Source organism: Haliotis cracherodii, unplaced genomic scaffold, assembly GCF_022045235.1.
Source record: "Haliotis cracherodii isolate W230 unplaced genomic scaffold, xgHalCrac1.p SCAF_4, whole genome shotgun sequence".
Classification (NCBI taxonomy): Eukaryota; Metazoa; Mollusca; class Gastropoda; order Lepetellida; family Haliotidae; genus Haliotis; species Haliotis cracherodii.
In genome coordinates, this window is record NW_027266297.1 from 58,441,020 (window position 1) to 58,513,108 (window position 72,089).

A 72,089-nucleotide genomic window follows, 5' to 3' on the forward strand; every position below is an offset into this window, starting at 1 on the left:
ACACTGAAGTCACAATACACTGAAGTCACAGTACACTGAAGTCACAATACACTGAAGTCACAATAGACTGAAGTCACAGTACACTGAAGTCACAATACACTGAAGTCACAATAGACTGAAGTCACAATACACTGAAGTCACAGTACACTGAAGTCACAGTACACTGAAGTCACAGTACACTGAAGTCACAGTACACTGAAGTCACAATATACTGAAGTCACAATACACTGAAGTCACAATACACTGAAGTCACAATAGACTGAAGTCACAATACACTGAAGTCACAATACACTGAAGTCACAATAGACTGAAGTTACAGTACACTGAAGTCACAGTACACTGAAGTCACAGTACACTGAAGTCACAATACACTGAAGTCACAATACACTGAAGTCACAGTACACTGAAGTCACAGTACACTGAAGTCACAATACACTGAAGTCACAATACACTGAAGTCACAATACACTGAAGTCACAGTACACTGAAGTCACAGTACACTGAAGTCACAGTACACTGAAGTCACAATACACTGAAGTCACAATACACTGAAGTCACAGTACACTGAAGTCACAGTACACTGAAGTCACAATAGACTGAAGTCACAATACACTGAAGTCACAGTACACTGAAGTCACAGTACACTGAAGTCACAGTACACTGAAGTCACAGTACACTGAAGTCACAATACACTGAAGTCACAATACACTGAAGTCACAATACACTGAAGTCACAGTACACTGAAGTCACAGTACACTGAAGTCACAGTACACTGAAGTCACAATACACTGAAGTCACAATACACTGAAGTCACAATACACTGAAGTCACAGTACACTGAAGTCACAATACACTGAAGTCACAGTACACTGAAGTCACAATACACTGAAGTCACAATAGACTGAAGTCACAGTACACTGAAGTCACAATACACTGAAGTCACAATAGACTGAAGTCACAATACACTGAAGTCACAGTACACTGAAGTCACAGTACACTGAAGTCACAGTACACTGAAGTCACAGTACACTGAAGTCACAATTCACTGAAGTCACAATACACTGAAGTCACAATAGACTGAAGTCACAATAGACTGAAGTCACAATACACTGAAGTCACAGTACACTGAAGTCACAGTACACTGAAGTCACAATACACTGAAGTCACAATACACTGAAGTCACAATACACTGAAGTCACAATAGACTGAAGTCACAATACACTGAAGTCACAATACACTGAAGTCACAATACACTGAAGTCACAATACACTGAAGTCACAATACACTGAAGTCACAATTCACTGAAGTCACAGTACACTGAAGTCACAATACACTGAAGTCACAATACACTGAAGTCACAGTACACTGAAGTCACAGTACACTGAAGTCACAGTACACTGAAGTCACAGTACACTGAAGTCACAATACACTGAAGTCACAGTACACTGAAGTCACAGTACACTGAAGTCTCAATACACTGAAGTCACAATACACTGAAGTCACAGTTCACTGAAGTCACAGTACACTGAAGTCACAGTACACTGAAGTCACAATACACTGAAGTCACAATACACTGAAGTCACAGTACACTGAAGTCACAGTACACTGAAGTCACAATACACTGAAGTCACAATTCACTGAAGTCACAATACACTGAAGTCACAATAGACTGAAGTCACAATAGACTGAAGTCACAATACACTGAAGTCACAGTACACTGAAGTCACAGTACACTGAAGTCACAATACACTGAAGTCACAATACACTGAAGTCACAATACACTGAAGTCACAATAGACTGAAGTCACAATACACTGAAGTCACAATACACTGAAGTCACAATACACTGAAGTCACAATAGACTGAAGTCACAATACACTGAAGTCACAATACACTGAAGTCACAGTACACTGAAGTCACAGTACACTGAAGTCACAATACACTGAAGTCACAATACACTGAAGTCACAATACACTGAAGTCACAGTACACTGAAGTCACAATACACTGAAGTCACAGTACACTGAAGTCACAATACACTGAAGTCACAATACACTGAAGTCACAATAGACTGAAGTCACAGTACACTGAAGTCACAATACACTGAAGTCACAATAGACTGAAGTCACAATACACTAAAGTCACAGTACACTGAAGTCACAGTACACTGAAGTCACAGTACACTGAAGTCACAGTACACTGAAGTCACAATATACTGAAGTCACAGTACACTGAAGTCACAATACACTGAAGTCACAATAGACTGAAGTCACAGTACACTGAAGTCACAGTACACTGAAGTCACAGTACACTGAAGTCACAGTACACTGAAGTCACAGTACACTGGAGTCACAGTACACTGAAGTCACAGTACACTGAAGTCACAGTACACTGAAGTCACAGTACACTGAAGTCACAGTACACTGAAGTCACAATAGACTGAAGTCACAGTACACTGAAGTCACAGTACACTGAAGTCACAGTACACTGAAGTCACAGTACACTGAAGTCACAATACACTGAAGTCACAGTACACTGAAGTCACAGTACACTGAAGTCACAGTACACTGAAGTCACAATACACTGAAGTCACAATACACTGAAGTCACAATACACTGAAGTCACAGTACACTGAAGTCACAGTACACTGAAGTCACAATACACTGAAGTCACAATACACTGAAGTCACAGTACACTGAAGTCACAGTACACTGAAGTCACAGTACACTGAAGTCACAATACACTCAAGTCACAATACACTGAAGTCACAATACACTGAAGTCACAATACACTGAAGTCACAGTACACTGAAGTCACAATACACTCAAGTCACAATACACTGAAGTCACAATACACTGAAGTCACAGTACACTGAAGTCACAATACACTGAAGTCACAGTACACTGAAGTCACAGTACACTGAAGTCACAGTACACTGAAGTCACAATACACTGAAGTCACAGTACACTGAAGTCACAGTACACTGAAGTCACAGTACACTGAAGTCACAGTACACTGAAGTCACAATACACTGAAGTCACAGTACACTGAAGTCACAATACACTGAAGTCAGTGTTTAGTGAAACATATCTTATTTGCATAAAACAGTTGAGAACATAAGGTAGTTTTTTTCAGAAGTTCTTTTTTTGTAGGACAACGCCAAAACAGGGTCAGATTGTATGAAACTTCACATGAAAATGCCCAAATATAGATCTTTACCAGATTGAAGATTATCTAACATAACTGAACAAAGTATATATTTCTAATGTTAGTTAATTATAACATTAAGCAGTATGATACCCAGTCTGTCAAAGTTTTGGGTCATAACGTGACTGGAAGATTATCCTGTGAGTCATGGGTGCTCCTTGACTGAACATAGAGATGTATACCTGGTCACTCAGCCTCGTCAGTGTAACGTCTCCACACACCATGTCACACTCTACTTGTGAAGGCAAGCTAAGGCGGTCTGTGTATCAGGACGAGGAGGGTGTTGAACTGACACTATGACTATCCTCTGAAAGTTGTGTCAAGAAGATATTGGTGACCTCAGATCAGCTTCAAAGAGATGTTGTCAGGGCTGACCATTTCATATTATAGGGATGGGGATTTGGTGATAGGGAAGGGTTCAGGCTTATATTTCTTTAAAAACAATAACTTCTTCCTGAAAATGCTGGATTTTTTTCCTCTAAGGGTCCCTCTCCCTTTATAAAATTAGTTTGGATTGATAATATATATATATGTTTGTTACTTTATAGCTATGTAACTATTATATATTTGTTGGTTTGTATGCTTGGTAGGCATCGTCCCTTTCTTCTCAAACCCAACTCACTCACTCACTCACTCACTCACTCACTCACTCACTCTTGGTAGGCATCGTCCCTTTCTTTTCCATCCCCACTCGCTCGCTCACTCACTCACTCACTCACTCACTCACTCACTCACTCCACTCCACTCACTCACTCACTCACTCACTCACTCACTCACTCACTCACTCACTCACTCACCTCTTACAAACTCAAATATTTTCTAATAATTATTACTCATACTGAGAATATGTAACAATTACCATAATAGATGATATGAAAAAAATGTGTCAAATTACCAGGACATACATTAGTCAGAAAACTGCATTTCCGATTTAAGTAATTCCAAAAACAACTCTATTGACAAACCTGTCCACGGGAAATGTTTCGTCACAACACTCTCCCCAAGCCAGGAGGCCTGCTCCCTGACAAATACTCACAGCCTACCTACCAGGGTGCAACTGTACTTGCCAAGCAGGTAGCAGGCAGCAAATACATATCGGGGAATCCCTTTCAACTAAAGAATGCATCTGTAGGAGTTGTGCTCTGTGTCATTTATCAGCTGCTTGAAAGCCATGCTTGAATCCACATTGCTCTATTGTAGCAATCTTTGTCGACCCAATGAAGCATTGCAGGTATGCAACAGACATGGTGACTAGCGGGAACTCCTTACAGTGGCGGAGTGTGTTAGCTGAGTGTGAAGTATACGTGTAAGTTGCCATGCATTAAGTAATGCAGCTTCTTTCCAGCAAGTTGATGATCACACAAAGAGACATGTTCATCATCACAGGAAGGGATAACTGCTTGCTGGACTAACTGACCATCTTATGTAAGGTGAGTTAAACTATCTTCAGCCTTTGGGATTCGTTTTAGAATATATTCAGTGTGAGCATGGACACTTAATACGATATTTAGGGTCCAGGGTGAGTATTTCATTGATACTGAGAACGGGGTGAGATCAATAACCTGAAGAGGCCGGGTATATAGTAAAACGTCTTGTGACAGATGTGTTGTGTGTGGGGAGTTCAGCTATCTACTGCCTTGGGATTCATCTTAGAATATATTCTGTGTGAGGAAGGGTTTCATTGATGCTGAGCACAGGGTGTATCAATATTCTGATGTGGCCAGGTATATACTAAAATGTCTTGTGACAATTGTGCGATGTATCGGGAGTTCAGCTATCTACTGCCTTTGGGATTCATCTTAGAATCGGTGGGAGGCAGCATTTTATTGATGCTGAGCACAGGGTGAGATCAATAATGAGGGGGGGGGGGGGGTTCGGGGGGGAGGTATATACCAAACATATTGTGACAATAGTGCGTGGAGTTCAGCTGTCCACTGCATTGTGATTCAAGATGTATATCAACTAATTGGCTCAGTCAGTAAGTGGATGACGGTATAAGTATATGGTTAATTTCTGTCAGTTCACTAGTATTGATTTGAAACATCGAACAGATAATATTATGTATGAACAAAAGTAAGATGTTTGTGTAAAATGAAAATATGAAGTTTATTGTAATTTCCAGCTATTAACAATATCATATAAATTCCTGAGACAGAGTCCAATACTTGGGATGGGACGGGTAACTCAGGTACCCGGGTCGGGTGGGTACTGAGTAGGACCCGGGAACCAACAGGACTACCTGGACCTGTGGTTAGTCACGTGGTATCTTGTTTAATGACTAAAATGATCAAGAATTCTAGGGTTACACTACAAGTCACTAATGTTAGCATTTCTTCCTGACTATGCACCCATTCCTTTATATATGTTTGAATAAAGATAAAACTTCAGTCAACTTCAGTGTATGCATGACCAGATTTTTATGTGTATCTAAACACATTTTGGCAGGGCTATGGTCAAACTATTCCCAATCAGACATTTTGTACCCAACTCATGAGACCTGCAGCTGGTACCCGGGTAGGGTTGGGTAATAGGGGGGTGGGTAACCGGGTAGTACATTCAGACTCATCCCAGCCAATACTTTGTTATGTACAGTGTTGGTTATGTCATGATTCCCAGGTACTTGCGGCACATCATGTTAACGAGCTGGATCTCAGTCATTCCTTTCTGCTACATGTTTTGTGACCTTCAATCACACTTTGTGACAGAGAAAAACTTGTTCTACTCACACAATTCTATACCCTCACTCACTGCCCCCGTGGTCTAGTGGTAGATCGTCCACCCAGAGAGGGGAAGGCTCTATCCCCGTCTGCGTTTATACCAAAAGACGTTCAAAAATGGTACTTGTTGTTACCCTGCCTGGTGCTCGGCATTATCAAAATCCCGGCTCTGCCTGGTATTCATTCCCCTTTATCAAAATCCCGGATCTGCCAGTTATGCATCCCCTTTTTATCAAAATCCTGGATCTGCCAAGTATTTTGTATCATATAAAGGTATCATGTACAGGTATTGTGTATCATATAAAGGTATGTATAGGTATTGTGTATCATATAAAGGTATGTATAGGTATTGTTTATCATATGTAGGTATCACATACAGGTATTGTGTATCATATATAGGTATCACATACAGGTATTGTGTATCATATATAGGTATCACATTCAGGAATTGTGTATCATATAAAGGTATGTATAGGTATTGTGTATCATATAAAGGTATGTATAGGTATTGTTTATCATATGTAGGTATCACATACAGGTATTGTGTATCATATATAGGTATCACATACAGGTATTGTGTATCATATATAGGTATCACATTCAGGTATTGTGTATCATATAAAGGTATCACATACAGGTATTGTGTATCATATATAGGTATCACGTACAGGTATTGTGTATCATATATTGGTATCACATACATGTATTGTGTATCATATATAGGTATCACATACAGGTATTGTGTATCATATATATGTATCATATACAGGTAGTGTGTATCATATATAGGTATCACATACAGGTATTGTGTATCATATATAGGTATCACATACAGGTATTATGTATCATATATATGTATCATATACAGGTATTGTGTATCATATATAGGTATCACATACAGGTATTGTGTATCATATATAGGTATCACATACAGGTATTATGTATCATATATGTATCACGTACAGGTATTGTGTATCACATACAGGTATTGTGTATCATATATAGGTATCACATACAGGTATAATGTATCATATATATGTATCACGTACAAGTATTGTGTATCACATACAGGTATTGTGTATCATATATAGGTATCACATACAGGTATTATTTTTCATATATATGTATCAAGTTGAGGTAGTGTGTATCAGGACTGTTTAATCAATATGTACCAAAGGCAATATTTAAACTGAAGCTTGAGAAAGCTGATGTCAATTAAAAGCCTTATCCCTGTTAGTGTTAATTATCCATGTTCAGGTTTTTTGTTTAAAGAGTATATGTCAGTAATTACATGTTCTCATTGTCAATGTGTTTGAGGTGACACGTTCAGGTTTTTTGTTTAAAGAGTATATGTCAGTAATTACATGTTCTCATTGTCAATGTGTTTGAGGTGACATGTTCAGGTTTTCTGTAGAAGTATGTCATCTTGGTACAGCAGTAGCCATGTCTTGTTCCTGAAAACATCCAAAAGGAAAAAGTTCTGTTTTTCTGAGTAACTATCCCTGAAATGGGATACTTGCCGCATGAATATTCTAGTAGATTGTGTTTACACCCCAACCGGAGCTAAACATTCACATGATCTACCATTCGTGACGAGGTGCAACTATTTGAGCAATCTGGTGTTATCCTGTGCTGGTATCCTCAAACCTTCCTAATGATCAACTTGGTATGTTAAAGAGAACATATTGATCGATTCCTTTATATCAATATTGATTGAGTCAGTGTTATTGATGGATTAATGTTTTATGAGCTCACATCATTGCCATCATATCGGTTTTTGCTAAAGGTGAGGCGAGGTGGGGTTTAGCGACACATTCAAGATTATTGCACTTATATAGAGACATGCATGCATGTGTGTGTGTGTAGGGCTGCTTGTACTAGTCAAGATTAATGCCGGTTTTATAGTGCTAGCCCACTTGGATACCATGCCGCAGGTTAACATGAATACCCCACTCAGACCAGTCCTTGTATTTAGCCATTTACTTGAGTGCCAGGCAGGATAACAAAAAGTACCATCTTTTAAAATCTTTTGGTATGACGCGGCTGGGCATCGAACCCAGGACTTTTCACTCTCCTCTACCTCTAGACCATGGAGGCAGTTTTTGCTAAAGCTGATGATACTGAGGATAGAAATAAAGTTGTAATAGAACCAATAAACAGACATACAAAGTGACTACAGCACGTTGACCATTGGTGCTGTTCTTAATAATGAATTTCATTCATGGGTGAGTGGTTTCAGTTTCAACCAAGTAATCGATTATATAAAATGCAATTGATTATTTTACAATCGCACCAGTTCTTTTAAATGAATTTGTAGGAATAATAAAATTGAGTGTAACATGATGAAAATCAAAAAAAAGTTTGTGTTTGTTCTGTGGAACAAAGCAGCATGTGCATGTATGTGTGTTTGTTGTTTAACGCTGCTCTCAGCAATATTCCAGCTTCTTTACTCCTTGTGATTTAAATGAAGTATACTGAAAATGAATGCACTGGACACATGATTATTTTAATTCATATTAAGGTTCACTTATCAATCAATCATTAAATGTTTATTAAACCAAGTAATAAGGTCTTGGAATTTTAACCATTTCATAACACGAATGAGGTCTATATTCAAACACAGAACATTTTAGCAAAAACAGGATATACTTTTAAAACAGAGTTCCTCCATACACGTAAAACAGTGTTCCTCCATACATGTAAAACAGTGTTCCTCAATACATGTAAAACAATGTTCCTCCATACATGTAAAACAATGTTCCTCCATACATGTAAAACAGTGTTCCTCCATACAAGTAAAACAGTGTTCCTCAATACATGTAAATCAATGTTCCTCCATACATGTAAAACAATGTACCTCCATACATGTAATACAGTGTTCCTCCATACAAGTTAAACAGATTTCCTCCATACATGTAAAACAGTGTAGAGTATGCAGGCTTGCTGCATGATGCTCTCACTGTCATTCGATATGAATGAACTTTGGTTTCAGTTTCCAGTTTGTACTGTTTCTATTTCCTTAACTCACTAAATGCAGTATCCTTTTGCAAAATAAAGATACTACCAACACAGTCAGGTCTCCCTCCAGCACAGGTCATTATTCCTATATGAAATAGTTGGGATTGCAGTTTGATAAGGGTCAGTTAGGGGAATCAGGAAGATGTTGCTATGAACATGGGGGGATCTGAGAGGGGGGGAATTGAGGGGGCTGGGGTTGAGAGGGGTGGGGTTGAGAGGGGTGGGGTTTAGAGGGTTGGGGTTGAGAGGGTGTGGTTGAAAGTGGTGGGGTTGAGAGGGTCTGGTTGAGAGATGGTGTTTAGAAGGTTGGGGTTGAGAGGGCTGGGGTTGGAAGAGGTGGGGTAGAGATAGGTGTGGTTGAGAGAGGTGATGGGTTCTGAGAGGTGGGGTTGAGAGAGGTATGGTTGAGAGAGGTGGGGTTGAGAGGGCTGTGGTTGAGAGAGGTGGGGTTGAGAGAGGTGAATGGTTCTGAGAGGTTGGGTTGAGAGAGGTGGGGTTGTGATAGGTGTGGTTGAGAGAGGTGGGATTTGGAGAGGTGGGTTTGAGGGGGCTGGGGTTGAGAGAGGTGATGGGTTCTGAGTGGGGTTGAAAGAGGTGGGGTTGAGAGAAGTGATGGGTTCTGAGAGGGGTTGAGAGAGGAGGGGTTGAGAGAAGTGATGGGTTCTGAGAGGGGTTGAGAGAGGTGGGGTTGAGAGAGGTGATGGGTTCTGAGAGGGCTGGGGTTTAGAGAGGTGATTGGTTCTGAGAGGGCTGGGGTTGAGAGAGGTGATGGGTTCTGAGAGGGCTGGGGTTGAGAGAGGTGATGGGTTCTGAGAGGGCTGGGGTTGAGAGAGGTGATGGGTTCTGAGAGGGCTGGGGTTAAGAAAGGTGAGGTTGGCAGAGAAACGCAAATACCATACATATGAAGAATTACTCATATTCAAGAGACATTAGATTGGTTTGATGCACTGACGCTCATGAACGCATCACATGTGACGTCACAGATCTATGACTGGAGATGCACCATTTGCCTCCTACATGATTTGCATGTAAAATTTGGAAATCAGGTGCAGCATATCGGGATAACAATGAAGACATTGATTGTTAGTTTTGTCAGTAATTGGTACACACTGGAAACATCTCTTCTTAATGTATGTGGGGCGGTCGGGTAGCCTAGTGGTTAAAGCGTTAGCTTGTCATGCCAAAGAGCCGAGTTCGATTCCCAACATGGGTACAATGTGTGAAGCCCATCTCTGGTGTCCCCCGCCGTGATATTGCTGGAATATTGCTAAAGGCGGGGTAAAACCGAACTCACTCACTCACTCACTCTTAATGTATGTTCTCTATGTTTCTATGGTTCATGTTTCTTTTGGTGGTGAGTGTATATTGTGCACTTATGATGTTTCCACAATGTGAATCTTCAATTGTAAATTGTTCATTTCCATTACGTAATATTATGTTTAACTGTGTATAGGGAAAAGGTGGCAATAAGTGTAGCACTTGTGCCCCATCCCTTCGTCCTTTTTATAATCAGGTATGTTTAAAACAAACAAAGAGGTAGTTTTGAGAGAGGTGAGGTTGTGAGAGGTGAGGTTGAGAGTGGGTTATGAAGAGTGTAGAAAAAATACTTGGTCAGTACAGAAAATATACTGTAAAACGTGAAATTAATGTATCTCCAAAAGAATGCGACCGCTGGCCCCTAGCAAAAAATGCGACTCAATATGAAAGCGACACCCCCTCCTCTCAAGCATCAGTGGATTTATATCTAAACAAAATGTCCTCTGTCAGGTTTACAGGAGAATCCTCACCTTAATCCATCCTTACATTAATCCAATCACACACCAAATACCATCGCTTATTAGTGCTGAGTAGAGTACTTCAGCTAAAACAATACGTGAGCGCTGGCTCGTGTCGGCCTTTGATGCAGTCGCAAAGAGCAAAGACACCATGTTGGGTGGCATCTGTCTGGACTTGCAGGTGTGATCAGTGATGACGTGAGTAAGTAGAATGCTTGTCAGGACCCCAGCAGTGACAATTCACAGGATGTAATTAGTGTTTGAATGACATTGTTTATATACTTGTAACAAGTGCTGCTCAGTAAACAGTGATGTGGAATACATAGTTGTTTGTTTTCAGCGTATGTCTAAGTTGGTATTTCTGCTATCTAAAATGTCTTATTGTTGATATTACTACGATGTTTAATAATGCGAGCAAAGACCACTCGCATTTTTCGCATTTAATTCATGCTCGCCTTAATATCAAGATTTACAGTAGTTTCTTTTGGACTATTCACAGGTAACCCAGTGGAAAAAGACAATAATACTCTGACTGGGATGATATTGTTAATATTGTCATGACATCCTCTTACCAGTGAGTAGAGTGTATTGCATTGAATGTTGAGCAGTGATGTACAATAGTTTCCCTGAATAACGCTACAAAAACACACCTCAACACAAGCATTCATTGAAAAATGGTTTTGTCATCGTGAGTTTCTAGGAAATGGATTGAAAGAGTTTGGGCGTCTTCACATTCAAAGCTCCAGTCAGTTCGGATGTCACAGTGACCTCTCCATTGTATTGAATCTAACCCTTTTTGTCTATGAAAACTCATTACAAAGGTTAAAACCGTGGCTCTGTTTACATGTGATAAATTTACTGCTGTGTTTCATGGAGAAAAGCCCAACCACCCACCTTTGTTTCTGTCATCCCGATGTTTGACGGTACCCTTATTTAATTTTCGTGTGTTTGTTACGGAGATGACACGTTCTGTCTCCATCACTACACTTGGCTGCTGTTTCCAAGCCCAAATGGATTGCAAACAGTGTGACTTATATGTGAAGAACATGTGTTTAGTCACGGTCTGTAATACTTGAACTGTATGTAATTAAATGATTTAGTGAGTCGGGGATGGGCTTGACTGATGGTTGAAGGCATGAGCACAGATCCAAACTGTCAGTGTAGGAAGATACAGGTCACACATTGTATACATGACATCCTTATTTATTTAAGTCCTCTTTTATGAGGTGAGGAGAGGTGGTGAAGTGAGGTGGTGAAGTGAGGTGATGTGGTGTGATGTGGTGAAGTGATGTGAGGTGGTGAAGTGATGTGATGTGGTGAAGTGATGTGAGGTGGTGAAGTGATGTGAGGTGGTGAAGTGATGTGAGGTGGTGAAGTGATGTGAGGTGGTGAAGTGATGTGAGGTGGTGAAGTGAGGTGGTGAAGTGAGGTGATGTGGTGTGATGTGGTGAAGTGATGTGATGTGGTGAAGTGATGTGGTGAAGTGATGTGAGGTGGTGAAGTGATGTGAGGTGGTGAAGTGATGTGAGGTGGTGAAGTGAGGTGGTGAAGTGATGTGATGTGGTGAAGTGATGTGAGGTGGTGAAGTGATGTGAGGTGGTGAAGTGATGTGATGTGGTGAAGTGATGTGAGGTGGTGAAGTGATGTGAGGTGGTGAAGTGATGTGAGGAAGTGATGTGGTGAAGTGATGTGAGGTGGTGAAGTGATGTGAGGAAGTGATGTGAGGTGGTGAAGTGATGTGAGGTGGTGAAGTGATGTGAGGAAGTGATGTGGTGAAGTGATGTGAGGTGGTGAAGTGATGTGAGGAAGTGATGTGGTGAAGTGATGTGAGGTGGTGAAGTGATGTGAGGAAGTGATGTGGTGAAGTGATGTGAGGTGGTGAAGTGATGTGAGGAAGTGATGTGGGGAAGTGATGTGAGGTGGTGAAGTGATGTGAGGTGGTGAAGTGAGGTGGTGAAGTGATGTGAGGTGGTGAAGTGATGTGATGTGGTGAAGTGATGTGAGGTGGTGAAGTGATGTGAGGAAGTGATGTGGTGAAGTGATGTAAGGTGGTGAAGTGATGTGAGGAAGTGATGTGGTGAAGTGATGTGAGGTGGTGAAGTGATGTGAGGTGGTGAAGTGAGGTGGTGAAGTGATGTGAGGTGGTGAAGTGATGTGAGGTGGTGAAGTGATGTGATGTGGTGAAGTGATGTGGTGAAGTGATGTGGTGAAGTGATGTGAGGTGGTGAAGTGATGTGAAGTGGTGAAGTGAGGTGAGGTGATGTGTGTGAGATGAGGTGAGGTGATGTGTGTGAGGTGGTGTGAGGTGAGGTGTGTGAGTTGAGGTGGTGAGAGGTGAGGTGAGGTGAGGTGATGTGTGTGAGGTGAGGTGAGGTGACTTGTGTGAGGTGGTGTGAGGTGAGTTGTGTGAGGTGAAATGGGGTTTAATGTTAATTCATGATCACTGGGCAACTATGCATTTAGTACACAGTATTCTCACTCGAAAACAACCAGTCCTTGTTTTATCCCTTAAATGCCAAGTGCCAGGCAGGTAACAACAAGTACCATCTTTTAACGTCTTTTGGTATGACGTGGCCGGGGATCAAAACACTTTCCACTTTCCAAGCAGATGCTCTATCCACTAGACCACAGACCCTCTTCATGACAAGCTTGGACTGCTGGCAATATGTCCTTATCCTCAGTTTTCAAGGGTCTATATAATGTACATTGTATTTCACTACATCCTCACAATGGATTAACTCATTGTGAAAAAAAATAAAATGTTCTTTTTTCAAAAACTGAAATAGATTCATCACACAAAGGCTTTCAATTTTTCATAAAATGTCTCTCAATTTCCTTTCATGTAATTAAAAAGTGTGCATCCTGCAATTGTCAGAAGAAACCAATTACCCCAAAACATGAGTCACCATGATATCCGATGTATTTTGAGAGACAGATCGTGGTCGGTAACCCTCTGTGCAACTAGCAGTGAACAAAGCCCGCATGTCTCCAGACAGTGTAGATATGTCTTTGTTTGGACAACACCGGCCTACACTATCTAAAACTGATGGCTGGACGGCTTCTACCACGTACAGGTGCTATACAGGTAGATTCAATGGCCACTGAAACAAATCGTGTCCTGGCCCATGGGCCTGATTCAAAGTGATCTTAGCACTAAGATGAGGTAACTCCCATTCTTTCATACAGGATTACAATACCAGGTAGTTGTGCTTGGATTGCTTTGTGGAACCTGCCCTGTTGATATATTCTAACTCCATCTGAATGTCAAAATAAGGCTCACCTTTTGAATGATTTTTGACAGATTTTTACCTTCCAGGGGCGAAAAGAATCTATTTCTAAAATTTAAAATTGAACTTATTAGTGCATTGTTATTACTGTACTTTGGCTTATAAGTGACAGGTAAAAATGACAAATGGATCTGTAAAGTAATTTGATCTGGCCTGATTTTTTAAGTCTGCAGTATATTAAGCAGAAATCCTGCAACTTCTGTAGGCTCCCTGAAGACTCATCATTCACAATCGAGACTGCGTGATTTCATATTTAATGCAGTCTTGCAGTCACATGTTTGTTGTTTAAGGCCTGGTATGCTGAAATGTACAAATTTCACGAAGCGCGAGAGTTTCACGCCTCTATAAACTGTAACAAATGTTATATTTGGGATAACACTTTCTTAGTAAAATACAGATTCTCGTACTATTTTGGGTTGAGTACCGTCCGGGATTCATGAAGCACGAGTTTCAAGCCTCTATAAACTGTAACAAATGTTATATTTGGGATAACACTTTCTTAGTATAGTACACATTCTTGTATTTTTGGGGGTTGAATCCCGTCCTGGATTCGAACCCACACTGCCAGAGTGAGGCACCTAATCGCCAGCACACAAAGTCAGCGATCTAACCCATTCAGCCACCGAGGCTTCCACAGAATGAAAGTTCGACAACTGGTAGACCAGATTACGTACTTTGTAAAGTGTCAAAATGTATACTTTACAGTACTTTATCAGCATATAGATGTACTCCCCCTGACCAAATAGTGACTACCCATTGCTCGAAAGTATTTGCCTGTGCTCTGACATAGAGAGATTTAATTACTAAGCAGGTAAACATGTGATAGACTGACTGGCCGAAGTCGGTGACAGAAAGTTAAGCTATGTTATAAATGTTATATTTGGGATAACGCTTTCTTAGTAAGGTACAGATTCTCGTACTTTTTTGGGTTGAGTTCCGTCCGGGATTCACGAAGCAAGAGAGTTTCACACCTCTATAAACTGTAACAAATGTTATATTTGGGATAACACTTTCTTAGTAAAGTACAGATTCTCGTACTATTGGGGTTGAGTTCCGTCCTGTATTCGAACCCACACTGCCAGGATGAGGCATCTAATCGCCAGCACACAAGTCATCGATCTAACCCACTCAGCCACCGAGGCTTCCACAAAAATGAAAGTCTGACAACAGGGAGCCCTGCCAATTTACACTTGTCAGAGGGGTACTCAAAGTACAGGATCTAGACTACCAGTTGCCTGAATGCGGTTGTGTATTCATAGTTAAGCTATGGTTGACATGTGTGACCACCGAGCCGTGGCCAGCAAGTAGAGCAATCTGACTGACAATGGAGGGTGGAACCACACTCTGTTCAAGCAGCAGGAATAGGTCAAGGGTATAGTTTGTTTGCAAGACGACTTTAGGGTAAGTGAGTGCTGCAGGGAAAGTATGTAGGCCTTCAGTGATTGTGTGTTCATGGACTCATTCAGCTGACATGTTACTCTGTGACTCTTAAGTTTATATTATGAACTGGTTATGTACACTACCAGCTGAAGGCTAAATATCCCTATAGTTTGTATTTAGGACACTCTCCATATGATTGAACCGTGATGTCTGATGTTAAATACAGAAATTTCTATTTCGATTTGTTAACTGCTAAATCTTCCGACCCTAAAATGTAAGATGAAAAAATAAATCTGTAAGGCTAAAAACAATTAATAGTGTTGGTTCTCAGGCACTGCCACATCATCATAAAGTTCATTGCACGTTTCATTTTTTATTCCATTTTCAATGTTTTGGGTGCATTGTGTTTAAGTATTAGGATTTTTATATTTTTTTGAAAATGGAAATGAAAACGAAATGTGTGGCAGACTTTATGATGATGCAGGTCAGGTGCCTGACTATTACCCTGGTATTAATTTTAGCCTAAAATTCTGTCTGTCACTTTCAGCAAATGCATACTTGACCCAACTAAATTTGAGGAATATGCAGGTAACATATGAACATTTCATAAAAAAATAAAAAATAAAAAATGAAATGTATTTTTTATATTTTGCTGATGAGGAATTTTCACCAAAAATCTTTAAAACAATAAATATAAAAATATCTTACCCAAACTTGATGTAATATTTCCAGTTTTTGGACATGTGATAATGAGAGTATGTAGACTAGGTGACTGACATAGAGTGATGTTTGCTTGTGGCCCTTGTGACCAGGAAGTGGGAACCATAGGATAGAGTGCATGGATGGTCCTACTGGTACAAGTACTGTCCAAGTGTTGGTGGAGATGGGTGATGGCGGTGGATGTGCACAGGACGCAGCTGTTGGGTGAGGATAGTTGATAGGGGTGGTGGTTTGTACAGCTGTAGGGTGGGGGTGGTTGATGTGGGTTGTGGATTTATACAGCTGTAGGGTGGGGATAGTTGATAGGGGTGGTGGATTTATACAGCTGTAGGGTGGGGGTAGTTGATAGGGGTTGTGGATTTATACAGCTGTGGAGTGGGGATGGTTAGTGGGGGTTGTGGATTTATACAGCTGTAGGGTGGGGATGGTTAATAGGGGTTGTGGATTTATACAGCTGTAGGGTGGGGATGGTTGATGTGGGTTGTGGATTTATACAGCTGTAGGGTGGGGATGGTTGATAGGGGTTGTGGATTTATACAGCTGTAGGGTGGGGATGGTTGATGTGGGTTGTGGATTTATACAGCTGTAGGGTGGGGATGGTTGATGTGGGTTGTGGATTTATACAGCTGTAGGGTGGGGATGGTTGATAGGGGTTGTGGATTTATACAGCTGTAGGGTGGGGATGGTTGATAGGGGTTGTGGATTTATACAGCTGTAGGATGGGGATGGTTAGTGGGGGTTGTGGATTTATACAGCTGTAGGGTGGGGATGGTTGATAGGGGTTGTGGATTTATACAGCTGTAGGGTGGGGATGGTTGATAGGGGTTGTGGATTTATACAGCTGGAGGGTGTTGATGGTTGATAGGGGTTGTGGATTTATACAGCTGTAGGGTGGGGATGGTTGATAGGGGTTGTGGATTTATACAGTTGGAGGGTGGAGATGGTTAGTGGGGGGTTGTGGATCTCTACAGCTGTAGAGTGGAGATGGTTAGTGGGGGTTGTGGATCTCTACAGCTGTAGGGTGGGGTGGTTAGTGGGGGTTGTGGATCTCTACAGCTGTAGAGTGGGGGTTGTGGATTTCTACAGCTGTAGAGTGGGGTGGTTAGTGGGGGTTGTGGATTTCTACCGCTGTGGTGTGGAGATGGTTAGTGGGGGTTGTGGATTTCTACAGCTGTAGAGTGGAGATGGTTAGTGGGGGTTGTGGATTTCTACCGCTGTGGTGTGGAGATGGTTAGTGGGGGTTGTGGATCTCTACAGCTGTAGAGTGGGGGTGGTTAGTGGGGGTTGTGGATTTCTACAGCTGTAGGGTGGGGGTGGTTGAAGCGGAAACATAATTTGTGGCATATGTTTTTTATTTTCAAAATCTATTAAATTTGTATTCCTGTCTCATTTTTTTTTTTCGTGTGTAGTCCATTTTACAAATGGTGGATTATCTTTATTAAATTGTGAAATATGAAACATACAGCTTTAAGGAAATCAACTGTAATATATTGTTATTGGTTAATTATGCTAATTTGTTAACATTACGTCATTCACAAGTTTTCTGTTCGCTTATTAGTAAAAAATAAAACCCAAACATTGTCAGTTTTATTTTGGAAAAAAACAGGAATTGTGTAATGAACATGAGAGAAAGATGTTGTTCCACATCGCTATTAAAAGATTTTGCAAAACCAGAAATGTAAATAGAAGCAAAACATCCCACGATTGTTTCCCTGTGTTTGTGATGCCACAGGAAACTGGAACTTTATTATTTAAACACTTATTTTTTACATTACATGTCATTGGTTTAATATCAAAATCAGAAATGTTTCTTTTGATAGAATGTAAAAACTCCATAAATTTTATTATTTGAAGAAATATCCATACAGGTTTCAGTTCATGTTGTTCAAATCAGTGAGTGAAGTCATTATTGTTCCCGAGAAACAGAGCTAGTTCTGAGAAACTTGCAATATTGTATAAATAGCTCTGGTGGTTAATAGTTAAACTGGGATGGCTGGAAGTTGTCAATTATTTCCACAGAAAAAGTCAGGTGTCAACAAGTCTAACTGGTATTGTCATGATGGATCGGGTCACCTAGCAACAAGCTTTTTGTGATAACAGTACCAGTTATGGTATATATGTTTCGGGGGATTGTAAGAGTGTTAGCTGTTCTTTTGTTTAACAAATGAGATCAGGGTTCAATGTTCAGACTGCACTGAGTACATAGATGTACAAACGTGTTACAGTGTTTTATGTCGTATCACAAGGGGAGGTCATGTATCAATGTATCAATGTATAACATTGGGAGGTCATGTATCAATGTATCAATGTATTACATGGGGAGGTCATGTATCAATGTTTCAATGTATTACAGTGCTTTGTGCTTTAATTTAACAGGCCTCAAAGTTATAATTTTTACCAAGTAGCCATATGGCTACAAGTATTTTTTTCCACGTAGCCAGTGAAAAAATTAAAAGGTCAAGCCAATAGTGTAGGTAGCCAAAAGCATTTGAAATGATCTTTTATCAAATAACTATTATGTGTACATGTCATAGCACTAGTCTTGGAATTGTATATTAGTGGAAACTGTACTTGAGTTTTGTTATTTGTGACTCGACAATGATGCAGTTTATGTTACTAGATTATCTAGGTATATCCTTGCTTATCCAATAAACTATCAGCTAAAATAATATACTAATTACATTAATATTTATGTATTTCAGTTCATTGTTGACTATAGGATGAATTATTTGCGAGTACAATTAGTAGCAGACATGTATATTTTTGTGTCCACATATATGTAGCAATAGATTTTAGTAGCCACAAGATATTTTTCAAGGTAGTCATTTGGCTACCTCTGAATTTTAGACAGTAGACGAATTGAAATTTAGGTGGCAGTGGCAACTTTTAGGCCTGTATAGTATCATATCAGAAAGGCATGTATCAGTATTACAGTGCTTTACTTTTGGCATGTTTCAGATTGTGGGGACATAGAGTAATACTGCCACCATGGGCAACAAGTCTGGCAAGCGAGAGTATACTATAGATGATGACACTGCCAGCACGGTGTCATCGAGCTCACGAAAAGGTCACTTTATTAAACCTGTGGGGAAACGTGACCAAGAGGTTCTGAAGCAGTATGAAACCAGAGGAGAGGAACAGTTTCCTAGAGAACCAGAACAATTCGCTGGAAGGATGGAACAGTTTCCTAGAGCAGATCAGGCCCGGCGGCTATCAGAACAGTTTCCTAGAGGACCAGAACAGTTTCCTAGAGGACCAGAACAGTTTACTAGAGGACCAGAACAAATTCCTAGAGGACCAGAACACTTTTCCAGAGGACCAGAAGAGTTTCCCAGAGGACCAGAACAGTTTCCTAGAGGACAAGAACAGTTTCCAAGAGGACCAGAACAGCTTTCTAGAGGATCAGAACAGTTTCCTAGAGGACCAGAACAGTTTTCAAGAGGACCAGAACAGTTTTTAAGAGGACCAGAACAGTTTCCAAGAGGACCAGAACAGTTTCCTAGAAGACAAGAACAGTTTCCTGGAGTAACAGACCCAAGTTCTAAGACAACAGAGTATTTCCCTCGGACAGTAGAACAGTTGTCTGGTCGTAAGATGACAGACAGTGTGGAGGCCTCTTCCCAAATGAGTTCAGGATATGTGTCCCAGAGTAGCTCTGGTGCATCATCTCAAGGTGTTGTGGCAACATCATCGCCCTCAAAAGCTTCTCCGAAATTCCAAACTCCACTCACAGAACATGATAATCCGCTTGCAAATCATTTGATAGCAAGACGTTCCAGGTCTGTGGATCACACTTTGGATCCACCGCAGTTGTCTCCACAAGCTATCGATTCCTATAACAAGGGCATGAATGAGACTTCTCCTATAAGTATACCTGGTTTTGATAGGAGACTATCACAAGATGAGTTTGGGCATAATCCTCTGTTAAAATCATTAACACAGGTAAAAAACAGAGAATCGCCTAAACTACCTCCAAAGCTACATTCTCCAAAATCTTCACCCAAAATTACTCGGATCAATGTAAGTGGACATAGTGGTGCTAGTGGTATGCACAGAAATTTCTCATCTCCGAAACTTGCTCGGCGTGCTACTAAACGTCTTCCAGGACAGCAGCTGAAACTGACAAAGTCCTTTGAAGATATGCAGTTGATAATGCCTGAAATGGACAACCCAACTCTTCCAAATGAAACAAGTGAGTATACAGCTGATTAGAAGTAGATACGAACTAAATCTTAACCACGGGTCTTTTTCACCCATTGGGATTCCAGGTTAGAACAGGTCCATAGCAACCTATGCTGGTCGTACCGTGGGGATTCTGGGAAAGAATAGGTCCCCAGCAACCTATGTTGTTTGTACTGTGAGGAATCTGGGGGATTCTTGTAAGAATAGGTCCCCAGCAACCTATGCCGGTCGTAGCATAGGGGATTCTTGTTTAGAATAGTCCCCTAAGAACCTATGCTGGTTGTACTGTGGGGATTCTGGGAAAGAATAGGTCCCCAGCAACCTATGTTGGTCTAAGCATAGGGGATTCTAGTTTAGAATAGGTCCCCAGCAACCGATGTTGGTTGTACCGTGGTGATTCCATGTTAGAATAGGTCCCCAGCAACCTATGTTGGTTGTACCGTGGGAATTCAGTATTAGAATAGGTCCCCAGCAACCTATGTTGGTTGTACCGTGGGAATTCAGTATTAGAATAGGTCCCCAGCAACCTATGTTGGGCGTACCGTGGGGATTCTGGATAAGAATAGGTCCATCACCAAATCCCTCCTTAAGACACCTGACAGTTTCACAAGGTAGAACATATGTGTGTGAAAGTTCCTGTATGACCGGAACAATCAGTGTGATAGGAACCGAAGTTTGACCCAATATGCACCTCCAAAGGAGCAATTAAATCTTGGTAGTAAAAAATCCGCCAGAACTTATATACGCATGGAACCAAATCTTGTACCCTTGCAACAAGAAACATTGATCAATATTTTCTTTGAACTGTGTCATTACGGCAAGCCGAATTAGGCTTAGGTATAGGGCACACAACCCTTCAACTACACAGGTTTGGCAAGCTATACGTTTTTCATTGAGTAAAGTATAACCTCATTCTGAGTAAAATCACATGACAACTGCACAGATATTTTCTGTTACCCAAACTGAAATTAAAAGTGCACAACAAACTGTGATGAAAGCATGGGCGGTTCTCTACACGTAATTTGCTTAGATCAGTTACGTGTGATGATGATTTTTCCCCATTTGTGTTATGCCTAAAAGTCCGAAGAAATTCCGACGTACAGAGAAAATATCATTCACATAAGCTTAATAGAAGTATGTGCAAGTTCTAATTTTATTGTCTCGGCTGCATGACTTTAATGTCTGCCTCAGTGTGTCTTGTTTGGGTCCAACATCCTCGGGTAAAGTGTTAGAAAGTTGTTCCCAAGAAAATACATAAAATGAAAGCGAAAATGAAACCTGAACAACAGGCCATCCTGAGATTCCATAAACACAATTCAAATATTTGTTTTTGAATGTGTTGAGGAGCTACTTTCAAAATATAGTTTGTTTTGTTTGTTTGTTTCTTGTTTAATGCCGCACTCAGCAATATCCCAGCTATATGACGGCGGTCTTTAAATAATCAAGTCTGGACCAAACAATCCAGTGATTGACATCATGAGCATCGATCCACGGAATTGGGATACGATGACATGCATCAACCAAGTCAGCGAGCCTGACCACCCGATCCCGTTAGTCACCTTTTACGACAAGCAAAGTCGCTTTTTAAAGCAAGCATGGGTTGCTGGAGACAAACTATAGTAATATCAAGGTGACTTTTACAGCAAGCATGGGTTGCTGAAGACAAACTATAGTAATCTCACAGTGACTTTGACAGCAAGCATGGGTTGCTGAAGACAAACTATAGTAATCTCACAGTGACTTTTACAGCAAGCATGGGTTGCTGAAGACAAACTACAGTAATCTCACAGTGACTTTGACAGCAAGCATGGGTTGCTGAAGACAAACTATAGTAATCTCACAGTGACTTTTACAGCAAGCATGGGTTGCTGAAGACAAACTACAGTAATCTCACAGTGACTTTAAGCTGAATCAATGTAATCAACCTTATAAGACAACATACCATGGCCATGTGGTTTGTTAAGCCAATACCACTCACAATTTGGTACGAGGGGCGTTCAATAAGTTTTGCAACTTCAATATAAGACCAAGTCGCAGAATATTTTTTGCACTTTTATTTTTCAATATAATCTCGATTCACCTCAATACACTTATTCCATTTGTCCTTCAAGCTTTTAATACCACTTTTATAGAAATGCTGACTTTGTTGATGCATGTCATTGTATCCCAATTACGTTGATCAATGCTCATGATGTCAATCACTGGATTGTTTTGTTTTTTCCACCAAAATAATATTCCATTAAGAGCCCCGAATTAAGAGTCGAATACGGTAATACATGTTTTTGCATATTTTGAAGTTTGACCCTGCTATGATCTTTGAACTTCCGATACTGGGTTTAGCTGGATTTACTGAATTTTGATGTCTCCTTTGCAGCCTCCATGACAGTACCCCCTTCACACAGTGTACTCCTGTCAGTACACATTTTTAGAAGTGTTAGACGAATTGTTAAATATACCTTGTCAATGATTTAGAATTTGACAACCATGGTTAAACTGTCATACACATACATACGAGTCATGAAAATTCCACAATTTTGTGGGAATGCTAATAAATGACTTGCACTGCCCAGGTGACGGGCTGAGAACACTGGATGCTGGTTTAATGGTGTTCCTTACCAACTCTTGACCTGATTTTATTCACAAGCATGTTGAAGTATTTTTTATATATAAAATACCCCTTTGATACTGTGCCATTTAGTGCAAACGTTTGCTGTAATGTTATACTATGTTTTACCTTTTCTGCAGTAGCATTTGCATCACTGATAAATGTTTTTTTGTATTCCTTTATTATCCTCCTCCAACCAAGTTGGCGGGAGATATAGAAACGAGCTCCGTCCGTCTGTCCGTACGTCCGTCCATCACGTTTCGTTTCCGGAGCATAACTCAGAGACCGTTCAATATTTTTTCTTCAAACTGGTACATGTGAGGTACTTGCTGAACTGGTGCCTTTTGCTATTTAGAAATTCTAGAAATTTTAATTTTTCATGTTTCCATGACAACAAGATGGACTTAGGTTCCAAACTCTTCTTTTTTTTACAATTTCCATGACAAGTTCCACCTCGGTTAAAAAAGGTTGGGTTTGTTTAGATTTAATTATTTCATAAATTCTGCAACAGGGGCAGGGGATATAGCCAAGTTAGTGTCTATCTTTTGTTAGTATTAGTTTATTATTTTAAGGTGTTTGCTATTTGTTGGCACCTGACTGGATTATAAATTGCACACTTGTGTAGATTTGATTGATGAATCAGTTATCAGGTTATCTGTATTGATGAGGGGCGGTCGGGTAGCCTAGTGGTTAAAGCGTTTGCGCGTCATGCCGAAGACCCGTGTTCGACTCCCGACATGGGTACAATGTGTGAAGCCCATTTCTGGTGTCCCCCACCGTGCTATTGCTGGAATATTGCTAAAAGCGGCGTAAAACAATACTCACTATATTGATGACAAAGATTTCTGTTTTTCCTAGTAATAATAAAAATAATGATGTAAATAATTGATTTGCATTGAATGAAATTCCCCGGTGTCCCAGGCCTATTTATTAAATGTTATTTAATTAAGTCTAAGTTTGCACTGACTTGAAAAAAACTTGCATTTGGCAGTCTGACCTTGAAAAAGCCTTAAGTTTCAATAAGTTTGAAAGGCATTCAATTTTGCAGAAAGTTGCTGTTTAATATGTTACAAATATTTTGTCTTCTGATTTGTAGGAAATGATTAAGCTGGAATAAATAAATCTCTAAATAATTTTGAAACACTGGTTATGGAATATTTTAATAGCATATTTGGATGTTCAAATGGAGCCTGATTCTGACAATGAAATATAGAATATGATATCTTAAGTTTGTTTGAAGACGCACTTGGGTTTTATTACCGGTACGGCCTTGAAAAGTACCATAGTTCATTGCCTTACGAACATGTTACATTTGGTGTTTCTGAAGAGCAGACAGTTGAGGATGGGGAGGTGTACTGAGCGTCTACGGACCTGATTTTACGGTTTCAGTGTTTATGTTATGTTATCCAATGTCAATAAAATCAAATCTCTTACTCTAATACAACACCTCTCTGCAGAACGATTGAGGAGACCTCTATAGGTGAGGTGGTTGCATCAGGTGAACTGTCTTAACAGCCAAGCAGCTGGATATGAGTGAGCGAAGCATTCAGATCACCATATCTGATGTCTGTATCTTGAACATGAACTGAATTGTTCCAAATGAGGATAAAGAAGGCAGAATAATCATTTTGTTGTTTCTGAGCGATAGGGCTGGCTATCGATATAGGTCTGAGAGATTGATAATCATAACTAAATATCGATCAGGTATCAATAAATATCGGAGAAGTAACTTTGAGCAAATATGCTAAAAGCTAAGAGACAAAACAACATATTTCACGTCACTCGTGAGTGGTGACACATTTATACATGGATTACTTTGTGGGCATTTAAGATGTAACAAAATCAGTTGCTTTCCATCATTGACAATTAACAAAACAAGGCTGCTTTGGTAAATTAAAACTTTATTTCATCCCGATAGTTTATGTAAGATATTGATGACCCAATTTTCATATCGATAGCGTTAATATTTCTTCACATCAATGATAATTCCGATTATCAATCTTTTTAGCAAGCCCAACTGAGCGCCATGGTGTCTACACTCAAAGGACAGTACCATCGAAAGATTAATTGTATTCTATGTAGGTTTGCGTTTGTACAAATCACAATTTTCAAAAGGGGGTGATTAAAACATGAAGCCAAATCCTTTCAGAAAGCTGACATCGGAACCTCCAGACCCCATGCATCCTTCACATAAGATTGGGTGGGGAAAGTTAGCTCAGGTTTCTATGGAGGTGGCCTCTGATCTGATTTGAATGAGCCTGTGGTCACTATGAGCTGACATGTATGCCATATTTGTTCATTACAGAGCCTGTTATCTTCCTGGCAATGTACGACTTCGAGGCAATTAACGATGATGACTTGTCCTTTGTGAAAGGGGACCGACTCCGGAAGGTTAACGCCAGGTTGGTACAAACAAGCATTACATTCCTTTAACACAGTCAGTGTAGTTTGTATGAATACACAATGCCAGTGTAGTTTGTAGTCAAATAATGATAAATATTTGTGCAGAAACACTGTAGGCATTATATTCAAACAGCCCTCTTGTATACACGTTCTGATGTCGTAGCATATTATTAAGTTTGAACACTCTTGGAAACTATCACATTTGCCCACTGGAAATGCATACCAAGTGTGGGTGCAACTTGTTTTGAAAAATAGGGGTGAAAAATGTTCATTTGCAATTTGTGTCTGGTAATTAAGTAATTTTTTTTTGAAACCATTTCACCAAAATGATTTAGCCATAGTGTATTTTTATGTGTCCTTTTGTATACCTGATCAACAGTATTTTTTCTACAACAATAAGATATTGTAGTATGTTTCAAGAAGGTGGATGTGCAACAAATGGGGAAGGGAGTAGCAGGCATGCACACCCATCTATGTCCATATATTTGTACAGAAAACCCAGAACTCAGTTAACTATGGTTATAATGAACTCAAAGGGACCACTAATTGTAGTTTGTTATAACCATAGTTCATTATAAGCATTTATATACAGCATATATACAGCAAATGACCGGCACAGAAAAAACAGTTTGTTATATCCGTCAGTTTGACGTTATAAACATAGTTTACTGTATGTGATGACTGTCAACAAGCACCCTTTCATTTTGGACATTTTCTATAGGATGTGAAAAAATGTATGATTTAAGTTAGGACTTGTTTCTATAAATGTAAGGAATGGTGGTTTGCAGGTCAGTATATATATGATCCCTTGTAAGGACTACTGGCGGGACCCATGAAGATCCGGGGTAGTTTAGGTCTTCAGCAACCCATGCTTGCCGTAACAGGCGACTATGCTTGTCGTAAGAGGCGACTAACGGGATCGGGTGGTCAGGCTCGCTGACTTGGTTGATGGATGTCATAATATCCCAATTGTGTCGATCAATGCTCATGATTTTAATGACTGGATTGTCTGGCCCAGGCTTGATGATTTACAGACCACCGTCATATAGCTGGAATATTTGCGGAGTGCGGTGTTAAACTACAAATGAACAAACTACTGGCGGATCCAGAGAGGGGAGCACCTTACATGTTAGCTGCTCACTCTGCTAAGTTACGTCTTGTATTTGGTATTATGTGTGCACCCACCTTTTTTCCAAATTCTGGATCTGTCTCTTTGGACAGTTGTACAGTATGTATCTGTTGAAGTTTTATTTATTATTTCTCTGTTTTTGATAATCTGTTAACTTGTTTGTCTAATTATTTGTTTTAGTTGTCTACTGATCCAGACTTTCACAAATATGGAATAAAATCAAAATATAGGGAACAGTCTTTATTCTTGCAGAGTCTGTTAAATATTTCTGTTACGAAGCCTATTCAAAATTTATATTTTTAGTTGACCACTGTCGATGTGATTTGAAGTGTGTGGACATAGTATAAATGAAGGTCATATGTACTGACATTCCCTAAGAACTATAATAATTTTTAGCAAAATTTGAGAAATACATGTGCATAATTTCTGGTTACAGCGACACAGCTGATTGGGTGATATGCAGCAGCTTGACCAATGGGAAGAGAGGCTACATCCCTGTCAACTATGTGAAGGTGGATGATAACTCCCCACAGGCTCAGGAGTAAGTGCATCCACCACTGCAGTCAGCGAATTTTGCCAACAGTCCGATGCCCCAGTGTAGTAAAATTCTGTTTGGTCTATGGCCTTTGAGCAGACCCAAGCTGAAAATTTGCGCTATATAAATTGTTTTATTTTATTATTATTATTATTATTATTATTAGTAGTAGTAGTAGTAAGGTCAGCTGATAATAGTACATATAATAAGACTACATTCTCCTGAAAATGATGCTTCGAGCCAAGTCAGGCTAGTGGTCTCAAATGGCTATGGCACAGGCTCAGGTGTAAGGTGTGTTCATTTTGTTCTCCGTTGACGATGATAAACTGACACCCCGATGAATGCCACTGGGGTGTATCAGGATGGTCACAATGACTGAATCCCTCCTGACATCCATTAATTACTATTCCCGTCTCTTTCAATGAAATATGCAGGGGTAAAAATACGGGGTTTTAAAAGCAGGACACTGAGATTTAAAACTAGCCAATCAAGAACGCACCTGGGATTACACTCTGATTGACCTCTTAGAGTGAGTAAGTGAGTAGGGTTTTACGCCGCTTTTAGCAATATTCCAGCAATATCACGGCGGGGGACACAAGCAATTGGCTTCACACCTTGTACCCATGTCGGGAATCGAACCTGGGTCTTTGACATGATGAGCGAACGCTTTAACCAACAGGCTACCCGACCGCCCTTGACCTCTAAGAAGTTGTGTAGGGCTTTAAGGATGATACTTAACTTACAACTACTTCAATATCTTATGCAGCCTGAAATGAGAAATACAATAAATATTTTTTATTTACTGCAATATCTGAAATATACAATGTAACATTATTGACTACATACTAAAGTAAAACAGCTAATTAATAAAACACGATCAATATATACAGAAGTACTCTCTGCTACAATGTGATATACCATCCAGTATAACACATGATTTGTAACCCCAGTTGCGAGGTGTTCTTCCTGCTGCATGAAGGACGGCAGGATATTGTGAATCTAACAGTTAGACTGACAGTGACCTGCCTACAACATTAATGTATTCAGACCACACTGAATGTGATACCCTTTGAGGAAATGTTTCCTGTTTCAGACTGTTAGATCACGACTTCTGAATTGGTATTTTTTCACATCACATGCAGTTATTTAAAAGTGGTATATCAAATTTGAATTTGCACTCATAAATGACTAATGACACTATTCAATGTCATCACCCATTCCCCAAAGTGCTGTATCACCAATTAAGAAGTGTAAGCTGCTGCAATGAAGTTATTCAATCAGGGTTTTTGGTAGTCTTTGCAGTGCATCCTGTGTATTGTGTATAGATTCGCGCCCTCTTCAAGGTCGTTGTGAACTTCAGATGCTTGAGGCTCTGAGTTGTCCACGTGGACCCTGAACACGCTGCCCTTGCAGGATGATGCAAAACCGCGAGCTGAGGCTTGCTTCCCGTTCTTACGAATCAAATTGTCCGACCTTGATGTGTTGCATGGGCAGGTCGTTACGAAGAATAACAACCTGCCAAAGCAGTGGACATAACGTACCCTATAGTGATATAAGTGTAGATCTTTCCATATTGTGATCTATTCTGATGAACGGTTTTAGCCCTATATGCAGCCAGGTCCTTTGTGTGTATTCTCTGCAAACAAATACGTTTATTGATACGTTTATCCCCACCATTAATTGTCGGCTTAGATATATTTTTATTTTCCGTCCGACTGTTTGTCACCTGATTGCTTTTAACAAACTCCTTGCAAATGTATCAGGTGTGGAGTCATCACATAGATGACATCCGTAAATCTCTGATAGGGTTAACCACGGTCATCTTCCTGAGTCAAGGGAGTTAACTGACTGTAAAAGTCCAGTTTCCACACCTTGCCGAACTAGGCCTGAATTATGGAGTTATATTTTGGCTGGAGTAAGGATTCTATGCATAGTCCTATCAATATCGAGTAACAAAATTGACGTCCAGTTCGTAAACTGTCATGCAGATTTCGGTCAGTTGCAGGATTTGCAAAGCATGTGTACTGCCAACTGGGCGTCAACAGGTATTTTCCAAATCTTTTCATGTTTTTGATCAAGGTGCTCACATGATTTTATGCCGTTCATGATATAGATCTTGATTATCGATCAGATCGTCTTGACTGTGTGCCGCCATTTTGTTTGAAGCAAATGTAAGTGATATAAGAGGTAGAATCTGATTGGTCAATAGGAGGGACATAGAAGGGACATAACTGGAAATAGTTAATGTTAAGTTTTGATAGATGTATCCCCCGGTGTTTGTCATAGTTAACACATAAAGTAAGAAATCATTATGAATACATTTACAGGTCTTCTCTTTAATGATGGAATATGGCTCCCAATGTCAAGTGTCCTTGTTTTGTGTTGTGTATCCAGCACCCCTGTTATAAGGCTTACCCTGCCTAATCCAAATCTTAGTGGAGATGGACCTTGTTAATCTGGATGTTGTGTTCGCTGTGAAAAATGTCCAGATTCACAAATGTCTAGATTATCAAATCAAGGGGTGATGTTCCTTTGTGTAGGCTGTATATTTGTTTCCAGCAAGATAATTCTGAATGCAGGGAGTCCGTACTAATGAGGGTTCACTATACATGATAGTGTGACTGTACCTACCTAGATGCTATCTCATGTTTCCAGCAATATAATTCTGAATGCAGGGAGTCCGTACTAATGAGGGTTCACTATACATGATAGTGTGACTGTACCTACCTAGATGCTATCTCATGTTTCCAGCAAGATAATTCAGAATGCAGGGAGTCCGTACTAATGAGGGTTCACTGTACATGTTAGTGTGACTGTACCTACCTAGATGCTGTCTCATGTTTCCAGCAAGATAATTCAGAATGCAGGGAGTCCGTACTCATGAGGTTTCACTGTACATCATAGTGTGACTGCACCCACCTAGATGCTGTCCTGTCTATCGTGTTTCAAGTATTGATGATGGTTTTCAGCTGGTGGTTCGACTGTAGTCGGCATGACGGGGAGGCGTGGCTGAAGAGGGAGGGCGTGATGACTGGCAGCTTTCTTGTCAGGGCTTCCGCAGGTGAGAAAAATATACTACCTTCCCAACCCAAAGGGTAGTGGTTGAGTGGGTGACTGAGTGTGATTATACTGCTCTTAACGTTATTCCAGCAATATCACAGCAGGGGAAATCAGAAAATTGGCTTCACACATTGCACCCATGTTGGGAATCGAACTTGGTCTTCAGCGTGATGAGCTAACACTTTACCCACTAGGCTACCCAGCCACCCTGGAATTGGTCACACATTATAGGAATACTGCAGCCGTCATGGCCCAGTCTTCTGTGAAGCTGCAATTAGCTATGCAGAGCTGTGTTCCTTGATCGGTTGGCCTATGATCATATCATGGTGGGGGGGACATCAGAAATGGGCTTCATGCATCAGCCCATGTGGGGAATCGAACCTTTCTCAGCCTTTAGCGTGGTAGTGAAGGCTCAGTAACCAATTGGCTACCCCGTCGTTCATATGACTGAGTGAGTTAGTGAATTCATGCTTGACATCTCGTTCATGATATTTCTACCTTACAGCAAGGATGGATGCTGATGAAATCATAGTACCATGATGCCTAAACTGACTTTTAACAGCAACTTCATTTGAACATTATTGTCATTTATTTTCAGACAAAAATTCCTATGCATTGTCTGTGAGGTGTCTGGAACCAGATGGCAGAACACCATCCATCCGCCATTACAAGATACGCAAGTCCGCTGATGGACAAGTGTACATTGGAGTCAGGAAACTGTTCCCTGATGTCATCTCGCTTGTGGAACATTATCAGAGTGAGTGTCATCTGCTTCATCTTTGATCTTTGATGCTAAGAATGTTCAAGTTGAACAGAAGCTTTTTAGGAGTTGTAGCTGTGAGCTAAGTTACAATATAGAAAACATAAACATAATCTTGTGGCCATCTTGGCAGCCATCTTGGATTCCAAACTTACTCAATGGTCAATATGACAAAACATGCCAACATGATTGGGTTTTTTTCAGAAAGGGAATGAACATAGACTTCTATCACAAACACTGACTTGTTAAAAAATCCCTGATACCACAATTATGTTGTACATCAGACTTGAGAACTTGCCTGAGTCATTAAACTAACAAAATAACAGACTGTGAAGTCAAACCTTCTGAATACCGGTGTAAAGTCTAAAAGTATACCCCCATTTCAAAGTATACGTGGATAGTTTCTGGGGCCTTCCAGAATCTACCCCGGGGTAGAGTCTTGGAGCTCACAGAATCTATCCCCTTTCCCTGAATCAACCCCTGGGGGTATAATCTGGGAGCTCCCAGAATCTACCCGGGTATACTCTGAAGGGGGTAGATTTTGGCAGCTTACATCTGTACTTGTTGTTCCACATTACTTTATATCTAGGCCCCTACTGAAATTATCACATGGATTCTTTAGACAAGATCTACCCATGAGAACAATGAGAGACTTGAAGATGCAACTAGCAACTGTTTCTTTTTGTCCCATTATAGAAGTACCTGGTCTCTCTTACAGTTCAGCCAAATACATAAAATAAATCTGTGTATTAAAAGAACAGTTCATGCAAACGGAACCCTTCACTATCCAAAATTCTCTGGTGTCTGTGTAAGTATGTGCAACTTGATCGGCACTGTCGTATTATGTGTATTGGTTGGACAATATATCAATAGAATTGTACTAGAAAATGACAAACACTTATTGAACCAGAGCCTAAAGCTGGGCTGAATGAAATATGCAATGCATGTCTATTGGAGTGTGACATGGGCTTGTACCTCTGTGTTGGCAGAGAAGGAAGATGGCTTGGTGTGTCGACTCGGTGAGCCCTGTCCCCGCACGGCCCCCGTCACCCATCTCCGCAGTATGGAGGTGAGCCGGGAGAACATCCGCAAGACAGAGAAGCTGGGGGCAGGATACTTCGGGGAAGTGTGGAAAGGTATTACTGTCATGAGGCTCTTTACTGTCGTAAATGGAGTGAGTGAGTGAGTAGGCTTTAATGCTGGTTTGAACAGTATTCCAGCATGTCAGCTTAGGTGGGGAGACCATATTGATGCATGCCTCACTCAGAGATTTCCCAGTCATAAATGTAAAAATGTTAACCTGGGTGGTCTTAAGAGGCAGCATTATGGATCAGTTGGTTGTGCTCAGTGACTTGGTTGATTGTATTTTATTGATACTCTGCAATGTGCGATGCTCATAGTGGTTATGGTGACGGTCAGGATGATGATGGAGATGGAGATGATGAGGATGATGATGAAGATGGTGATTGATGGTGATCGATGATGATGATGATGATGATGATGATGATTGATGGTGATCGATGATGATGATGATGATGATTGATGGTGATCGATGATGATGATGATGATGATGATGATCGATTATGATGATGGTGATTGATGATGATGATTGTGATCGATGGTGATTGATGATGATGATGATCGATGATGATTGATGATGACGATGATGATTGATTATGATGATGGTGCTTGATGATTGACAATGGTGATTGATGATGATGATGATTGATTATGATGATGGTGCTTGATAATTGACAATTGTGATTGATGATGATGATGATGATGATGATGATGATGATGATGATTATAATTGATGGTGATCGATGATGATTGATGATGGTGATTGATGATGATGATGATTGTGATTGATGATGATCGATGATGATTGATGATGATGATGATGATTGATTATGATGAAGGTGCTTAATGTTGATGATGATGGTGATTAATGTTGATTGTTATTATTTCAGGAAAGCTCCGAGGGAAACTTGATATTGCCATTAAGATGCTGAAACCTGGGAGAATGACCGTGAAAGAATTCATCCGTGAGGCGAGGACAATGAACAAGTTACGTCACGTCCGCCTGGTGCAGCTTCTGGCTGTGTGTACGAACTGTGAACCTGTGTTGCTCATCACGGAGTACATGGCCAATGGATCCCTACTGGACTTCCTCCGGCGAGACAGGCGTACGAAGCTCGAACATACCATGATGCTTAATATGACTCGGCAGGTAGGTAACTGTTGTTGTCATGACAATTTCATTCACATTTAATATACAAATCTGAAAACTTATTATCTTGTTTATACAGATGAAATGACTGGAAAAAGTAAAAATAAAAATAACATTTTTTAATTGAAAATATTTTTATTTAAGATCCTGACAACGTTTCGATTTTTTAACGATATTACATCCTTTCTCTTGGTATGTCGACAAGAACATATGTCAGGGTCTTCTTCGTTTGCTATTTAACTATGTCGACTTCCCGCAAACAGATAGCTGAAGGAATGGCATATCTTGAATCTCGCAACTTCATCCATCGTGACCTCCGTGCTGGCAACATCCTGGTCGGGGAACATTACGATGTGAAGGTCGCTGACTTCGGACTGGCCAGGGTTGTTGATGATGGACAGTATGTAGCTGGAGGTAGGTGTTCAGTCCTTCCTTAATGTGTAACACATTTGTCTTCAACCATGATTAGTTGCAACTGACACGGTTGGAAGGTTGGCAATTAAGGTGCCCCTTCTTGCCATCCGCTATTTTTCAGTGGAACTTAGCTTCCACACAACCTCATTCATTTACAAGAATGGGTTGTTTATTCCCAGTGCCCCTGAGCCCCTGTGCCCTTGAGCCCCTGTGATCCTAAGGCCCTGAGCCTCTGTGCCTTTGTGCCCTTGTGCCCATGCCCCTGTGCTCCTGTGCCCATGCCCCTGAGCTCCTGTGCCTTAGTGCCCCTGTGCCCATGCCCCTGTGCCCATGCCCCTGAGCCCGTGCCCATGCCCCTGTGCTCCTGAGCCCCCGTGCTCCTGTGCCTTTGTGCCCCTGTGCCCATGCCCCTGAGGCCCTGTGCCTTAGTGCCCCTGTGCCCATGCCCCTGTGCTCCTGTGCCCATGCCCCTGAGCCTCTGAGCTCCTGTGCCTTAGTGCCCCTGTGCCCATGCCCCTGAGCCCCTGTGCCCATGCCCCTGTGCTTCTGAGCCCCTGTGCTCCTGTGCCTTTGTGCCCCTGTGCCCATGCCCCTGTGCTCCTGTGCCTTTGTGCCCCTGTGCCCATGCCCCTGTGCTCCTGTGCCTTTGTGCCCCTGTGCCAATGCCCCTGAGGCCCTAAGCCCCTGTGCCTTTGTGCCCCTGTGCCCATGCCCCTGAGGCCCTGAGCCCCTGTGCTACTGTGCCCCTGAGCCTTTGTGCCCCTGTGCCCATGCCCCTGAGGCCCTGAGCCCCTGTGCCTTTGTGCCCCTGTGCCCATGCCCCTGAGGCCCTGAGCCCCTGTGCTACTGTGCCCCTGAGCCTTTGTGCCCCTGTGCCCCTGAGGCTCTTAGCCCCTGAGCCCCTGTGCCTTTGTGCCCCTGTGCCCCTGTGCCCATACCCCTGAGCCCCTGTGCCTTTGTGCCCCTGTGCCCCTGTGCCCATGCCCCTGAGGCCCTGAGCCCCTGTGCTCCTGTGCAACTGAGCCCCTGTCCCCAACTTCTCTGATTTTACTGTCTTGATTTGCTGGCCAGGACATGACCTTTCCTAGATTTGTATGAGTCTGTATGTGCTATTTCTGCATGTAGGTACGCGGTTCCCAATCAAGTGGACTGCCCCCGAGGGAGTGTTGTTCAGCAAGTTCAGCATCAAGTCGGACGTGTGGTCCTTCGGTATCCTCATGTACGAGATTGCAACATCAGGAAAGGAACCGTATGCAGGTAGGGAATTCACTGTGTTGGGTCACTTACAAGGGAAGTCCTGAATATTTCATTTTTAGGATGAATTGAGTCAATGTAAAGTTCAACAGAAATATCTGCTTATATTATTGTGTGGTGTATAGATATAGTATAGCTAGTAAAGTGACAGAGGTTTCCATACTGGCTATAAAAGCAACTAATTAGGTAATATGTTTAGACCATATTTGTTTACAGAGCCACTGACCCTAAACTAAGAAAGGTGTAATAAAATAAATTCCGTATTAGACGTAATAAGCGCCCCGCTCTAATAAGCGGCTACGGCGATATTTGCTAATATATTGGCTAGTGAACAATTCCAATTAGCACCCCTTCCGATTGATCAATGTACAAAAGACTTATTTATCAGTGTATAATACCCACTCTTGTGTTATATGCACCCTTAATTATGGACAATTAAATTCTGGAAAATATATCTGTCGTACATAAACATTTCAGGCTGTCAGTATGAACCACGAAATTTACGATCTTTCAACTCTGGGTTTTTTTCTCACCAAAATTATATTCTAATAAGAGCCCCCTATTTCTAATTTTGAGAGCGCCCTGGGGGCTTATTACATTGAATACGGTATTTTCATTGGGTCCTCCAAATGCATGTGTTGCCCCCAATATGTGCATTAGGTACATTGGAATGTACAGTCAGTGAGACCGGCTTAATAAAGACATGGCAAGCTTAAAACACATTGAGACAGGCTTAACATGGACATGGCAAACTATTCAGATACCTATATGAAGAATAAAAAGATTTATTATTTTGTTCAATGATGGAGCTTTGGGGCAAATATAAATGAACTTAAACACTTTTTACTTTATTTCATGAATAAAGATATTGGCTTTGGACAGTAGAATCTTTAGAATAATTGAAAAAAAATGTTGCCCAAGAAGTAGTAACATTTTGATCTGTATGGAAGTTTCTAGTTCTTTGTAATTTTCTTCTTCCATGATGAATCGTGTATATCTCATGAAAAAGAAATATCCGTGTTTTTTTTATATTTGAGGAGGGCCAAAGGAAAATTAATTACTTAGTATGTTATCATAAGGGTTTGATTTCCATTTTTAAAAGCCACACAATTTTATCAAAATACTATCACAAAAATGTTGATTTTGAAGAAAAATGATTTTTTTTTAAATTGTAAATACAAACACCATAGAAACCATGCAAGTTCAAATCTACTTTTGCATCTTCAAAATCAATTAACTGACAATTTTAAGACTGATTCACTAACCCACCTGTAGAGATATGCAGTAACTGTATCTATACTCTATAGCTGTGACCTACACTCCAATAACTCTGTTGATCAGGTATGAGACCGTCAGAAGCTGTGGATGAGATTCAGAGAGGATACCGCCTTCCAAAGCCACAGGAGCACTGGCTTCCTGAGCAGATCGACCCGTACTATTTGATCATGCAACAGTGTTGGAAGTACGACCCAGTGACAAGACCCTCCTTCTTCCATATACACACATTGTTTGAAGACTTCAAGGTCCAGATGGAGAGAGACTATGGTGATGTGTGAGGATTCGGGTGGACACAGCTGCAGGGTTAGAAAAGATGCGGTGAGATAAATATGTGACAGGACTGATCAGGATCTTGAAGAGATCTAGCCCTCCTTACAATCTGAGGAATGCAAGATCAGAGTATAGTTTCAGTAAACTATGTGAGACACATGTTTGGAAGTATTGACTACATCCGGTAACGCAACAGGGTGCCGTTGTTGAAAACAACCTAAGAGCTGTGACTGTCGTAAGTCTGTGTTAAGGTATGGGAGTTACGATCACATTAGCGCTAAGATCGCTTTGTACAATGGCACTCAGGACCTGATATAAGATGTGACTGGTATTTTTGTTGGCCTTGGACCAAAGGACCAGCAATCAAACACCTGCTTGACTGAGTCACCATGATGCAGAATCTTGAATGGTGTGATGGAGACATTGATGGAGACGTTGATGGAAACGATGATGGAGATGGAGACAGTGATGGATACGGAGATGGAGGCTGTGATGGAGGAGGTGATGGAGACTGCGATGGAGGCTGTGATGGAGGAGGTGATGGAGACCGCGATGGAGGAGGTGATGGAGACGGTGATGGAGACTGCGATGGAGGCTGTGATGGAGGAGGTGATGGAGACCGCGATGGAGGAGGTGATGGAGGAGGTGATGGAGGAGGTGATGGAGACGGTGATGGAGACGGTGATGGAGACCGCGATGGAGGCTGTGATGGAGGAGGTGATGGAGACTGAGACGGAGATGGAGACGGAGATGGAGATGGCGATGGAAACGGCAATGGAGACAGAGATGGAGATGGTGATGGCGATGGTTCTTGGTTCTTCTTGGTACTACCTCCACAGTTTCTTGCCTCTATTGGGACTCTCCACAGTTGTATCTCATGATATCGTCAGTAATTAAACGTGTGTCGTAACTCGGACACTGACTGAGGTTGGTTGAGATTTCCATAATCAAATTGATTCCTAAACATTTGAGATTCACAGATCCCAATGTGGTGTGTTATGGCTGACGTCCACTCCAATAATATCCATGTGACCTTAGATATCTGTTTTGACTAATGATATCAACAGTGTGATACCCATGATAATGATACCCACAATGACCATGGTATCAAATTGTGATATCAATGTGTGAAGCTATCCCCATAATTATAAGGATATCAATAGTGACTTCGTGATATCACATAAGCTTGTGATATCCATAATGTAGGCCAACTGCATCAATCTCATTCAGTGTATAATCAGTCAATAGTCAGTGAGTCACTGGATATAATCATAATATTACACACTCATAATGTCCTTATCAACCACAACGACACATATTATGTATAAACTCTTACGTGTCACTTCTCAGAAGACATCTCGGTGACTGAAACATTCTTCATGTGGCTGCTGAATGGCAGTGTGGATGTGTTGTGTCATTGTGTACCGATTGACCTTGACGAGTCATACCCCTGACTCTTGTGGACTGCTCAATAAAGACAAGGAAGAAGGAAACTCACTCGTGAATATTGTAACGTGTGAGAACATTATTACACTGATTGTACATGTATATGTATTTACTCAGCAGTTGGACAACAATCAGAACAGCAAAAAAACCTCTTTGATTTGGCAGATAATGAAGAGACGATTGACAGATATATACATGTATTCTGTGATCTGTCAGACAATGTTGACCAGTAGAGATAATAATTATTTTATGATCCGATAGACAATGGAGAATAATAGCGATAATTATTTTATGATCCGATAGACAATGGAAAATAATAGGGATAATTAATATATGATCCGATAGACAACAGAGACCAATAGAAATGATTGTTCGATGATCCGATAGGCAACAGAGGCCAATATAAATAATTATTCTATGATCTGATAGACAACAGAGACCAATAGCTATATATACTGTATGATCTGATAGACAACAGCAACCAATGGAGATATATATTCTATGATCCGATAGACAACAGAGACCAATAGAGGTATACCGGGGTAGATCTTCATTGATCGGACAAAAAATGGTAGGGTTAGATTTTTGGGATAGACAATATGTTTTCAGGGAAAGCTCCAAAACATACGTTATATTCTGTTCACAGCACATTAATGACCCAGGCCCTGTTTCCTAACATGATCTTAGTGCTATCTTAGAGTTACGAGTAGTGTGGCTTCTCCGATACTTTAACATATGACAATCATATTACTGAGATTACTTTGTTCAATGACCATGGGGCAGTCTTTATCAGAATATACCATGAGTGCCAACAATTCCTACATGAGCTCAGTTCTAATGTCTCAGAGTATTTCTGTGTTGCTCAATAACCTCTGGTATCTTGTTGTGAGACTGGACCATTACCAGTCTCAGCATTGTTGAAGATGATAATGTATATGTGTGTGTATTACAGTGTTCTGTGGTGATGTTGTACATGTAGCACAATGTATATATAGTACATCGCATTATTGTTATGGTACACACACACAAGCTCATTTATAAATGACATTGTTTTATGATCTCTCTCTCTCTCTCTCTCTCTCTCTCTCTCTCTCTCTCTCTCTCTCTCTCACACACACACACTGCTATGTATGTTTGTATGTATAAGTGTATGATTAAAAGCAAACACACACATAGGTATGTGTGTGTGTGTGTGTGTGTGATATTAAATGCAGACAGGCACACACATATTGGTATGTCATGTTATTAATGGTTTCAATAAGAATGTATATATAGTACATCGCATTATTGTTATGGTACACACACACAAGCTCATTTATAAATGACATTGTTTTATGATCTCTCTCTCTCTCTCTCTCTCTCTCTCTCTCTCTCTCTCTCTCTCTCTCTCTCTCCCTCTCTCACACACACACACTGCTATGTATGTTTGTATGTATAAGTGTATGATTAAATGCAAACACACACATAGGTATGTGTGTGTGTGTGTGTGTGATATTAAATGCAGACAGGCACACGCATATTGGTATGTCATGTTATTAATGACATTGTTTTATGATTATAAACACACACACACATATATATATTGGTATGTGTTTTGTGGTTAAATGCACACACACACACACACACACACATATTCGTATGTATTTATAAGTGTTTTATGATCACACATTCACACACACGCATATTCGTATGTATGAGTGTTTTATGATTTCACACACACACACACACACACACACACACACACACACACACACACACACACACACACACGCACACACACACACATTCGTATGTATTTATGAGTGTTTTATGATCACACACATACACACACACACACGCATATTCGTATGTATGAGTGTTTTATGATCACACACACACGTACACACAAAAAAAACCCCACACATACAGGTATGCATGTGGTGTTTCATGATTACATGTATATATGTATATATGACAGTGTTTAATGGTTACAATATTTATACACCTAAGTTTGTTGTATATATTTGCAATGTACGGCTCACGAGTCCCTAGAGTCTTTCAGGAATGTGTGACTGCGTGATGGAACGTGGCACACACACCAGGCAACAATCACGGGGTGCTGCGACCATACACTGTGTTTCAATACACTCTGCATCTCAACAGTCATGTCGTGGTAGGATGCGCGATACTGCACATTATAAGTTGTAGCAGGATCACGAGGGGTACATGGGTTTTATGCATCCCACTTCAGGTTTTATACCCCGAGCTGGTGACAAGTGGTACAAGACCCAACCGGGGACACAAAAAACCATGTACCCCGAGAGATAATTCACCAACGAATTTACCTTACCGACATGTTTTAATGTGGCATTGAAAAAGAATTCAAACAAATTCAAAATTGACAGAAAAAACAGCTGTTCGATTGAGCTGAGGTAAGCTTGCGGTATGTCACGTCACTTGGAAAAAGCGTGTGGCTTTTCGCTTTGAAACGGTTTAAAAGGGATTTATTCTGCCTCTCAGAAATCCACGTGCAGCTTGATTTGCTCGTGGCGGGGTTTTAGGGATTTATTGCGCAGAGAAATTTATTTCCCTCCAAGGCGGGTTACATAGTATTTTATCAAGATCATGTGGACCAATCAGATCTCGTCATTCTGACATGGAGGTATGATAACAAAACCTTTCACTTTACAGACATATTTCATCATGAAGGGTCGTGACTAAAGACCAACTAATACATATCTGCTTAACTTGTATCAGGTGTAGACTAGTGAGTCACCAAAATAACATTGTTTTGAGACCTCTTGTACATAACAACAGAAAATAGTATCATTCCTGCTTATGAATACTTCTGTTGATTTGTACTGAGACATGATGTCATGTACTGCATGACATGACACAGGGGGACACAGGTGGCCCAGTTGTATAAGTCGTTACAAGTCGCTGTGCATATGATTGCGGGTTCGAATCCCGGTTTGACCCAGTTTCGTTTCTAGGGTTGGCAGCACCATACCATGCTCGTGGGTTTCAAAAAAGTGGTAAACGTCTAAGACATGCATCACTTTGGGCTTTCCTTCCACAGTCAGCTGACACGTTGTGATTCAACTGGAATACTGTTCAAAACGGTATTAAACCTCGCTCACTCACTCACTCTGTGAGTCTGTGGTCATATGAACATCAACCTTCTGTGTAACATTTTTGTAAGGTTCCCTCTGGCTGAAGACATTTGAATCCCCAAAATCCCAAACTATGTGTTACTAGACATAAAAACCAACAGCAATGTTATACAGTTTTTTTGCACTTCGGCTTAAGGGTTGCGTTTAGGAATATTAATCAAATTTAGTGAGTGGTCTAGGTATTGTTCTCCTACATTCCTTGACAGTTTGGACCCACCTCTGAAGTGTAGTGGACAGAGTGTTTCCCGGGATAGTTGAAGATATCCCTGGCTGTGTCATACCAAAAGACGTTTTAGGATGGTACTTGTTGTTACCCTGCCTGGCACTCGGCATTAAGCGGATGAAACAAGGACTGGTCGGCTCTGAGTCAGTATACTGTGTCTGGGTGGGGTATTCATGTTGAACTGGCATGGCATCTCATTGGGCTAGCACTATAACAAGGACTGGTCGGCTCTGAGTCAGTATACTGTGTCTGGGTGGGGTATTCATGTTGAACTGGCATGGCATCTCATTGGGCTAGCACTATAACAAGGACTGGTCGGCTCTGAGTCAGTATACTGTGTCTGGGTGGGGTATTTATGTTGAACTGGCATGGCATCTCATTGGGCTAGCACTATAACAAGGGCTGGACAAGCGCAAGAAGCCAGACCCAGATACATTCACTTAGCATTATTCCCATCTCCCCGAGGCAAGTGAGTTAACTGACTATAAAAGTCCAGTTTCCACCCTTGCCGAACTAGGCTGGTATTATGGAGTTACATTTTGGCTGTACTAACGAGTCTGTGCATAGTCCAATCAAAATCGCGCACCGAAATCGAAATCCGGTTCGTAAAGTGTCATGCAGATTTCGGTCGATTGCAGGATTTGCAAAGCATGTGCACCGCCAACTCGTTGTCAACAGTTTTTTTCCAAATCTTTTCATGTTTTTAATCAAGGTGCTCATGTGATTTGATGCATTTCGCGATGTAAGACCCGTTTTATCACAATATAGATTTTGATTAACTATCAGATCGTCCTAACTGGGCGCCACCATTTTGGGTGAAACAAACGAAAGTGATCTGAGAGGTGGAATCTCATTGGTCCATAGGAGAGGCTTAGAGGGGACATAAATGGTAATAGCCACTGGTGGCGCTACGATCGAGCCCAGTAATTCCAGCTTAGTTCGGCAAGGGTGGAAACTTGACTTTTAAAGTCAGTTAACTCTCTTGCTTCGGGAAGATGCATTATTCCTGAATGCGACGTTAAAACCCCATTTCACCTCACCATACCATTTTCAGGTCAGTCATCAGTCCACATTCCGAGTTATTAGCAAGGGTGACCCTCACCGAGGCCTGCTCTTTGCGGAGTGTCTTTGACATGTCTGTTTTTTATATTCACTCTTCAGGCAATATTGAAAAATGTTCTGTCATATATATTGCATGATTAACTTAAATCTTTTCGGAGTAATTTCATGGTTTTTTTGTAAACTGTATTGACCAACCTTGCTTCTGAACACTAGAATTTTAAGCCATTTGACAGAAAATGTAATTTTATGTACTGGACAGTATGATCATTGTCTTTTAAGTTAAACTGAGGGGGAAAAAACTATATAGAGATGTTTTTTTGTGTTATTGAAAATTGAAAGAACTGTTGTTAAACTTGATTTTGTCTATTTAACCATCACTTGATCTAAAAAGTAATATGTGGTGGGATAACTTTGTGTTAAAATAAATTGGCTCAATGAAGACTAGGGGTTGAAATAAATATTTTGCAACCAAGTGACCCCTACCATTTCTGAAATTTGTAAATTTGTGCTGGAAAAAAAAAATGATTTTCAAAGATAAGATGTCTTTGATAGCCATCGGCAGTTGCATGTTATGTGATTATTTTTTAATTTTTAAAAGTTTTAAATCAAATTATATTTAAAAAATAAAATCATGTAGAGATATTTTTAGGGTGCTGACTAAAGGCCAGTACTTTTCCTTTTTTGGATATAATACTGCTAACTTAAGATATTTTCAATTGAAAATCAACCATGACAAAATCAACTGAGAAATATAGTTTATTTTCCTTCCAAGTTTATATCCAAAAAATACAAAATAACATAACATTGAACATTTTGTTTCTATTGTAAAATATGTATATATGTGCTATAATTTAAACATTTGCATGTTTATTTATGAAATATTTTATGAAGTAAATATATATCTTTGTTGAAGCAGTCTGTTATTTCAGACATGACAAATGTTGGTTAATGTAGGTTATATGATGTTTGAGAAGTGTGGATATCATCTTCATATTGGAGTAGATACCATGGATACTATAACATTGATAATACTACTCAAAAGAAGTTAAGGACAATCTGATCATTTCGTATCACTATAGCATGGCATGACAGATTAGATATAGTAATAGGAAAGAAATGGGTGTCCTTAACTTCTTTTGAGTAGTATACAATCTCATTAAAATCAGATCTCGGATCTCGCTGCCGCTAAACACAGATCTGAGGACATCCCATTACGGGTCACGTCAGAACGACCTTTCGCGAACTTTGACCGACCACTGAAACTACTAACAAGAAGTCGACATCAGCCAATTAGAAAGCAGCTTTCTCGAGCTTTACGGCACAGGTTTCAACCTGGCGACTTCCATTTCAGACAACGCTTGAAAAATAAGTTGACACAGTTCTCGATTACAATTTTGAAAACTGAACAAACGAACATTCCGGAATGACTACTATATGACTAATATATGATTGTATAGCAGTGCTTCCCACGTATTGTGCAACGCCTCCTCCGTTCAAATGTTTATCCTACGGAAGCGAGGGATAGACCATAATTTTGACGGAATCAGTCGTACTGTCGTTCGGAATACCCCGTGTTGAAATTTTCGAGGTTGTATGATTAGAAAACACATTCCGACAGTCACTTTCATGATCTGGTAAGCGACGCTTTGATTGGTCTGATGAAAGGTCGTTCTGACGTGACCCGTAATGGTATGTCCACAGATCTTTGTTTAGCGATAGCGCGAACTAAGATCTGATTTTAATGAGATTGAGTAGTATAGATTTTACATCTGTAAACATTGCCATATGTACCAGAATCTTCATTTTATGTTTCTTTTGAGTAGACTCCCTATGGATGTGTACTGACTTAAGACTAACCCGTTCTTGTCATGTGTGTGTTTATTTGGTATCAGTGTATATACCCATTGTCTAATGCCTGAAGATTTTGAGCATTTTTTGCCTGAACATTTGGATCATTTTAGATTTTTACAATGTGCTTTTGTGCAATTTGGTACAAAGGCCCCTTGGTGCCATACCCATGTTTATGCCATTTGAAATAAAAGCAATGTTTTGTATGTGATAGTGAAATGTTATGCTTCTATCTACTTTCTACTTTACTCTCTGAGCTATTATTTCTCATTAAGTACTAGGTTAATGGAAACCTTTGCTGGAAGAAGTGATGCAGCTTTCTTACACTAAGCTGGCTATGGAACTAGCTTGCATACACTTTGACCACGAGCTACTGGCCTGCCGCCCTATATGCTGGTCGGTGTTTGGTTGCTGTTTTGATTACATTCAAAATTTCAACTGTATGAGGCGGCCTGTTGATCAAGTCTGATGTTTGGAGCATCAATCCATAATCAAGGGCGGATCCAGCAGTTTTAAAAGGAAGGGGTCCCAAGTATAAAAATTCTCGAGGGGGATGGGGGCATTGTCTACAACATACTACATTTGGTTTTCAGAAGGAGGGTTCCGGAACCCCCGGACCCTGACTCTAGATCTGCCTGTGATATTGGTTATTGGTTAGGATGATGCCCTATCCACTAAATCACAGAGACGCATCCATTAAGTTGCTTCTTCAGACACACTTAATGTTTTTTGTAAATCGATTAACGCGGTCTGTAAATAATCGAGTCTGGACCAGACAATCCAGTGATTAACATCATGAGCATGCATCCACGCAATTGGGATACGATGACATGCTTCAACCAAGTCAGCGAGCCTGACCATCCGATCCCATACGTTGCCTCTTAGGACAAGCATAGTAGTATTTTACGGCAAGCATGGGTTGCTGAAGATCTATTCTACCCCGGATCTTCACGGGTCACACACTTAATTAAGTTGCTGGTCCCCATGAGAGCTGGTATACGTTTAGAAGTGTGATAAGTAATACACAAAGTTTATGAAATTCAACCCTGAGGCAGATTACAGATAAAAATTAAAAATACTTGGAGTAAGCTAATCCTTTTATAGGCCAGTAATTTTGGTTCCAACTTTTATGTGTTTGTGTGTGCGTATGTAATATGTGCGTGCGTGCGTGCGTTCGTGCGTGCGTGCGTGCGTGCGTGCGTGCGTGCGTGTTGGTGTATGTGTGCGTCGTGTAAACTATAACTGAAGTCTGAGTGTTATTTCGATATCAGTGGAGTCTCTTATGACCCCACACACAGTGGCCTCTATGTCAACGTTTCACTAAGGGCAGGTTGTAAGGGGAACAACTCTACACGGTTGGAAACCCGCCAAACACTACAAGTATATGCGTAGTTCGATTGCTATTTATAACTCGCAAATGTTTTAGAAATTCCCCTACAACATCCCACTGTGTAATCCAGAATAAGTTCATATTGTTTCCATGGGTATTGTGTACAAGGGACTGGATGAAAGCAAAAACGATAACATCATACTTAAAACAAACATATTTGTCTTCATATAGTCGTGTATTATAAAAAAAAGCCTTGGTTGAAGATATGTTTTCCGGAGACATCTTCTTTGTTTGTTGTTTAGCGCCGCACTCAACAATATTCCAGCTATATGACGGCGGTCTGTAAGTAATCGAGTCTGGACCAGACAATCCAGTGATTGATGTCATGACCATCGATCCACGTAATTTGGATACGATGACATGCATCAAACAAGCCAGCGAGTTTGACCTGCCGATCCCGTTAGTCGCATCTTGCGACAAGCATAATCGCTTCTTTCAGCAAGCATGGGTTGCTGAAGATCTATTTCTAACCGGGATGTTATATATCGAATATCTTGTATCACAAACAGTTGATAGTGATTCATAAACACAAGCTTATGCCGGAATCGCACAACGGGTTTTTGTTATGATTATGAAAATAACTTTGTCGCTTTTTTAAGGACATTAAATATCATTCCGTTAGAGTCGGGCAAAGCATGGGTGTGTCTGTTAAACGTGTTGCAGTGTATTGAAATAAACGAGGGCATTGATACACTAACGTAGATCGAGGTCAGTCAATTCACTGAAGCGTTCCCTCTTTGTCGTGTGTGTTAACTTCCGGGTCGACCCGTCCATTGGTGATAGATACACTGTACACTTGACAACTTGGCATTGACAGCACACACTGGAGATTAATGGAATCTCGGGGCTGTTTTTCTCAACTTTTGTGTTGTTGGGGAGAGTCAACATCTCAACCCGAACTAACTTCTTTCACGTCCCTTCCTAAACATAGAGAAATAAGTAAGTATGATTTCATTTGACAATATCTCATTCATAAAATATTGTTAGACACCGATACCTCTTATTGAATACAGCGTTATTTGGTGACAAGGGGCGGTCGGGTAGCCTAGTGGTTAAAGCGTTCGCTCGTCACGCCGAAGAGCCGGGTACGATTCCCGACATAGGTACAATGTGTGAAGCCCATTTCTGGTGTCCCCCGCCGTGATATTGCTGGAATATTGCTAAAAGTGGCGTAAAACCATACTCACTCTCTATTTGGTGACAGGGTGTGTTAACCCAATATTGCGTTGTGACAGTGCGAGTGAGACTATTGTCCTTGTAGGTAACACCGTCAAAACGTCAAGGTCAAGGCCACCGTTATAATACCGTTGGCTGTAGTGATTGTACCATTCCATCGTTAAAGTCCAAGAGTAGTATGTCAAGGAATGGACAACCGTCCTGAATGTATGTATGCGTGGCACTGAGATCAAAGATGAGGTTCAGTTTCCATTTCGCTTTGAGAAGTAATCTAAATGATGTTTTGAATAGATGGAACCAATTTGAAATTTCATTCGTTTTCGTAGAGCATGTTATCCTCCGGGCGATGTACGACTTTAAAGCGATTGAAGAAGACGACCTCTCTTTCAGTCAAGGAGATCTTCTCAAGAAAGAGAACCCTGGGTCAGTATACATTACCACTGAGTGTAACCGCATGTGTCCGTGGTTCGAATCCCAGATACGCCATGACCATGATTCGTAGGTCTCGCCACAGTTGTAATGGAAGCCGATGATGGTACCAGGCGGATCTGTTGTCATGGCAGAGGATGACTTCACTCCCTGGCTTTCCGTCATCAGGCCCGTAAAGATCCGGGTAGAATAGGTCTTCAGCAACCCATTCTTGCCGTAAAAGGCGTCCATGCTTGTCGTTAGAGGCGACTAACGGGATCGGGTGGTCAGATGCATGTCATCGTATTCGAATTGCTTGGATCAATGTCCATGATGTCAATCTCTGGATTGTCTGGTTCAGACTCGATTATGTACAGACCGCTGTCATATAGCTTGAATATTGCTGAGTGCGGCGTAAAACAACAAACAAACAAATTATTCAGTCATCCATTCATATTATTTTCATCGCTGTTCTGCCTTTTACGCCCAGTGGAATCCGTTTTGTCGGATAAACGAGGCTAGTCATTTTCTTGCGTTGACGTTTTAAAGTTTGATGACGTCATTGTATTTCGTTGTAGCTCCATAAATAGGCAAAACAATGTGAGTAAGTTATGTGTGTCTTTAACAATCCAGTATAATGAATTTTGTTCCCGCTGGGATGATTATCCGCATAATATATAGTATTGTATGTAATATCATGGAATGGCAACACACATGGTGTTGACCTATTTCATCAAGAACCAAGACCAAGATTCTATTATTTGTTCTCAATGACACATCCGAGTGGGTGGTTTGCATCAACATGAGAAATGGAAATAAAGGATTCGTTCCTATCGAGTATGTCCAACTTGCTGACACATCTTCCAATGTTGCCGAGTAAGTAGCCACGAACCAGTTATTGTTATAATCAGTCTGGGAATGGGACTAGTGGTCGGGACATCAAAATTTTAAAAAATCTGAATTTTCCTTTCGCTACTTAACACTATATAAGTTTGGTTGTTTGGTCTCAGAAGGGAGTTGAGACTACAATATAAATACACACAGATCCACTGATTGTGGTGATGGTTCCATGTGCCTTGAGCATCTATTCCCACAGCACTATTCCCATGTGCGAGGGGTTCACTTCTTCCCGAGGCAAGTGAGTTAACTGACTATAAAAGTCCAGTTTCCACCCTTGCCGAACTAGGCTGGTATTATGGAGTTACATTTTGGCTGTACTAACGAGTCTGTGCATAGTCCAATCAAAATCGCGCACCGAAATCGAAATCCGGGGGTTCGTAAAGTGTCATGCAGATTTCGGTCAACTGCAGGATTTGCAAAGAATGTGCACCGCTAGCTCGTTGTCAAGAGATATTTTCTAAATCTTTTCATGTTTTTAATCAAGGTGCTCACGAGATTTGATGCACTTCGCGATGTAAGACTCGTTTTATCACAATGTAGATCTTGATTATCGATCAGATCGTCTTGACTGGGCGCCACCGTTTTGTTTGAAACAAATGCAAGTGATGCGAGAGGTGGAATCTAATAGGTCCAAGGAGAGGCATAGAAGGGACATAACACGTAATAGCCACTGGTGGCGCTACGATCGAGCCCAGGAATTCCAGCCTTGTCCGGCAAGGGTGGAAGCTGGACTTTTAAAAGTCAGTTAACTCCCTTGCCTCAGGAAGATGGGGGTTCAAAAAACTGGTAAACGTTAAGGGACTGCTCCCCTTTGAAGCTGCCTTCTAAAACGAGTGAGTGAGTGAAGGAGTATGTTCTTACGCCGCTTTTAGCAATATTCCAGCTATATTACGGAGGGGGACACCAGAAATGGGCTTCACACATTGTACTCATGTGGGGAATCGAATCCGGGTCTTCAACGTGACGAGCGAACGCTTTAACCACTAGACTACCCCACCGCCCCTGACAACACGAAGTCTTATGGTAGGTCGTGAACGTTGTGACGCTGTTTCAAATGCCAGCGTTACAATATGTTCCAGCTGGTGGTTTGACTGCAGCAGGAGCCAGGCAGAGGCATTACTGATGAGGTACGAGGTGGCCATTGGAAGTTTCCTTGTCAGGGGGTCGCTATGCCGTGAGTATCTGCTATAGGAAATGAAAAAACGTTATCATATATGTTTTCAGGGTCCGGGAGTCTCACTCCAGCGTATAATTCATCAAGTATGAACATTGTCAGATCAGATTAAACCACAAGAGGTCAAAGTGCCCTAATTCAAGAGATTCAAAACGGCCTCATGTCAGAACGGCCTCAAAACTCAAAACAAAAAAAGTCAAAATGGCCGCAAAACCATAGTCAAAACGGCCATAACAAAAATTACAAATAATGTGAGCTGGATGAGAACAGAGCATACATGTTAGATGTTGTTATTAATAACAAATGAATATCCAATGTGACAATATCCAACAGTATGATAATTAAGCTGGTGGAAGGAGCTGGAATGGCATGGGCTTTCACGCAATGCTGGTGTAGCAGGGCGTGGAGTCATCCAACAGATGTCAGCTTGCTGACGGGGTTAACCTATTTGGTCATGTGGATAAGGCGCCCGACCTCTGCTCAGAAGGTCCGTGGTTTGAATCCCATCACGGGACTCGGAAATTTTATGAACGCTACATTGGCGCCCAACGTGGGGCTTAGCACGTTCATGTTAAATTTGAACAAAATAAGCCTCCGTACCCTACTATGCGGCCCGGCACGTGCCTTTTGTTGACGGGGAGTATGTAGCAGGGCGTGAAGTCACCCCACAGATGACATCCTTACCTTGTCAGCTTGTTGACAGGGTTAACCTCTTTGATCATGTGGATTAGGCGCCCGACCTCTGCTCAGAAGGTCCGTGGTTCGAATCCCATCACGGGACTCGGAAATTTTATGGCCGCTACACTGGCCAGCTGCAGTTGTGACCTGCATGTATTCAAATGTGCTTCGCAATATGTTGTTCACGGTTTTCGGCTAACAGTAAGATGATACTTCTGACGGAATGAACGATTTATCAATCTAATTCATGATATTTTAAAGTTAATAGCACAAGTTTAACTGTTTTTTTTAACACTAGTGTCCAAAACAAACGATCCAGCGATTAGGACGCGTAATGTTCACACCCTGACGCGATCGTTGGACTTGCCATGGGCAATGGTTTTACTTGTCCGAATATCTTTTTCCGCGAATTGATCGAGACCTGGTCGCGAGCGAAGGGAGTGTCCTTTGAACAGTAGTGAAAACATATTGACCATGTTGTAACACATGTACCCTGCCTCAGAAAGTTATCAAAAAGATATAGGCGACAAAACCTTTTCCACATTCATAAGAAATCTCTGCCAAAAGCAGAGTTAGTTGTACGATTCCGACTATAGCTTGTGTTTGTGAATCACTATCCACGAAAAGTGGTTGTATGGCGGAAGCACGACGATACCTATACACGATTACATTAAATGTACAGGTCACGGCATCCTGGTTTTCAGAAAATCACAGCGTATTGTCCATGAAGTATCAGCAGGATGCTGGAGAAACACACTGTGTATTTCATTACAAGATACGGCACACAGATGGTGGGGAGAGATTCATATCACGGAGGAAGATCTTCCCTGACCTCTTCTCTCTGGTGGCACATTATAGAGGTACGTCAAAGTAGAAATATCTTGTTGAATAGCGCTTAGAGGTGAGGTGAGGTGAAATGTGGTTTAACGTCGCGTCCAAGATTATTGCACTTAAATAGCGACGTTCATGTACGTGTGTGTGTTTGTGTGGCTGCTTGTACTAGTCCGGACTGATGCCGATTTATAGTGCTAGCTCACTGAGATACCGTGCCGCAGTTTAACATGAATACCCCACTCAGACACAGTATACTGACTCCGAGCCAACCAGTCCTTGTTTTAGCCCCTTAATGCCGAGCGCCAGACAGGGTAACAACAAGTACCATCTTTTAACGTCTTTTGGTATGACTCGGTCGGGGATCGAACCCCGGACCTTCCGCTCTCCGGGCGGACGCTCTACCATTAGACCACGGAGGCGGTCTGAGTAGAGCTTAGAAGTCAAGAACTCTTCATTAACACTGCGTCCCGTCAGACGTTTGGAACTAATACTTTTCATTTTACACTAAACAATTTCAGTTCTTACTTGATTTAGCCTGCTGGTCTCATTGCTTACGGTATGTCATTTTAGTTTAGACAATAAACATTATTATGATTTCACGACAACGATCATGACAGTTCCTGATACGTGATACGATATCCTGACAATTCCTTAGACGAGATACGATATCCTGACAAGTCCTTAAACGAGATACGATATCCTGACAAGTCCTAAAACGAAATACGATATCCTGACAGTTCATAGAACGAGATAAGATACCCTGACAATTTCTGAAACGAGATACGATATTCTGACAATTCCTGAAACGAGATACGATATTCTGATAATTCATGAAAGGAGATACGATATTCTGATAATTCCTGAAACGAGATACGATATCCTGACAATTCATGAAACGAGATACGATATCATGACAATAATTCCTGTAACGAGATACGATATCCTGACATTTCCTCATACCAGAGAAACAGAGATTTAAGTAAAACTAGGGCTGCTCTGTTCCGAAAGAATACATATACCGTATTCGACGTAATAAGCGCCCAAGGCGCTCTCGAAATTAGAAATAGGTGGCTCTTATTAGAACATTATTTTGGTGAACCAAACAGAGTTGAAAGATAAATTTCGAGGTTTATGCTGACAGCCTGAAGTGTTTATGTACGACAGATATATTTTTCCAGAATTTAATTGCCCATTATTAAGGGTGCATATAACACACGAGTGCGTATTATACGCGAATAAATAAATCTTGTGTACATTGATCAATCGGAAGGGGTGCTAATTGGGCTTGTTCACTAGCCAATATATTAGCAAATGTCGCCGTGGGCGCTTATTAGACCGGGGCGCTTATTAGGTCGAATACGGTACATAATATAGACAAACACTTAAAGACGACTGTGTTGTGTAGGTAAGACTGTACCATCATGCTGATGTTGATCTTATTGTTACGAATTTGCCACAGATGGTCTCCTAATAGGGTGTACTGTATCCCCACCCGTATGTATGTTGTCATGTTACATTATACAATAAACATTTGAAGCATATATTAAAATGAGTGAGTGAGTGAGTTTAACGCCGCTTTTAACATAATTCCAGTTATATCATGGCATGTCTCCTTAATATGGGGGGAAAGCCCGACGTGATGCAGGCCTCAGACGTTTACCACTTCGGTGAAACCCACGAGCACGGGTATGGTGCTGACAAACCTATAAACATAATCGGGGAGAACCGGGATTCGAACCCACAATCATAGGTTTCTGGCGTGCCCAAGGGACGCAACTCTGCACAGCGAACCGCTTATGAATATTAAGAAATCATTTATGATTCCATTCAAACTGGATGTATAAATATATTAAAAGAGAGAGCACCTCGAAGGTGGATAAACGTTTTACAGAACTAATCTGTGTTGTCAATATGATGTTTGAACTCAACTAGAGTTTCATACCAGTATTAGTGGTCAACGTCAACGTCAACCCATATATTGTAAACTTAATTTTACAGAAGGATGGGGGTTGGGGGGGGGGGGGGGGGGGGGGACTTTCATAGATGACTAGCTAATATTTTGTTTTGAGGATAAGGTGGACTACTTATCTCTATTCGAACGTGATAAGTAATTAGCTAACTTCCTGCGTTGTTTACAGAGCATCAAGATGGCTTGAAGTGCCGTTTGACCGTCCCTTGTCGAAGGTTGCCGCCAATTAAACACCTTCGTACTATGAAGGTGACCAGAGGGAGCATCAGTCTGAGTGAAACCCTGGCAGAGGACGTGTGGCGAGGTGGGGTAATGGATGACGTCAGCTTCTTAACGTGTACTTATAACATGTCTGATGATTAATACTACAATAACCGAAATGCTAACTATTAATGATGGACTTTATTGTAGATATATTCAAATAAAGAAATTAATTCTGGGGTTAACTCCCGTCGCGATAAGGACGGTATGGTTGCTTCTGCACAGCGAATCGCGGCGCCTTAGATGACTGGGCCACACGTGCCCCACACACAAGCACTGTAACAATGTTAATTGAATTAACATGAATCTACAGGAACGCTGTATGGAAAACTTGACATTGCGGCGAAAAAGATGACACGAAGGAACAATATTGACAATGAGTATAATATGGTATCGACAATGAAAGCACTCCGTCACGTCCGCTTGGTGCAGCTCCTGGCTGTGTGTGTAGACTTTGAACCAATGCTTCTCATCATGGAGTACATGTCTAACGGATCTCTGCACGACTTCCTCAGGGCAACCGACAGTCCTAACCTGGAGTTTAACATGGCGAAAAACATGTGTGGGCAGGTGAGGTGATCTTTTTCAAAGGCTTTCATAAAAGTTTTCTATTGTAAAACTATATTGTTTCCTGGGGATTTGATGGCGACTCGTGAGCAAAATCTTTAAAATATTAATAGTGAGTGAGTAAGTATGGTTTTACGCCGCATTTAGCAATATTCCAGCAGTATCACGGCGGGGGACACCAGAAATGGGCTTCACACATTGTACCCATGTCGGGAATCGAACCCGGGTCTTCGGCGTGACGAGCGAACGCTTTAACCACCAGGCTACCCGACCGCCCCTAAAGTATTAATAAGAGTGGTAGCACATGTGCAAGTTTGTTTCAAAATGATGACAGTTGACACGATATTTTCATTCAAAAGTTGTGCATTAGAAATGTGTTGTTCCTCTCCAGTCCTGTTTTACCGTCAGGGGTACCCATATGCCGATGTCATGGCCAACCTCTTGATTACTCCAGGATGTTTTGTCTGTTTGTTGTTTAACGCCGCACTCAGCAATATTCCAGCTATATGACGGCGGTCTGTAAATAATCGAGTCTTGGTCAGACAATCCAGTGATTGACATCATGAGCATCGATCCTGGCAATCGGGCTCGATGACATGCATGATCCAAGTCAACGAGCCTGACCACCCGATCCCCTTAGTACATTACATATATTTTGTCTGTTTGTTGTTTAACGCCGTACTCAGCAATATTCCACCTATATGACGGCGGTCTGTAAATGATCGAGTTTGGACCACACAATCCAGTGATATCATGATATGATATCATGAGCATCGATCCCCGAAATTGGGGTCTTATGGAAACGGAAAACGGGAAATCGCTTCATGGAAATCAGGCTGATGTCAGGGCGTTTTCCATCACGTGCCCGAGACTCCTCCATTTGAATGATGTAATCCTTTGGCAGCAGGGTAGGAGTTGCGACCCTTAGACGTGCCAGGATCCTATAACCGTGCGTTCCAGTCCCACATTCGCCCTGATTATTAGGACTGCCTCCGTGGTCTAATGGTAGAGCGTCCGCCCGGAGAGCGGAAGGTCCGGGTTTGATGGTTTGATGGCATCTCAGTGAGCTGGCACTATAAATCGGCATCAGTCCGAACTAGTACAAGCAGCCACACACACACGTACATGCACGACGCTATATAAGTGCAATAATCTTGGACGCGACGTTAAACCTAACCTCACCCTGATTATAATCCTTGATATGTCAACGCCATACCATGATCTCAGGTTTCAGCAAAGGGGTAAACGTCTTACACCTGCGTCTTAAACCTGCATCACTTCGAACCGTCATTCCATATTAATCCGACACTAAACTTATTCACCCACTCGACGTCTTAGCGAAACAGTAACTGGCGTCACTCTGAACCTTGTCTGTACCCAATAGTTAGGTGGTTTCTATTGTATATAGATTGCAGAAGGAAGGGCGTTCCTGGAATCCAAATCTTACATCCATGGCGACCTGCGGTCAGCCAACATCTTAATTGGAGAACACCACACTGTAAAGATCGCATATGCATGGCAAGGAAAGGAGGACACCCAGGATGGAGGTATGGCTGGCATGAACATCCATTAAGGCACAAACCTAACGTTATCATAGTAAAGCCGCTTATATCATCCAAAACTGGCTCTCACAGGAGATATCGCTTGGATTAGATCAAGCGATATCTACACTGTAGATATCGCTGCAATGAAATTACATCACAATGCTTTGAGGACCATTGTGACGTCACTGGTTACCATGACGTCACAATCAAATGACATCACTAATGGCTCTGCTACTGAAGCTGTTAGCAGTACTTTTTACACTGAAGTCACTGCTAATTACTGTCTACAAATTGAAAAAGTTGAAAGAATGATGTTGGATGATAAATAAAATCTCACCCTCGTGTCTTTTGATATCAAATATATCAACAATCGTTGATAAAAGTGGCAAAAATTCTCGGCAAGCCTCGGAATTTTTCCACTTTTATCAACGATTGTTGAAATATTTGATATCAAAAGACACTTGGGTGAGATTCTCTATATATCATGGGTTTCAATCAATATGATTTTGTTTCTTGTTGAGGTTAGAAATAACTCACTGGTATTGAGTGAGTGGGTATGGTTTTACGCCGCTCCTAGTAATATTCCAGCAATATCACGGCGGGGGACACAAGAAATGGTCTTCAGACAATGTACCCATGTCGGGAATCGAACCCGGGTCTGCGGCGTGACGAGCAAACGCTTTAACCTCAAGGCTACCCGACCGCCTCCAAACATGAAGCATGACAGCCATTATAGTCACTACAAATAAGTAACAAAATTACTTGAAGATAACAAAAACGCTCATTAAAAGTCGATGTCGATGGTTATCTCTTGGTTTTTGAAATTAGAATAAGTATTTTTTATAAATGATCATGCAAATTAATATGAATAGTTTGAATGTCTTGAATATTATGTAGAAAACCGGTATCCAACCAAATGGATGGCACCCGAGGCTGCATTATACAATAAGCGAAGTATCAAGTCCGACGTATGGTCATTTGGTGTCCTTATGTACGAGATTGCCTCAGCAGGGATCATACCTTTCAGCCCAAGTAAGTCATGGATAGAAGCAGCTTTGCGTTTTCGGGAAGACGATCTATTGTTGCGTTGCAACATACTACTCGTGTTCCGAGAATGGCAACTTTGAAGAAAGTATCAGAAAACACAAAAACAACTTTATGATAGATCTATTGTTATCTTTAGACGATGAATGTAATGTTATAATCACAATGACGTGAACAGGTTACTTTGACTGCCCATGAAATGGGTATTATATTGTTTTATATGGATTGATAATTGTTTTCTTTGTTGTTTAACGCCGCACTCAGCATAGGTTGTGAGGGACCTATTCTAACCCGGAATCCCTGCGGGTGGACTGATAATTGTATTTTTTGTTTGTTTGTTGTTTAACGCCGCACTCAGCATAGGTTGTGAGGGACCTATTCTAACCCGGAATCCCTGCGGGTGGACTGATAATTGTTTGTTTGTTTGTTTGTTGTTTAACGCCGCACTCAGCATAGGTTGTGAGGGACCTATTCTAACCCGGAATCCCTGCGGGTGGACTGATAATTGTTTGTTCGTTTGTTTGTTGTTTAACGCCGCACTCAGCATAGGTTGTGAGGGATCTATTCTAGCCCGGAATCCCTGCGGGTGGACTGATAATTGTTTGTTTGTTTGTTTGTTGTTTAACGCCGCACTCAGCATAGGTTGTGAGGGATCTATTCTAGCCCGGAATCCCTGCGGGTGGACTGATAATTGTTTGTTTGTTTGTTTGTTGTTTAACGCCGTACTCAGCATAGGTTGTGAGGGATCTATTCTAGCCCGGAATCCCTGCGGGTGGACTGATAATTGTTTGTTTGTTTGTTTGTTGTTTAACGCCGCACTCAGCATAGGTTGTGAGGGATCTATTCTAACCCGGAATCCCTGCGGGTGGACTGATAATTGTTTGTTTTTGTTTGTTTGTTGTTTAACGCCGCACTCAGCATAGGTTGTGAGGGACCTATTCTAACCCGGAATCCCCACGGGTGGACTGATAATTGGTTGTTTGTTTGTTTGTTGTTTAACGCTGCACTCAGCAATATTCCAGCTATATGACGGTGGTCTGTAAATAATCGAGTCTGGACCAGACAATCCAGTGATTGATAATTGATAATTGACACGATGCAGATGCAATGACTAGATGGCCATTTCAAGTCTCTGGTTATCACATAAAACAACATCCCATCAAACTATCAAATGAGCAGCATGCACAGAATTAAAAGCGACAAAAACCGTTAAAAATCTGCTAAAAAGAGTCAATCGTATTATTCCGACCATATCATGATCATGTGTTCACTACCTAGTAGTGATGATAACAGGTGTTCGTGAAAAGGTGGGCGTATCCTGCCCCTACAGGTGGCACCGATCACAAACACATACAAAGGCAAGCCAATTGTTCATCTGAAAAAAGCACGAGAACATGTGGTACATGTCAAATTAGGGAATTGCAACGGACATCACTTTTGTCACTGTGTCAAATTTGGAAATGTCCTCCACACTTTTAGAAATCTTTTCTGAAGCCTTGAATGTTCAAACACAGATCACGGAACCTTTGAGCAAGAGTTGTATGACGCTCTTTGAAATCTTCGTAGAAAGAACATGCTCGATTGCTCTTCAAGGTTGAAATGTAAACACCAAAAGCAAGAGCTGCTGGAATATTTCTCTCTATGCATGCCTTTTGCCATGTATTGTGAAGTATTAAATCATATAAAGAAGAGAATTTATGGATGTCAACTTCTTTATTGTGAGGAACACAACGTTTTGGTGTATATGTTTACTCCTACATCAGGTGAATGAATGCCATGAGGCAGAGAGCGTATATATATACATGTAAGGACAACAAAATTAATAAGATGACCAAAGGTGGAAAATGACAAAGGGAAGAAACCAATAAGGGAATCCAACAGATGGTTGGCGCTGATAGGTGATTAGCAACAGACAATGGAAGTTAACACTTTACATTATTTAGCGCTGAAGGTATGGAAGCCAGTACTTAAGTTATAATAGATAAGTAATAGGTGATGGATACTGAGCAAACGGGAGGCCGGGGGTAATTAGCACTGATAGGTTAAAGAATGGACATAGAAATGGGCAAATTGAAGCCAGCTAGGCATTCATTCACCTGATGAAGGAGTAAACGTATACTCCGAAACATTGTGTTCCTCATGATAAAGAAGTTGACATCCTTAAATTCTCTTCTTTAAGTGTATTAATTCTAAATGCCTTTCAAAGACATCAAAGACTGTTAAGTCATAGTTCTAACTCAGTCATAAACAAACAAACATCCACCATACCCAGCTCCCTTAGTTCTCCTCCCCAACCCCATCGGCATCTATTCCAAATCTCAAAATTCCGAAATTCTATATAAGCAACCCCTAAACCCCTCTCTTGGGTTGCACAGACCACTTTCGCCCCTTTCGGAAACACATTAAATGGCCTGGCCGGGCCCGTGTGCGAAATACGCATCAGTCGGAAAGCGCACGTTACATCTCCAAAGTAAGTAAAGTAAGTAAGTAAGTAAGTAAGTAAGTAAGTAAGTAAGTAAGTAAGTAAGTAAGTAAGTAAGTAAGTAAGTAAGTAAGTAAGTAAGTCAGTAAGTCAGTCAGTAAGTCAGTCAGTCAGTCAGTCAGTCAGTCAGTAAGTAAGTCATGTTGTTGACAGTCATGTGGCTGGACGGGTGACCCAGTCGTCTAAGGCCCTACAATTCACTGTTTAGAATCATGTCACTTAGACAGCAAGGATCCTGCGATCATGGGTTCGAATCCCAAATTCGCACCGTTTATAATCTTTGATTTGTCAGCATCATACCCATGACCTTGGGCCGAAGTGGTAAATAGTTACTATTACCTTCTTCTTCAGTTGTGAATCTACACAAGGTATTTCGTGAGATTTTAGAGGGGTATCGCCTTCCTAAACCCACAACCCACTGGCCTCCTGAACAGCTCGACCGCTACTATGACATCATACAACCATGCTGGAAACACGATCGGTCGGACAGGCCTTCATTCGTCCATGTACAAGAGAAGCAGCATGACTTGTAAAGAAAGATTTAGTTTGTTTTTGTCCAATTGAAAGGGATGACGCAATTGAAGCCACATCCTTGATTTTCTTCGCGGTAAATTTCAATAGAATATTTTATGTGTTTGTTGTTTAACACCGCACCCAGAATTATCCCAGCTATATGACGTCGACCTGTAAAAAATCGAGTCTGGACCTGACAATCCAGTGATCATCAATCTACGATGACATGCAGCAACCAAGTCAGCGAGTTTCTTAATAGAAGTACAACAATGTAAGTGTAACATAACTGCTTGACTGCTTCTGGGTGTAGGAGTATATCATCTCAAATTTTCAATATACATACATTGTTCCTTCCTTCCTAGGGCGGATGAATAAGTGGGTGAGTTGGGTTTAGCGCCGTTTTGAACAGTATTCCAGTTATATCACGCCGCGTAAGTTTAATGTGGAAGGAAAGCCCGAAGTGATTCAGGTCTCAGACGTTTACCACTTTGGTGAAACCCACGACAAACCTAGAAACATAATCGGGCTGAACCAGGAATCTAACCCACGATTATATGTTTCTGGCGAGCCCACGGGACTCTGCATAGCGAACTGATATCAGTTTTTAGAATGTCAAATAAGACTTGAGATGGATCGCTTAAGCATAGAATGCAAAGTGGAGCATCCATCGAACAGCACATGGAAGTTACTTAAAAACATGGAAAATCTAGAGAAAATAGCTGTTTATTTCAATGCCGCGGAAAGTTCTCCAATCAAACTTTGCCAAGCTGTTTGGTGCACTGCGATTATCATTTATTGTGTTACAAGGTGAAAAGACGAAAACGATGAGGAAAAATGCTTCCTTAACACATGAAATACCTTTAGAGATCTCCAAAACAGAGGCAATGTCCGACAGAAGAACCGACCCGTGAAGATTCGGGATAGGATAGATCTTCAGCAACCCATGCTTGCCGTTAGAAGCGACTATGCTTGTCGTAAGAGGCGACTAACGGAATTGTGTGGTCAGACTCGCTGACTTAGTTTGATGCATGTCATCGTATCCCAATTGCGTGGATCGATGCTCATGATGTCAATCACTGGATTGTATGGTCCAGACTCGATTATATCGAACCGCCGTCATATAGCTGGAATATTGCCGAGTGTGGTGTTAAACAACAAACAAACAAACAAACAAAACAAAAAAGAGAAAGGGGAACCGGTGTAATTCAACCGGTGTGTGAAGCAGGCAATTTCATAACCGGCAAAGCATAAACTTTGGTACAACCGCAAACGTTTTAGGAACACTAGTGTCACATCTTTAATGGTTGATGATCGTATTCATGTTGTTGTCAACGACATACATACAAACCTCTGTTCAAAAGCTTCTTCTAGTTGAGATCAGATAATGTGTATGTCAGGACACCCAAACGAAGCTTCTATTCGTAGTTATTACAGATAAGTTCAGTCGCATCGTTTTTCAGCATCAAGGACATCTGGCTTTCTGTCTAACTCAAACTTTACAGGAGGTAACATCTATTTCAGCTGAAGCGGATAGATTTTGCCGCAAAATGCAGTGGCCATTATGCTTACTTGTCATTCTAAGGGAGATCACTCACGAACGAATGTTAGGGACGTATGACGTCATACACAACATAATCGTCCACATTATGTATATTGTTCCTTTTCCTTCTGAAGAAATATGATTAAACACTGGTTATTCTTATTGAAGTTATTCTAGTAGTGTCATTACAGTAACTGTCAATATAAGCATCAACTCGTATTTGTTGACCTTCATCAGCTGATGAAGATGGTGTATCACCGGAACAAATTTACTATGAAGCGCTTCGTGCATCATGGAATTTACTCCCGTGATGCACTGTCTTTATCCACAGATGAAATTTGCTCGTGGGTGGATTTACGCATGCTCATCTCATGAATGAAACTTTCCAAAGGAAATACCCTTTTGAAGAGAAAGGCGTAACATATTTATGAAAAATTAAAACTGTTTTGTCACAGAAAAAGCATCGTTCAGGAGGTCAAGGATCACCATCCCACATGTCTCAGAGGGTCAACCATAAAGATTGTGAACTAACCATTATGTCAGTTCCTTGATATAAAAACTATTTAATTATAGGTCTTTGAAAGGCATTTAGAATTGATGCACATAAGGAAGAGGTGAGGTGAGGTGAAATGGGGTTTAACGTCGCGTCCAAGAATTATCGCACTTATATAGCGACGTGCATGTACGTGTGTGTGTTTGTGTGGCTGCTTGTACTAGTCCGGACTGATGCCGAATTATAGTGCTAGCTCACAGAGATACCATGCCGCAGTTTAACATGAATACCCCACTCAGACACAGTATACTGACTCCGAGTCGACCAGTCCTTGTTTTAGCCCCTCAATGCCGAGCGCCAGACAGGGTAACAACAAGTACCATCTTTTAACGTCTTTTGGTATGACGCGGCCGCGGCGGACTTCTGTCAACTTCTTTACAACGTTTCGGAGTATATGCTTATACTCCTTCATCTAACAATATTCACGGTTGCTGGAGTCAAGGTCAGAGTTAGCATATACATGTGTAATATCACAAACAAAGAATCTGGAATTACTAAACCACTCTCGACTTCTGTCTACTGTATGGTCAGTCATACAGACAGCATTGCCCTGAAGGACACGCTGTTAGGGAAATACCGTTGGAATCCTGCCAAAAGTGTTGATAGTATATATGCAGAGTTACTATTTATAAAAGGTAAACAGTTTTAAAAATCCCCTGTAACGTCCCATTATGCGTGGCCAGCGTAACTGCGTATTTTTCTAAGGTAAACAGTTTTAAAAATCCCCTGTAACGTCCCACTATGCGTTGCCAGGGTAACTGCGTATTTTTTAAAGGTAAACAGTTTTAAAAATCCCCTGTAACGTCCCATGCGTGGCCAGCGTAACTGCGTATTTTTTTAAGGTAAACATTTTTAAAAATCCCCTGTAACGTCCCATGCGTGGCCAGCGTAACTGCGTATTTTTCTAAGGTAAACAGTTTTAAAAATCCCCTGTAACGTCCCACTATGCGTTGCCAGGGTAACTGCGTATTTTTTAAAGGTAAACAGTTTTAAAAATCCCCTGTAACGTCCCATGCGTGGCCAGCGTAACTGCGTATTTTTCTAAGGTAAACAGTTTAAAAAAAACCCTGTTACGTCCCACTATGCGTTGCCAGGGTAACTGCGTATTTTTTAAAGGTAAACAGTTTTTAAAAATCCACAGTAACGGGATACTAGGGTAACTGCGTATTAATATTCAGGGCGAGAGACGCTGTGTATAAAGCCAAGGAAAAAGTGAAAGAAATGTATGAACTGAAAGCTGCATAAAGGAACACTATGGGCGTGTCGGTTTTGTGATAGTATTGTAATACACTTATCTACATGTAATACCATACCATACTGACGCAGGTTGAAGTAAGCAAATGCCGTGAAGCATACACAGTTTGTTGTATGTTGTCTTCCGGGTCAGGTCCCCCCTCCCAAGTTGCCTTGTATTTAATATATTACACAATGGCATATTCACAGTGGAGGGGCCTAGTGTTTAAACCGTTTGCTCGTCATGCCGAAGACCCGGGTTCGATTCCCTACATGGGTACAATATGTGAAGACCCCCGTGATATTGCTGGAATAGTGCTAAAAGCGGCGTAAAACCATACTCACTCACAACATTTTACAGCTTACATAAATGGTTTGGTGGAATAGCATGGCTGTTATTTTTTATTTATTCGTTGTTTGAAGAAACCCTTGCCCAAACTGACAGCTTCCAAACGTCTCCCTTGGTCTTCAGATGCAATGTGTAAGTATCAATATATCTGTCAAAGATAGTGAATCAAGGTTTTTAAAAATAGAGAATATTATCCGAATGTCTTCTTTTTGTAAATACCCTACATCATATCATTTCAAAACACCAGAGAGTAATAATGTCTTCATCACATACTGTTTTTTGTAAAATAATCGAAATTTAAGTTATGTTGCTATTCACTTTAGAAAACTTACGACTTTAGTCGTAACTTTAGAAAACGCGTAAGAATATATAGTCTGAGTGAACCGCCCCATTAATAATATAGTGCAAAATTATATGCAGCTATTGCCGTTTACGTAAACACGTCGGGAAAATACTTTCTGATGATTTATTGAAGAAAAAATGTGATGGGAAGATCATTGATAATACGGGTAGAAAGCAAAGGTCCGCTACTTACCAGGAAAACCGCAGGGCTACTTCCTTAGATTTAGTTGGGATGAAGGTGGAATCTATTTCTTTTGGTATTATTAATAACAACGACCAAGGTTACGTATATATTTACGCTTAATTCAGGATCGGCACGTGATTATACAGACATAGATAATTCATAATCATTGTGATGACATATGATAATAAAAACGACAAACCCTTTCCATGTGCGCATACAGTTAGACCCGAAACTGCCATACAGTTAGACCCGAAACTGCCATACAGTTAGACCCGAAACTGCCTTACAGTTAAACCCGAAACTGCCATACAGTTTGACCCGAAACTGCCTTACAGTTAAACCCGAAACTGCCATACAGTTTGATCTGAAACTGCCAAACAGTTAGACCCGAAACTGCCTTACAGTTAGACGCGAAACTGCCATATAGTTAGACCCGAAACTGCCAGAAACTGCGCATACAGTTAGACCCGAAACTGCCATACAGTTAGACCCGAAACTGCCTTACAGTTAAACCCGAAACTGCCATACAGTTTGACCCGAAACTGCCATACAGTTAGACACGAAACTGCCCATACAGTTTGACCCGAAACTGCCCATACAGTTTGACCCGAAACTGCCATACAGTTTGACCCGAAACTGCCCTACAGTTAGACCCGAAACTGCCCAAACAGTTTGACCAGAAACTGCGCAAACAGTTTGACCAGAAACTGCCCTACAGTTAGCCCCGAAACTGCCATACAGTTAGAACCGAAACTGCACACACAGTTAGACCCGAAACTGCCATACAGTTAGCCCCGAAACTGCCATAGAGTTAGACACGAAACTGCCATACAGTTACACCCTAAAACTGCCATACAGTTACATCCGAAACTACATGTACAGCATTAACTGAAACTACACACAGTTTAACCTTAAGAAATACGCATACTTTTCCTCCTGGAACTTAACATCCATTTTGACCTAAAACTGCATATAGATTATCCTTAAACTGCGCTGAACGTGTCACCTGAAACAGCGCATAGTTTACTCTAGAACAGCGTGTAAACTTTAACCTACACCACTGGTTCATCCTCACACTGCCCCTGTTGTTTTCGAGTCGACAATATGTTCAGGAAACAGTCCAGCTGTGTTACTAATATTTCTACGGAAGCCTTTAAGGGTCATTCTTTTTTGTTTGTTCTTGAAATTTCAAGATACTAAGTGGAAAATTCAAGATGCCATGTTGAAATTTCAAGATACTAAGTTGAAATTTCAAGATACATATTAAGTTGAAATTTTAAGATTCATAATAAATTGAAATTTCAAGACCTTGACTTGAAATGTTAAGATACTAAGTTGAAATTTCAAGATGCTTTGTTGAAATTTCAAGATAATGATCTTGAAATTTCAACAGAACATCTTGAAATTCAACTTAGTATCTTCAGGAAAAAAACAAAAACAAATGGCCCTAAAAGGGTTCCGTATATTTCTGCTCGTCGATACTTTAGTGGGCAAAATAGACACATAGCTTACTCATTTCTATTTTTTTAATCCACCGGCGGCTGAAATACACAAGAACAATGTGTCAATTATGCATTCACGAGTACCGTATTTCCTCTATTAGACGCCGGCCTCTAACAGAAGCCGGGTCAATTGTTCAGTGCAAAAAATAGAAGCCGGGCCTTTAATAGACGGACTTCGAGAATTGATTGAGATATATCTACGGATATCTACGAACACAAAATATTTCCATTTCGTGACGATTCGGGACATTCGTGGTCATAATGAAATGGGGGTATAATAGACGCCGGACCTCTAATTGACGCCGGGTCAAAGGCTTGTCCGAAATAAATAGTGAGTGAGTGAGTGAGTGAGTGAGTATGGTTTTACGCCGCTTTTAACAATATTGCAGCAATATCACGGCGGGGGACACCAGAAATGGGCTTCACACATTGTACCCATGTCGGGAATCGAACCCGGGTCTTCGGCGTAGCGAGCGAACGCTTTAACCACTAGGCTACCCGGAATAACTAGAAGCCGGCCGTCTAATAGAGGAAATACGGTAAGTGCGAGTCCCTGATCCTCTGTATGAACTCCGTGGTGCTGGATCTTAGACACGGGTTCATTATCTATTTGTTATATTCTTTTATGCGCGTCTATCGTGACCTAGAGCCATGTACAAGTTAATGCATATCGAATATGTTAACCTAGATAAACATATACACATTTGGTTGGTTGGTTGGTTTGTTGTTTAACGCCGCACTCAGCAATATTCCAGCTATATGACGGCGGTCTGTAAATAATCGAGTGTGGACCAGACAATCCAGTGATTAAAATCATGAGCATCGATCCACGCAATTGGGATCGATGACATGCATCAACCAAGTCAGCGAGCCTCACCACCCGATCCCGTTAGTCGCCATTTTACGACAAGCACAGTCGCCTTTTACGACAAGCACAGTCGCCTTTTACAAGCATGGTCGCCTTTTACGGCAAGCATGAGTTGCTGAAGACCTATTCTATATTTACACATTTGTTTAACGTGTGTGGAGTTTCCAAAGACGAGGTACTCTGAGTACACGCCCAAAGCCACAATGGTCAATTTCGTGCTGAATCTTGCCCACGAAACCATTATACACCTGGACACACAGTATAATGATGACGTCAGAATATTTCATCCATTAAACCTTTTTATGATTACGTCACGCTATTGCTCTTGTAGTTGATATAAATACTGAGCCAGGAATTACTGTCCATTCTGAACGTGCCATTTAAACAAGTAAAACTGACGCAGGTCATTTAGCAAAATTACAAAGAAAAATAAACATGAACCATAACATGGTTTAAGTCATGGTTTAAGTTTGTGTGTATTGTTTTATGCCGCTTTTAACAACATTCCAGCAATATCACGGCGGCGAACACAAGACATGGGCTTCACACATTGTTCCATGTGGGGAATCGAACATTGGTCTTTGGTGTGCCATGAGTACGCTTTTATACCGATAGACTACCTCATCGTCCCGTTTAAGTCAGAGAAATGAGTCGAATATGTTGATTTCTAAAGTACAATCAACTCGCCCTTTGGGGTTCGTCTCCTTGATTCTACATCCGAAATGAACAGTGAAGATTCCTGGGTAGAATAGGTCTTCAGCAACCCATGCTTGCCGCAAAAGGTGACTATGCTTGTCGTAAAAGGCGACTAACGGGATCGGGTGGTCAGGCTCGCTGACTTGGTTCATGCATGTCATCGATCGAATTGCGTGGATCGATGCTCATGATATTAATCACTGGATTGTCTGGTCCAGGCTCGATTATTTACAGACCGCCGTTATTTAGCTGGAATATTGCTGAGTGCGGCGTTAAACAACAAACCAACCAACCAACCAACCAAGTTCCTAATAATTGTTCCATTACGCAGTGGACGTATCCTCGCCACGTCTTCGTTGTTGAGGCGATGGTAATTCATCTCGATTCCTTTACCGTTCATGTGTACATACGGACAATGAGCATCAGGTTCAAACATATTTTCCTCCAGGGTATTTCACAGGAGGTAGCCATTAACACGATGTGTTCAAAGCTATTAGATATCAAAGTTCTACCCGTGAAGATCCGGGTTAGAATAGGTCTTCCGGAACCCATGCTTATCGTAAGAGGCGACTACCGGGATCGGGAGGTCAGGCTTTCTGACTTGGTTGATGCATGTCATCGTGTCCCAACTGCGTGGATCGATGCTGATGATGTCAATCATGGGATATCTGGTCCAGACTCGATTATTTACAGACCGCCATCATATAGCTGGCATATTGCTGAGTGCGGCGTTAAACAGCAAACAAACAAACATAATGAACACGTAGATTACACCCCGAAGGACGTGGATGTGAATCTTCGCCATTTATACGTCACGTGAATATATACCTCCACAAGGACCTAATATTAGACCAAGTTATTTATATCCTTGCGCTGGAAAACCCTAGCGACTCCACGAGCCAAACATGTTTATTGTTCCGTCACAGCCTTCAACAAAAAATCAGTAACACCAAGCTGTCATATGCGTCAATTGAACTAAAGGCGAGTTACACAATGGCTTTTGAAAATGTATGTATTCCAATAGTTCAATCTGTACAGTACTAGTCATGCGCTCCGCATTCTTCATTACTGCAAAGCATTTAGCAAGACATTCCTGTCATATAAAGTGGGACAAAGCCATAAACATTTGACCTCGGAACCACTGGGGCCACAGTGAGGGGTGTAAGATCCTGTTTACACTCGGTGTGCTGGCAGGGACGACGACACAGCGACGAAGTTGATGTCTACGATGTAGAGGAGTTCTGGCGTCCCGGCACACTTCAACGGGCATCACATAGCGTAAGAATAAGAACTAGCGTTACTGGAAAAATGGGAGCTTAATCGGTTATTTGACCGTGGCTGTTCAAGTGTTGAATCATCAGTGACCGCGGTATTAAACCATATTTGACAAATTGAACTCTGACGATGGAAGGCTCAAAGGCACAAAAAGCAACTGGTAAGAATATACATTTTCAGAAATACAACTATGTAGCAGTTAACATAAATTGCAATGAACGAACTGTTCAAACTAATTTAGGTGAGAAGATAGTTGATTATTGCTTAAGTTCAGTTACATCGCATTCTAATGCGGTGAATACGACGTGAATACAATTGAGTGAGTGAGTGAGTTGGGTTTAACGCCGCTTTTAACAGTATTCCAGTTATATCGCGGCGTGTCAGCTTAATGTGGGAGGAAAGCCCGAAGTGATGCAGGTCTCAGACGTTTACCACTTCGGTGAAACCAACGAGCATGGGTATGGTGCTGACAAACCTAGAAACATAATCGGGGCGAATCGGGATTTGAACCCACAATCATATGTTTCTGGCGTGCCCAAGGGACGCAACCCTGCACAGCGAATTGCGGCGCCTTAGACGACTGGGCCCCCGTGCCCTCGAATACAATAGATGTGTGAATATATCATTATTATTATTATTATTATTATTATTATTATTATTATTATTATTATTATAAACCCAGGTGATTGCCATTGTGTGAGGTGAAAAGATAACAACTGCGACACCCATCACATTGAATATGATGATAAAACAATATACAATGAAAATGTATCAATACATGCATGTTTCTAGTTGCCTGGCATAAAAGTCAGGTTTCAGTTACATTTTGTAAATTCCTTTAAACATACACCTGTGATTGGACTTAGGCAGAGCAAGAGTTATGTATTCACACCCGGTTTTTGTATGTAAGTAGTGGGTAAGGTGTTGTTGTCAGCGGTGTGTTTTCTCCGATTGATCAATTATGAGTGAGTGAGTGAGTATGGTTTTACGCCGCTTTTAGCAATATTCCAGCAATATCACGGCGGGGGACACCAGAAATGGGCTTCACACATTGTACCCATGTCGGGAATCGAACCCGGGTGATCAATTATGAATACTACTGTTGATACATATATATATATATATATATATATATATATATATATATATATATATATATATATATATATATGCTTATATAAATACGTAGATCACATCGTGACGACCTTGAGTCTGATTCATAGTCACATGACATGCTCCATAGTCACATGACATGCTCCAACAACGGCCTGTTATGCATAGCCCAGTGGAGACATAGGGAAATCCCCTCACATCTTGTCACGGACTTCATGAAGCAATTTACATGTAGATGCTCTATGTGTGATAAATCAAATCAATGTATTAAATGTTACGTGATATATTTTTCTACAATGTGTAGATGGAGAATGACAAATAGAAATATCACAATGGGACTCAACACCATGGCTAAAACATGCCAGTTCATGCACCTTTCTACAATCCATGGCTCATGCTGCTGTATTTATCAAACAAAGGGGGCACGGGTGGCCCAGTCGTCTAAGGCGCACCGATTCGCTGTGCAGAGTTGCTTCCCTTAGGCACGCCAGAAACCTATGATTTCTGTTCGCCCCGATTATGTTTCTAGGTTTCTCAGCACGTGGGTTTCACCGAAGTGTTAAACGTCTGAGACATGCATCACTTCGGTCTTTCCTCCCACATTAAGCTGACATGCCGTGATATAACTGGAATACTGTTAAAAGCGGCGTTAAACCCAACTCACTCACTCACTCAAACAAATCTTTCGCTTGTTCACCTTTGTGTTAATGATTCTAGCACCAGTTACCTACCTGGCAATGTATGACTTTGATGGGAGTTACGATGATGACTTGCCATTCAAGAAAGGGCACCGACTCAGAAGAGTAGACGCCGAGTAAGTTCATATTTAAGTGTCGTAACATAGCATTGTTTGTTGTTTAACACCGCTCTCAGCAATATTCCAGCTTTATGACGGCGGTCTGGAAATAATCGAGTCTGGACCAGAAAACCCATGATTGACATCATGGGCATCGATCCACGCAATTGGGATACGATGACATGCATCAACCAAGTCAGCGAGAAAGACCACCCGATCCCGTTAGTCGCCTCTTACGATAAGCATAGTCGCCTTTTACGGCGATGACCTTTTCTAACCCGGATCTTCACGGGTCTTTTTAAGTCTCAAATGAGTCACTAGGATGGTAACAAAGTAAGCGTGACTTAAAAGTTGTGTTCTGTATACTATTGCCGTCATAAAAGCAGCAAATAACACGACATAAACGTTTTTAATACAATATTGAATTTGTAGGTATGACACGCTTACAACACATACACGTAACACCTTTATATTCGTTTGTCCACGTTTCGCAAGAAACCATCACCCTCATCGTGCATAGTTTAATATTGCATATTTTGTTTATGTGTAACCGTATATAAACCATATAAATACAAAACGACAACGTTGGAGAATAACCAGTCTCGATTGTCCGCCGATACAGATTCAAGGCTAAATAAAGGTTAAATTATATGACTGGATCACTGAAAATCAGGGTTCGCGAAAAGGGTAAGCCTGCTGGTTCCAACCGCCACTCACACAATTTACATAATATAATATATGTGTGTATGTTGCCTAATGCCACACCACGCAATTCTCCTGTCATGTGATGGCGGTCTGTAAACAAACCAGACCATCAATCAACACAAGACAAGTGTAGGGTGATAATAATCCCATCTTTCTTCCGTGCACACACAGAGTGGCATCTGACTGGGTGGTGTGTCTGAACCTCAACAGTGGTGAAACCGGGTACATCCCAATCAACTATGTGAAGCTTGAAAACAACTCGCCAGAATCTCAGGTGTAAGTTTTTAAACAATATTTTAACATATTTACGTTGGATCCTTAACTCAAATAGACATTGTTTCAGATTTTAGCTTTGCACCTTCTGTCTGTCTGTCTGTCTGTCTGTCTTAATTTAAAAGGACAGTTATTTTATTTTAGCTTCGCACCAGTTGACGTTTTGGACTTGTGTAGTATATATATATGAATAATGGTAATATATTTTCTCTTAAGTAGGAGGACAATACTTAAAAAGCAGATTGCATTATCCAACGTGTTCAGCTATACAATGCATGGATTACCTGGTAGATTTGATATACATTAATAACAAAAATGACATCTAATGTATCCGTGTGTTTTCCCACAAGAATGTCCACTGGGAACCACGTTCATTCAATCATAAAACATATATGGAGTCATACGTCGTTCGAGACAAACGAAGTACTAGTTATATGACCAGGGCCCCGTTCCACTAAGCTATCTTAGCGCTAAGTCGGTCGTACCTCCCATTCTTTAACACTGACTTACGACAGTCGTAGCACTAATATCCTTTTGTAGAACGGGTCCTAGGACGTTACCTAGTTTAGACGAGTTATACAATATCGATATAAGGCAGTTCGAGATAACAGGGTTTCCCCACATTGTGTAAAGCGGAGTACACATCCTTGAATGCAGCGTTGTGTTGCAGCTGGTGGTTTGCCTGTACCCGGGAGAGAGGAGAGAAGAAGCTGATGAAGGAGGGCTTGACTGATGGCACGTTCCTAGTCAGGCCAACGTCAGGTAGGAGCACTCGTGACGCATAATGGGTTAATAATTTACGGAGATTTACAATATTTTATTGTATTGCTCCTTTCTTTTTTCACAAGATAAAGGATCGAACAATGCGTTAGTAATACTTTCTAGAAACTGATTGCATGTAGACTCCGTTTCGAATATTAAAAAGGGGGCACGGGTGGCCCAGTCGTCTAAGGCGCCGCGATTCGCTGTGCAGAGTTGCGTCCCTTGGGCACGCCAGAAACCTATGATTGTGGGTTCAAATCCCGGTTCGCCCCGATTACGTTTCTAGGTTTGTCAGCACCATACCCGTGCTCGTTGGTTTCACCAGTGAGACCTGCATCACTTCGGGCTTTCCTCCCACATTAAGCTGACAAGCCGCGATATCACTGGAATACTGTTAAAAGCGGCGTTAAACTAAACTCACTCACTCACTCACTCGAATATTAAAAAGTGTTTCATAGTACTTTATATCCGCGCCCCGTTATCGTGTTGTCCATTAACCGTCATTACTTGGATCGTAGGCAGAACTTAACGGCAATCACGTCGAAAACGTCACTTAATTTATAATTATTATTTACTTCATTGGTTAAGCCCGATTACGGGTGTCTTGGACTTGTGAATCTGGGATTCGAACGGCCCTCGGTTCTGCACAGGTGAGACCACAGGGCCACCCATACCCCAACATTGTCCACTATAGTTATCAGAACGCTAACCCAATGAACCTTCGCGATTGATAAATATGAACCCTCCTTCTGTTGTAATCACTATGGGGGCGGTCAGGTAGCCTAGAGGTTAAAGCGTTCACTCGTCACGCCGAAGACCCGGGTTCGATTCCCGACATGGGTACAATGTGTGAAGCCCATTTCTGGTGTCCCCCCTCTAGGTTTGTCAGCACCATACCTGTGCTCGTGGGTTTCACCGAAGTGGTAAACGTCTAAGACCGGCATCACCTGGTGTTTTCCTCCCACATTAAGCTGACACGCCGTGATATGATTGGAATAATGTTAAAA

At 41.2% G+C, this 72,089-nt stretch overlaps 4 protein-coding genes across 8 annotated transcripts in view; all 4 read left to right on the forward strand.

The window, feature by feature from the left end:
* The first annotated feature begins 4,481 nt into the window (after window positions 1–4,481).
* On the forward strand, window positions 4,482–36,230 carry LOC139480473 (tyrosine-protein kinase STK-like). 5 transcript variants are annotated; one of them, XM_071263562.1, is made up of 11 exons: window positions 4,482–4,509; window positions 19,059–20,292; window positions 25,193–25,289; window positions 26,856–26,960; window positions 29,924–30,015; window positions 30,613–30,771; window positions 31,764–31,910; window positions 32,745–33,004; window positions 33,268–33,418; window positions 34,544–34,675; window positions 36,014–36,230. In XM_071263562.1, the coding sequence occupies exons 2-11, from the start codon at window positions 19,089–19,091 to the stop codon at window positions 36,226–36,228; spliced, it is 2,562 nt and encodes an 853-aa protein (XP_071119663.1). In that variant the 5' UTR covers window positions 4,482–4,509; window positions 19,059–19,088; the 3' UTR covers window positions 36,229–36,230. The 5 variants fall into 5 exon arrangements, with proteins under 5 accessions (XP_071119663.1, XP_071119659.1, XP_071119660.1 ...); XM_071263558.1 differs by having other exon boundaries at window positions 4,488–4,633; XM_071263559.1 differs by having other exon boundaries at window positions 4,488–4,628.
* Window positions 36,231–46,163: 9,933 nt separating this feature from the next.
* Window positions 46,164–52,843, forward strand: LOC139479527 (tyrosine-protein kinase HCK-like). The gene is made up of 5 exons (XM_071262371.1): window positions 46,164–46,280; window positions 46,844–46,940; window positions 48,905–48,999; window positions 50,382–50,537; window positions 52,650–52,843. The coding sequence occupies exons 1-5, from the start codon at window positions 46,175–46,177 to the stop codon at window positions 52,841–52,843; spliced, it is 648 nt and encodes a 215-aa protein (XP_071118472.1). The 5' UTR covers window positions 46,164–46,174.
* Window positions 52,844–53,092: 249 nt separating this feature from the next.
* Window positions 53,093–58,957, forward strand: LOC139478233 (tyrosine-protein kinase SRK2-like). The gene is made up of 4 exons (XM_071260637.1): window positions 53,093–53,311; window positions 54,717–54,855; window positions 55,750–55,884; window positions 58,730–58,957. Exons 1-4 carry the CDS (start codon window positions 53,093–53,095, stop codon window positions 58,909–58,911), a joined length of 675 nt encoding a protein of 224 aa, XP_071116738.1. The 3' UTR covers window positions 58,912–58,957.
* A 10,325-nt stretch (window positions 58,958–69,282) lies between these two features.
* The window catches only part of LOC139479921 (tyrosine-protein kinase STK-like), a 13,973-nt gene continuing 11,166 nt past the window's right edge, over window positions 69,283–72,089 (forward strand). The window contains exons 1-3 of the mRNA XM_071262843.1: window positions 69,283–69,360; window positions 70,219–70,323; window positions 70,991–71,082. Of these exons, the coding sequence (XP_071118944.1) occupies window positions 69,284–69,360; window positions 70,219–70,323; window positions 70,991–71,082 (274 nt within the window). The 5' untranslated portion in view covers window position 69,283. The remainder of the gene's footprint in view (window positions 69,361–70,218; window positions 70,324–70,990; window positions 71,083–72,089) is intronic.

Bases quoted from the DNA above. Each gene is read 5' to 3' on its own strand.
- LOC139479527 (XM_071262371.1), top strand. From the start codon at position 46,175: ATGGAATCTCGGGGCTGTTTTTCTCAACTTTTGTGTTGTTGGGGAGAG. The intron at 46,281-46,843 runs GTAAGTATGATT...TCGTTTTCGTAG, and splicing joins TCCTAAACATAGAGAAATAA to AGCATGTTATCCTCCGGGCG. The intron at 50,538-52,649 runs GTACGTCAAAGT...CGTTGTTTACAG, and splicing joins TCTGGTGGCACATTATAGAG to AGCATCAAGATGGCTTGAAG.
- LOC139478233 (XM_071260637.1), top strand. From the start codon at position 53,093: ATGACACGAAGGAACAATATTGACAATGAGTATAATATGGTATCGACA. The intron at 54,856-55,749 runs GTATGGCTGGCA...AATATTATGTAG, and splicing joins GGAGGACACCCAGGATGGAG to AAAACCGGTATCCAACCAAA. The intron at 55,885-58,729 runs GTAAGTCATGGA...CTTCTTCTTCAG, and splicing joins GATCATACCTTTCAGCCCAA to TTGTGAATCTACACAAGGTA.
- LOC139480473 (XM_071263562.1), top strand. From the start codon at position 19,089: ATGGGCAACAAGTCTGGCAAGCGAGAGTATACTATAGATGATGACACT. The intron at 33,005-33,267 runs GTAGGTAACTGT...TCCCGCAAACAG, and splicing joins TGCTTAATATGACTCGGCAG to ATAGCTGAAGGAATGGCATA. The intron at 33,419-34,543 runs GTAGGTGTTCAG...TTCTGCATGTAG, and splicing joins TGGACAGTATGTAGCTGGAG to GTACGCGGTTCCCAATCAAG.